The 72089-nt window shown below is 41.7% G+C and overlaps 1 protein-coding gene across 1 annotated transcript; it reads right to left on the bottom strand.

Moving 5' to 3' along the window:
* Positions 1-17694: 17694 nt before the first annotated feature.
* Positions 17695-51410, bottom strand: PGM2 (phosphoglucomutase 2). Its single transcript, XM_027599792.2, has 14 exons — positions 51274-51410; positions 46115-46282; positions 41232-41338; positions 37325-37409; positions 35386-35469; positions 35068-35261; positions 31068-31257; positions 30231-30328; positions 28818-28998; positions 28636-28729; positions 26859-26988; positions 25807-25996; positions 23911-24044; positions 17695-18104 (listed from the first exon to the last, which is right to left on the bottom strand). The coding sequence occupies exons 1-14, from the start codon at positions 51361-51363 to the stop codon at positions 18002-18004; spliced, it is 1848 nt and encodes a 615-aa protein (XP_027455593.2). The 5' UTR covers positions 51364-51410; the 3' UTR covers positions 17695-18001.
* Positions 51411-72089: the final 20679 nt, after the last annotated feature.

Genomic DNA, 72089 nt, shown 5'->3' with positions numbered 1-72089 from the left:
CCCCTCTTGTGCTCTCTCTCTCTCACTCTCTCTCTCTTTCTCAAATAAATAAAATAAAATCTTTTAAAAAAAGATGAAAAGATTAAGAAAAAACTAAGATTTAAAATACCCAGCTTCCTAAACTGGCAGGTATGTACTACAAGTGGCTTAGTAGAATCTTTTGACCAGTAGAGTTTTGTTGATCAGCAGTTCTTTCTACGGGCTTGAGCTAGGCATGGAAATGATGGAAAGACAGATGAGACATTGTCCCTGTCCTCAACACTGTTAATGCACTTCTAATTCAGGATCAACAAACATTGGCCCATTTAGTAAATATTTCAGCCTTTGCAGGCCATTCGGTCTCTGTTTTGACTTTGAGTTCTGTCACTATAGTGCAAAAGTCACCATAAACAGCACATACACAAATGAGTACAGCTGTGTTTTAGCGACGATGGATGCTGAAGCATAAGTTTCACAAATTTTGGCATGTAATGAAATATTGTTTTATTTTTAAATTTTTTTCCCAATCACTTAAGACATAAAAACGACTTCATCAAACTCAAAAGCTTCTGAACAGCAAGGGGAACCAGCAACAAAATGAAAAGGCATGGGAGAAAACATTTGCAAACCACACATCCCATAAGGGTTAATAGATGCTTCGTTAATAACATGAAGTAACAAGATCTGGCCATAGGTCTAATAACAACCATGATTTGAGGTCCTGATAAGTATATATGATATTCTGAGATACCTGTGACAATGGAAATGTGACGTGAAAATCTGTGACTTCTACTGATGACAAATTCATGAGAACTGATCAACTTTTGTGGTTGTGTTGACTGCATTTATAATTGAAGGAAAATCTAAATTTTGATTAGAACTGCTAGAAGTAACTTTCTAAAAAAATCTCTGTATTCTATGCCTAGAGCCACCAGAGAATCTTTGATCTCAGGTTAAGAGGTCCTGAGAAGTCAAGGAGAATTGTGGGCTGGGGAAATCGGACAATGAGAAGACCCTCATCTTTGAGAGCACATTTTTTTTTCTTAAAGATTTGTAAATCTTTAAGTAATCTCTACACCCAGTGTAGGGCTCAAATTCACAGCCCTGAGACCAAGAGTCGTGCACTCCACCGACTAAGCCAGCCAGGCACCCTGAGAACACAATTGTAATAGGGTTGAGAAGACAAGAGGCTAAATTGAAGCGAAGTGACTCAGTAAGGAGAGAGGAATTCTAAGTGCCATTTGCAAGTCTGTCCCTATCCATGCTGCCTATTCTGCTACTCCTTTAAGAGAAGGCTAGAGGGGCGCCTGGGGGGCTCAGTCAGTTCAGTGTCTGCCTTCGGCTCAGGTCATGATCTCAGGACCCTGGGATGGAGCCCCGCATCAGGCTCTCTGTTCAGTGGAGAGTCTGCTTATCCCTCTCCCTCTGCCCTCTCCCCCACTCACGCCCTCTTTCTCTCTCAAATAAATAAATAAATAAATAAAATCTTAAGGAGAGAAGGCTAGACTGGTGTCAGGAACTCTGTCGAGTTTTTATGATACAGTAGCTGCTGCATCATGGGAACCAGGCAAACTAAAAGTGTTTACATAGAATGTTGCCTGTCAACTGGACTTTTCAAGAGTTCTTACTAAAGCATTATTTTGGAAAAGTGGTTTGGAACAGACTTATTCTCCCCTAAGAAGATACCCCAGCTTGTCAGAAGCACTTCCTACTTCTTTAATATCGACTCTACTGGTGGGAACAAGGGTGATTCTTTTTGTCGAACTATTATATTTTTATATTTTTCTAATTATCTACAATAAATGTGCATTATTTTATAATGGGAAAAGCCTAAGTTTTATCTCTGCTCTTTATTTTGGGCTATCTCATCTGTAGGAGCAAGTCAGCCTTGTTCCTGAATATTAAATTAGAATTTGATGAAAACGGAAAGGAAGAAAAGAGGAGAAGATGAAAGCAAAGAGGGAAGGAAGAAAGGAAAGAAGAGGGGCTCCTGGGTGGCTCAGTCGTTAAGTGTCTGCCTTCGGCTCAGGTCATGCTCCCGGGGTCCTGGGATCGAGCTCCGCATCGGGCTCCCTGCTCGGCGGGAAGCCTGCTTCTCCCTCTCCCTCTCGCCTTGCTTGTGTTCCCTCTCTCGCTCTTTAAAAAAAAAAAAAAGAAAGGAAAGAAGAAAAAGTAAAAAAACTATTAGGTTTCCATACCATTCCAAGTTACTCAACCTTAACTAGGCCCCAGTACCTTTTGGTAATCCTTTTATTCATCTCTTATCCACTCGCCCTGCAAACACAGGAGTGAGCCTCAACCAAGTCCAGCCAACCCTGCCTAAAGGGTTGCCTTATCTGAGAACTGCCTATCTGAGCCCAGCCCACATGGCCAATCCCACTGGCTGTGCTAATTAAATGTCTATTGCCTTAAGTCACTCATATGGGGGGGGAGGGGTTGGTTCTTACGCAGCAAAAGCTAATTTATACAAGTGAGTAATGTTTTCCAAATGTACGTTTCCTGGCAATTGTCCCATATTCCACAAGTTCTCCAAGATTAACACACTGTGTGTTAGGATAACACCTATAGATGCTGTCAGAATCCAGAGAGTTTCTTCTGAGTGGCCAGTATTTTCTTAGTGTCTTGTTACCCATCTAGAGCTTCGAAATTCTAGTTATACTGGGCATGCTGCCAAATCACACCTGGACCCAACCTCACCAACTAATCATCACAGTTCACATCTTCCTATAACTCATGACAAGACTCCCTTCACAAATCTGTGTTAAATTCCTCTTTACTCTCCAGAACCCCAGGAGCTCCTTTAGGTTTGGATGCTCCTTTGAAGGAAGACCCCATACCCCTCACACCGACCAGCATTAGATGGCCAAGGATCACTTCCTAGCTTTGTAAATGTAGGCAAATTACTTCACTGACTTCTGTGGCTTCTCAGTGTCCTCATCCATAAGACAGGGATACAAGTAATAGTACTGACCTTACGACGTTGTCAATGGGATAAGCAAATTAGTAAAGGTAAAATACTTTAGACCAGAATCTAGTATGTAGTAAAGTATACAATGATCATTATTACTTAGGGTTGCAATTTCTCTTCTTTTCCTTCTTCTGTGGATCGCATCAGTCTTCTATCTCTCTAGGGAGAACGGGATGCAAATCTTAGACTATTTCTTTCAGGTGAGGATTAAGCAAATGCCAATCTTTTTGGAGTTCCTCAGGTATTCAGGGATTCTTCAGGAATTCAGCTGCTGTGCTGCTTCAGAAACAGTATAGTGATCGCTGGGGGAAAAAAAAAGGCTTGACATTATTTTCTCTTCTAAATGGCCAAGGTTTTGCCAGGCAAGCTTCTCCAAAGCCAGTAACATTTTTTTTCAAGTTAAAATTGAACAATAATGATTTAACAATCTTTCCAAAATTCTTTCAAGCCCTGTGCCCCCCAGATGGCATTTTGCCCCGAGCCGGCAGGGTGTGTGGGACCGGACGTCAGGAGTGAGGCAGTCCCGGCCACACATGGGCTGTGCAGGTGTGAAGAAGGCTCGCAATTGAAATGGATATGAGTGCTAGATAAAATATTTTTTAAATAAGTTTTAAAATACAGAGTTGAACTCCAGAGAAAGAAAAAAAAGCTGCCTAGGTATTGAAAAAGTTTCCTAGGTGAACTGGGAAGAGCAGAAAAGCAGTGGCTGGAGCATCCATGGCCTCGGGGAGGTATGAGACAAATTAGGGCCTCAAGAGCTAGGAGTTGGAGACCTTGGCGTGTGCGCTCTCTCTCTCTCTCTCTCTCTCTCTTTCACACACACTCACACACACACACACACACACACACACACACACACACACGCAAACGCATACACACTTGAAATATGGCCCCGGGGTGAGGGTGATAGAAGGCAGGGAGTTAGAACTGACTCCATTGTTTTTGTCCCCCTCACCCCCCCCAAAATTTCTATTTTTTAAAAACTTTTTATTTAAGTAATCTCTACACCCAACATGGGGCTCAAACTCATGACCCTGAGATCAAGAGTTATATGGACTGAGCCAGGCAGGCGCCCCAAGAAAGGTCTATTGGATTCTTTTTTCAAATCTCCTATTCTTATTCATGGTGTCCTATCTTATCCCTTAGTGTCCAAGAAATCTGAAAGGACTGCAACTCTGTGAAAGGGAATTAGAAACAAAGGTACTCCTGGTCCAGAATCAGGGGCACTTGTAGTCTGCTTGACATGCTGGGTGGGGCGGGGGCTGAGGAGACAGGGAGGGGCAGAGGTGAGGAGAGTGAGTTCATGACCAGAAATCACAACTCCAAGCCTGAGTCCCACAGCAGAAGTGTGAATTTATGCTTGCAAATTGGTACAGGAATCCAAAGCTAATAAAAGTCACATAAAAATTCATCAATAATATTGTTAGAAGAGTTGTGAATATCTTCTCCCAGATTGTATGTTGTCTTTTAACTCTATTTTTTTGAAGATTTTATTTATTTATCTGAGAGAGAGAGAGTGAGTACGAGCAGGGGGAGGGGCAGAGGGAGAAGCAGTCTCCCTGCTGATTAGGGAGCCTGATGCGGGACTTAATTCCAGGACTCCAGGATCATAACCTAAGCCACCCAGGCACCCCTATACCAAAGTTTTAAATCCTAATGTGGTTGGCTCTTTTGCTTAATGGCTCCAGCTTTTTGTCTGGATTAAGAAATCCTCCTCTACCCTGATATAATAGAGACATCTCCTACACTTTCTTCTAAAGTGCTTAAAGTGTTCACAATTAGATTTTTAAATCCAACTGCAATTTACTTTTTGAAATGGTTTTGGATATGGTTTGAGGTGAGGATCTCATTTTAGCTTTTCCATTTGGATAGCTAATTGTTCCAGAATTTTTTACCCAAAAGTTCTTTCCCTACAGACTTAGGATGCCATGTTGGTCATATACCAATTTCTTCTACATACATGTGCTTATTTGTTCTTTTCTTCCATTGGTTTGTTTGTCTATCTCTCTGCCAAATTTATTTAATATATCTTTATAATAAATTTTAACATTTGGTAGTACCATTCCTCTCTTCTTGTTGTTAAGAACTGGAGAGTCTGAGAATTTATCTCATCTGCAAGTGAACGAGTCAGCCAGTTGCTGTTCCATGGATGTGAGCAGAAGACTTGAGAGGCTGTTGTGGCAGGAGCAAAGGACTTTATTTCATGCTTACGGTGCAGCAGACCGTGGAAGTTGCATGTCCCCTCAGCTACCCTTGTTTCCAAGTCCCACGTGGGACACAGAAGAGCTGAAATCAAGGCTGCACACATCACACTGAGGAACCCAAGATTAGGAGACCCCAAACTTGGGGCATCTGGTGGGCTCAGTCAGTGGAGCATGCAACTCTTGTTCTCGGCATTGTAAGTTCGAGTCCCACATTAGGTGTAGAGATTACTTAAAAGTAAAATATTAAAAAAAAAAAGGAAACCCTGGACTTTTGAAGGGGGTGCTAGCAAACCTGCCCTTCCCTTAACCCAGAGAGAGACATTTCTTAAATATCCTGTACATCCAACAAATCTGCCCTCTGCCCTGGAGGGAGATATTATCTCTATCTTCCTAAGCTATTTGCTATACAAACACCCTTGAAGACAGTCCAAAAAAAAAAAAAAAATCAGTGCCTGTGCTTCGATGTGCAGACATGCAAGAGACCAATGGAGTATTGTCCCCCAATATCTATGCTTCTTCAGTATTACTTTGCTTCTTGTGGCCCTTTATTCTTCCATATGAATTTTAAAATCAATTTGTATAGTTGTTTGGATAGACTGCTGTTAGATATAAATTTATCCAAATCATTTAAAAATGTACTCTTAGGGCGCCTGGGTGGCTCAGTAGGTTAAGCGTCTGCCTTCAGCTCAGGTCATGATCCCAGAGTCCTGGGATCGAGTCCTGGATCAGGCTCCCTGCTCCCTGGGGAGTCTGCTTCTCTCTCTCTCTCTCTCTCTCTCTCTCTCTCTCCCTCTGCCCCACCCCCTGGCTCATGCTCTGTCTCTCAAATAAATAAAATCTTTAAAAAAGAAAAACAAAAAAGTACTCTTAAAAACAAACAACAGAAAAATACTCTTTACAACCACATATAAACAATGTAACTAATTAGTAACTGTAATTGTAGGCATGCAAAGCAATTAACAGTTAATTTAATTTAATTTATTTATTTGAGAGAGAGAGCATGAGCAGGGTGAGGGGCAGAGGGAGAAGCAGACTCCCTGCTGAGCAGGGAGCCCGATGTGGGACTCGATTCTGGGACTCCAGCATCATGACCTGAACTGAAGGCAGATGCTTAACCGACTGAGCCACCCAGGTGCCCAGCAATTTACAGTTTAAAGAGAAGGCATGGGGGCACCTGACTGGCTCAGTCAGTGGAGCATGTGACTGTTGATCTCAGGGTTGTAGGTTCGAGCCCCACATTGGGTGTAAAGATTACTTAAAAATAAAATCTCATAAGAATAAAAAAATAGGGGTGCCTGGGTGTCTCAGTTGTTAAGCATCTGCCTTCGGCTCAGGTCATGATCTCAGGGTCCTGGGATCAAGCCCCGCATCGGGCTCCCAGCTTGGCGGGAAGCCTGCTTCTCTCTCCCACTCCCCCTGCTTGTGTTCCCTCTCTCACTGTGTCTCTCTCTGTCAAATAAATAAAAGCTTTAAAAAGAATAAAAAATAAAGAGAAACTGGAAATCAACAACAAATTAAAAAGCAAACAAAATAACAGCAGCAACAATAGCAACAAAACAGAGAACCCCCTGGGATTTTGCAGAAGTAAATACAGAATAGCCTTGTAATCACATTTGTACGAAGTAGGGCACAAGGGACAAAACAAAACAAAAAACAAAAAATAAACTTTTGTTGAAAATAACAAGCACATTCACAAAACACTAGGAAAACATCCACTGCAAGAGACAGTCAATACATACAGCAAACTGAAGAAATATCATTAGAATTTTAGATTATAGTATAAGCTGAAACAAGCATATTAAAATTTATTTTCAAAAACTCAAAAAGCAAAAATGGGAACCAAGAGAATGGAATGGTATAGAATGGAATAATAAAGAAAAGGAAGGTTTTGAAAACTAGATCAAATAGAACTTCTAGGGAAAAAAAACAATTGAAAACTAAAACTCCAAGTAAAGGTTAAATGTCCAATTAGAGAAAGCTAACAGGTTAGTGATCTGGAAGACAGCTCTGAGGAAATGGCTGAGACAGCAGCACAGACATAAAGAAATGGAAAACAATACATGTGTTTCTAAATTCATAATGAAACTACAAATCACCAAGCACAAAACAAAGTCTTGCAAGCAATCAATAGTGAGCAAAAGGTACTGCCTCACCTCCATGAAGTGGGTGAACAGGCAAAACTAATCTATGATGTTAGCTGTTAGAACAGCGGTTATCTCTGGAGGGTGAGGGAAGGTTCCAGCTGAAAAGGGCACTCAGGTACTCTTTGAGATACCGGATGTGTTTTACACCTTCATGGTTGCATTGTTGTGTACATATGTAAGAGGTCACTGAACTGTACACTTAAGATTTTGTGCATTTTCTTGTATGTATATTACACTTTAATAAAAATGCTTTTAAAAAAGTCAGAGAAAAGGGGGAAAAGTTATCTACAAAGGGATTACAGCTAAATTAACAAACAAAAAGTTCCAAAATATAATTCAGTGACTTCGAAGTGCCAGGGAAAATATACATCAACTTAGAGTTCTGTACCTTGCAGAACTATTATTAACAAATAAGGCTGACTAAAGATATTTCCAGGTCAAGACTAAAACAACCTCTAAAATATGTGCTTCAGGGGCACCTGGGTGGCGCAGTCAGTGGGTCGTCCAACTCTCCACTCTCAGTTTCAGCTCAGGTAGTGATCTTGGGGTCGTGGGATCCAGCCCCACATTGAACCCCACCTTGCAGGCTCTGCGCTCAGCACAGAGTCTGCTTAAGTTTCTCTCTCCCTCTCCCTCTGCCCCTCCCACACTCAAATAAATAAATAAATCTTTACCAAAAAAAAAGTAAAATATGTGCTTCAGCAAGAAGGGGTAGGATGCATGACTCATAATAGCAAACAGGTTAGTGAATCTATGTAAGCATTAATTTTCAATAATAATTATTTTGATAGGTTTTGAAAATTAGGTGGGTTCTACTGTAGACATACACACAAAATGTTACATGACAAGGTTATTCACTACTGCATTATTTGAAACAGCACAAATTAGAAACAACCTCAATATTCATCCATACATTGAAATACTATTTGGCCATGAAGATGAATGAAATACATTTTTGAATACCATATAGAATAAATATATTTCTGTATAAGTCAGATTTTTCTGCATTAACAATTACAACATGTCAGTTGGTTATAACAATGAACATGGATTTCTCATACATTCCATCTACAGGGGAAGAATGAATAATTGCAAACATTAAAACACTTTCACAGGGGCGCCTGGCTGGCTCCGTTGGTAGAGCATACTACTTTTGATCTTGGGGTTGTGGGTTCAAGCCCCATATTGGATATAGAGCATACTTAAAAAAAAAAACACTTTCACAATTGCTCAGTGAAAAAAAAAATGCAGAACAGAGTGTACAGTGTCCTACCATTTGGATAAAGGAAGTCAAAACAAAAGAATCCATCACATAATTGTTTTATATATAAGATCTCTAGAAGAATAAACTTGAAACTGGCAAAAGTGATTGCCTTCATGCATAGGAATTGACTGACCAGGAGTCCTGGTAGACAAGACATTTCAATCTCTGTATACCCTTTTATACCTTTGAATTTTCTTCCATTGGAATATATTACCTAAGCAAAAATTAAATTCTCTGTATCATTTGGGTGGTAGACATGTTTAAGGAAATATACATGTTAAGATTTTAAGAGTAACCACACACACGCACACACATGCACACACATACACAAGGAATTTAATATACAGCTAAAATGGCACAGGAAACAGGTTAAGACAAACTATCTTGAGCCTTTTTAAAAAAAATGAACTTAAGAGCCATGTTTCCTTTTCTGTGAACTATCTTTCCACATCATTTGCTCTTGTCTCTATTAGATTGTTGATCTTTTTTGTTACTGATATCTGGGGGCTCTTTGTACATGAGGGAGAGAAGCCCTTTGTGATAGAAATTGCAAACATTTTTGCCCAGTTTGTCACAGATTTTATTTCACGTGGGCAGCTTTCAATCCTTTCTTTTAACATGAGTCTTAGAAAGGCCTTTCTCACTCTGAGGTTGAAAAAGAATTAATCCCATGTTTTCTTCCAACACTTCCCTAGGTCCTGTGTGAGTCTCATTTCCCCAGGCGAACTTTTCTTCTAGGCAAGAGCAGTAGTGGGTACATCGGCATGTCAATCCATGGGGCCTAATGTCTTTTGTGGGGCTTCTCCAGTAGTTAATACATTTCTACTGAAAACTTCAGTTTCTCCCTAGTCACCCAGGAGTGTCCTGTATGACCTAGACAATTGAAAAATGTTAACAGTGACTTTGAAAAATAATTTGGTTTCATCCCCCTTATAGATAAGGGAATTGAGGTTAGTGATGTTAAGAAGCATCTCACAGTTAGGAAGCAGTGGGGTTGGGATCGAAACTCAGGTTGTTGCTACGGAGTTCATAACCTTAACCCCGGTAGGTTGTAGTAGGTGAAGATATATTGATTTTTTTTTTTTCTCTTTAAAAATTACTGGCGATATCTGGGGAAATGAAGGCAGCAAAAAGATAAGTGATTTTCTAAAACAGACCTACAAACACTAAATGGGGGAATTATGAAACGTAGTTTATAAATCTCATATGTTCATTTATCCAATGACAGTAATACTTAATACTTTGCAATTTATAAAGTGTTCTCACAAAGATCAGATCACGTCACTCTTCCTTCCTTCCTTCCTTCCTTCCTACTAGAGAGAAAGAGAGAGCACACATGCATGTGGGGCTGGGGGTGGAGGGGCACAGGAAGAGAATCTTAAGCAGGCTCCACACCCAGCCTTGAGTCCAACACAGGGCTCAATCTCACGACACTGAGATCATGCCCTGAGCCGAAATCAAGAGCCAGGCGCTTAACCAACTGAACCACCCAGGCGCCCCTCATGTCACTCTTTCAACAAGGAGATGTTTTAGCTGTTAAAATAGCATTTGTCCTATAGTAGAATGAGAGGGGAAAATAGCATATAGACAATGCTATTCATTGCTGTTATATGAGCAAAGAATTGGAAACAACTTAAATGTCCTTCTTCCAAGGGACTGAAAAGCAGAGGCAGAACAATGTGTCTCTTGTTCTACCGTTTGTCAGCAAACGCATATTTCAACTTTATCCTTTTGAGTTTCTAAATTCAGAAATGGTCTGTTCAATATTTCTTTCATCATTGTGATAGTCAACATTCTCCCACATAAGACGTATACTTTGGCCACAAGCTCAGGGTCTGTTTCATCCACAAGATCAGTCCATTCAACTGCAACTATATTTCTCTCTTCTTTTAGGTGTCCACTCATTAGCCTGCCTCTAGCTTGCATGGTAACTGGCAATTCTCAAAGCAGAACAACCCTTCAATCTTATTTGTGTTATTGATGATAGAGCGCAACATTGGCCAAACTCTGTGACTTCACAGACTGCCTTCAGGATTTTTTTTTTTTTTTTGTCTTACTTTGTGAGATTGATTTTTGTTGCTTGCTACACAGATGTATACTCCAGGGCAGATTTCATATGGCATCGTACAATTTAACAGCTTTTGGTCCAGCATCCTTTCCACAGAAGCTGCTAAACACAGACTCTCTGAACAGACATAGGACATAGATCCCAAATGAGACCATGCTCATTTAAATCTCTTGCTATCTTATTCGCAAAGATCGTGGTTGTAATTTTGGTTGCACAGCAAAGTATACACCATCTGAAGAAGATTATCATATTTCCTGATTTGTGGTTCCATCCACCATGTGGCTGGTTGAAGTCATCAAATCTCTTCTTGGATTCCTACACTCCCTTCACATTGCTCCCTTTCTTTGTTGGTCTTCATAACTCAGTACAAAAATGTAATTTTGTTTTTATAACAGGCAAGTAATCTATTAAGAGAAATCACTAAAGGGCGCCTGGCTGACTCAGCTGGTAAATAAAGCATGCAACCCTTGAGTTTGAGCCCTACATAGGGCACAGAGTTTACTCAAAAAAAAAAAAAAAAGAAATTACTAAAATCCTGAAGCTATGACAAATCACTTTCTTTGTGCCAATGGAGCCCAAGAGAACTGAAGGCAGCACTCTCTCATTAAGACTGACATAAGCTCCAAATCCCACCTGAAATTGCTTATCGGTTTCTCCTGCTTCTTCCGTGGGAGACCGGCCTCCACCAGTCTTGTGGCATTCTGTGTGACACTGGATACATTAACTCATCCCTCTTAACTGAACCCTTTTGCCATTTACCTGATTACTTGTGTTATGCAGGGCAGAGCAGGAGTAGGTAAAGTGGCCGGTGATAACCAATCCACGGCACTTGGAAGACCAAGATGGCACCCCCTCCTCCACTTCTATCAAGTATTCTTGCCAAAAAATCAAGTCTGAATCAGATCATGTCTCTCCATCTTCTGTACCACTTCACAGAAAATGGAAGGCACAGAGAAATATGTTAAATATACCATGAGCAGGCAATTAGTAAAATCCAAAGTGTGGGAAACCCTACAGAACAGATGATTTGGTCATTGGGAACAAACTATAAAAAGGGAGAAAAAAGAGTTCAAGAATTTATAGATTAAAAGATTGAAGAGACCCATCAACCGAATTCAATGAATGAACACTAACTGGAGCCCTGGTTCAAGCAAAGTGTAGAGAAATTGGCAAACTGACCAGATAATTGAGGATATTAAGGAACTGTGAGCATTTGTAGGTATGACAATAATATAGTGATGGGTGTAAATAAGTCCCATCTTTTATGGATACATACTGAAATATTTACAGATGCAAGGACAGGTCTGGGATTTGCTTCAGAATTGTTGCATAGCAAGATGGGACATGAGGGGGATATGGATGTAAACCGATTGGCTACGAATGGAGGACGGGCTGTGAGTGGAGCTGGGTGATGGATAGTCAGAGATCCACTGTACTATTCTTTTTTTAAAAAGTATTTTAAAGATTTTATTTATTTGAGAGAGAGAGCAGCGCCAGAGAGAGCACGAGCTGGGAGGAGGGGCAGAGGGAGAGGGAGAAGCAGAGTCCTCGCCAAGCAAGGAGCCTGATGCGGGGCTCAGTCCCACCATCCTGGGATCATGACCTGAGCTGCAGGCAGAATCTTAACTGACTGAGTCACCCAGATGCCCCTTGGCTTTATATGTGTTGGAATTCTCCATAATAAGTTTTTAGAAAAAAGATTAGGTTACAGTCAGACATTAAAGTCACCGAAGATTCTGGGCAGATGTTTGAAGTGAAGGTGCACAGAGTGGATTGGAGGGAGAGCAGCTGGTGAACTGAGTGGGGAAAACGGATGTGGGGCTGAGCTGCACTGAATACAATTTGAGACATCCGAGTAGGAAAGTCTCAGTAGGCAGGTGGTAACCTAGGGTTGGAAGCTAGGAAGAGGAAGAGGTCTGGAGTCCTATACTTAGGACAATTACAGCTGTGAGCAGAGAGAACCTTTCAGAATGCACAGAGTCAATGATTACACCTTAGGGAATGAGCCACCTTAGGGTTCAGAAGGAAAAGAAAAAAAAAAAAAAAAGGAAACCTGCTGAACCAGCAAAGCAGATAATTAGCCCCAGCCTCCACCTAAAGTTTACATTTGTTTTACTCCATTATAGGAGTACTTACCAGACAGATGAGCTGCATTTCACTCTGTAAAAAAAAAAAAAAAAAAAAAAAAAAATTTTTTTTAAAGATTTTATTTATCTGACAGCGAGCACAAGCAGGGGGAGTGGCAGGCAGCGGGAAAAGCAGACTCCCCGCTGAGCAGGGAGCCCAAAGCGGGACTCAGTCCCAGGACCCTGGGATCATGACCCGAGGTGAAGGCAGACGCTTAATGGACTGAGCCACCCAGGCATCTCTTAAAATAGTTTTTTTTTCCCGTTACAATCAAATAATTCCGAACAATGTAATTTAAGGACTCAATCAGGCTCATCATCTCTGAACTGCAACCCCAACTTCCTTCTAGCAGTTTCACAGTGCTATTTTGAAATGGTTTCAAGAGCTATTTAGACCTGGAACTGGCTCTTTGGTCCGAGTACCCAACTGCCTTCTGTACCAAACACTGATGCTGATTTAACTGGACCCGAACAGGAAGAGACAGAGAAACAGCTCTGTTCTTCCCTGTGTATTTTCAAGGACTGACAGAGGGGAGCCAGGGAGAAAGGAACCTGGCCCCCCAACACTGCTCTCCCTCCTGGTGCCCACACGCTCGTGCTGGCGGGGCAGCCAGAGGCTCTCACCTCTCCAGACAGCTAGCTGCCTTTTTCCTCCAGTGAATCCCAGTAGTTACTGCACTCTGCTTACGTGAAGTCAAGGGGAGTGATGGTACCTTCCACTTTCTGTCCCCTGCCTTGGAGTGTGACATCTTGCTTTCAGTGGTTGTTCTACACAAATCTGCTTGGAGCAAGGACGGAACGAAGGGACAATGCACAGAAAGGACCTGCAGAGAGCCTCCCAGAGTCAAATTGTTTTGAACAAAAATGTTGGGGATTTGGGCGCCTGGGTGGCTCAGTCTGTTGAGCGGCTGACTCTTGATTTCAGCTCAGGTCATGATCTCAGGGTCCTGGGATCAAGCCCCACATCGGGCTCCCTGCTCGGTGGGGAGTCTGCTTCTCCCTCTGCACCCGCACCCCGCCCCCCCCGCTCGTGCTCCCCCCCATCAAAAATAAAATCTTTAAAAAAAGTTAGGGATTTGAATTTGGTCATCTCGAAAAAGATGAGTCCAAAAGGGGGCATCACATTTGGAACAATGTGTGCTTGCCCACAGTTGGGGCAGTCCAGGATAGCAGGACCACTTGTACCACTGTGCGCTGTGCGTGTGTATTTCCCCTGCTAGGCTGACTCTGAGAGCAGGACAGCAGGTTATTACCACCATCTAGAGAAGTGGCTGGCTCGTATCAGGATTCCAACAGGACTCAGTGAACATATGAACGAATGCACAAATAGGACTTGGTCTTTTTTTTTTAAGATTTTATTTATTTATTTGACAGAGACACAGGGAGAGAGGGAACACAAGCAGGGGGAGTGGGAGAGGGAAAAGCAGGCTCTCCGCTGAGCAGGGAACCCCATGTGGGACTTGATCCCAGGACCCTGGGATCATGACCCGAGTCGAAGGCAGACGCTTAATGACTGAGCCACCCAGGCGCCCCGGATTTGGTCTTTTAGAATGAAGAAATTATAAATATGATTTAGATGCCATCCTTTCAAAATCCCTCCAAAGTAGGACATACGTGTTTGTTCCATCACTTAAAGCATTTATTTTCATTTATTTTTTTAAGGTTCATTTATTATTATTTTTTAGTAATCTCTACACCCAATGTGGGGCTTGAACCTAAGACCTCAAGATCAAGAGTCACTTGCTTTTCTGATTGAGCCAGCCGGGTGCCCCAAAGCAGTTATTTTTAAAGCCAAGAGTTTCCAATGTCATGAAATAACAACACTTTCCCATGATAGCATGATGATTGAGGTACACTGATGAGATAGATAAACTAAAGGTACTCCCATTTTTTTCTTAAAGAGTAACAGCTGTTATTTCATAGACCACAAAGAAAATACAAAGTTGGCCTGCATTTTCTCCTGCAAGGCAGTCTTTCAGACTAAAAGGGATCTGTTCTTTTGGAACATCAAAAGAAAACGGTTCCAGCTCTCCACGCAAGTAGGACCACCTTCCCCAAGCAGGGGTAGCTCCTAGAAACAGAGGGCGTGGTTGTGGGTGCTCAGTCCTGATCATCCCCTTACTCCCCTGCAAAATATTTCCCAGTACTGCGGACCATGTGGTTCCACCTTGCTTGTCCCTGGTTTCAGCTCGCACCCTTCAGGCTGCAAGGACAGGCCAGATATGAACACCAGGCTGCCTACCCCCTCTTCGGTACCAAGTGTTTTTCCCCTGATCTTCAGTGTTAGGTCTTGTGATAGGACTAGTTAAGCATTCTGCCAAAGAGAATCGCCAGTGATTTATTGTTGCTGATAATGTCCTTTATGTATTTTCCACATAAGAATGAAGTGACCTCAGAGATCATTTAGCAAAATCTTTCAATTTAAAAACTGACAAAATTATCACCCAAAGCTCATGGTCTACATGAGGGGTCACTCTTGGTGTTGTACATTCTATGGATTTGGACAAATGTATACTGACATGTATTCACCATTATAGTATCCTATAGAGTATTTTCACTTTCCTAAAAATCCTCTGTGCTCCACCTATTCACAGCTCTCCGCCCTGCGCCGCTCCCCCCCCCCAATCCTTGGCAAACAATGATCTTTTGTCTCCACAGCTTGGGTGATATGTCAATGTAGGTTCATCCGTTATAACAAAGGTACCGCTTCTGGTGGGGATGTTGATCATGGGAGAGGCTACTGCTGTGGGGGAGCAGGGAGGATATAGGATATTTCTATACCTTCCTCTCATTTTTGCTGTGAGCCTAGAACTGCTCTTAAAAAAAAAAGGTCTTTTAAAAGAATAACAAAATTGAGACTTTGAGAAGTTAAGTGACTTGACCAAGGTCACAAAGATGGTTCACAGCAGACCATGATTAGAACCCAGGGGTCTTATGTTGCAAGCTTTATGCACCACACACTATGCTACCTGCCATCCCATAAAAACACACAAAAAAATACTCAGTGAGCATACATGGTGTGCTATTTCTTAGAACTACAAGTGATAAATAGAGTTAGGGGATCTCCTCCAGGTCCAACTGAATCACCTGCTCACATGAATGGCAGAAAAGTGCCGGTATGTCCTATAGTTAATATCTGGGGTATGTTTTTAGCAGCCCCCCTCCAAAAAAAAAAAAAAAACCACACACATCCCCCAGCACCTCTATACTTTAGTTGGTGTTGTGCTCTATGCTTGGGAGCCCTTCTCCTTCATCTTCAGCAGCTACTCACCCCCAAAGGCAAAGCAGTCATTCATCTCTCTTCCGTGAGGTTTTCTCTGGGTAGGATGGATCCCTCTCTCATACTTCTGAACCTCAGTACTTTGCAGATAACTCCATTAGAGAATTTGTAAGCATTCCAGTTACTCACTAGCCCTCCAGTTAGACTGTGAGCATCATCACAGCATGGTGGATCACCACCACCTTTATATTTCCAGTAACAAACTGGGGCATAGTTTATATGCTCCAAAATCTGCAGAGAGGATACAGAGCTGACATTTCTTATTTCTAGAGTACACTTTGAGACTAGAAAACATCATAAAACAAAAATACATACAGCTTCTCCAATGAAGCAGCTGACAGAATATATCGAATATTATAGATTTAAGTTCTCTGAAAGGGGGGCACCTGGGTGGCTCAGTTGGTTAAGCATCTGCCTTCAGCTCAGGTCATGATCCCAGTGTCCTGGGATCAAGTACCCAGTTGGGCTCCCTGCTCAGCGGGGAGCCTGCTTCTCCCTCTGCCCACCCCCGTTCTTGTGCTTGCTCTCGCTCTCCCTCTCTCTCAAATAAATAAAATCTTAAAAAAAAAAAGCGTAACACTTTGGAAGATTCTCTGAAAGGGCACAAGCTATGTATCACTAAGATATAAAAACACTTTTTCCCTTTACTTTAGAAAAATGATTGCCAATGAGATTGTAATTTTTCGTTGTTCTGAAACTGCTGGTAACCATCTAGGTTAATAATAGTAACAACAGGCAATCATTTGCTTGAAAAATAGAAAAACCACATAAAATACATAAAGTACATAAAGAACAGTGTGGTCCTGACTCATGGGTACTCAAAGGGAGTCATTTTGGATGGTTTTAAGGCCACTGGTTATGAGGAGGTGAGGAGGCACAGGTTAAATACAAATCTGGAAAAGGAAATCTAATGGTTTTATTTCATTTTATTTTAAAGATTTTATTTATTTATTTATTTATTTGTCAGAGAGAGAGAGAGGGAACACAAGCAGAGGGAGCAGCAGAAGGAGAGGGAGAAACAGGCTTCCCGCTGAGCAAGGAGCCCAATGCAGGACTTGATCCCAGGATTCTGGGATCACGACCTGAGCCGAAGGCAGACGCCCAAACAACTGAGCGACCCAGGCATCCCAACCTAATGGTTTTAGATTATAATCACATATGAACAAGGCAAAAAACCCAAATCAGGTATATAGTTAATGTTTATAGTCCTTGCTGCCTCTGTTCCAAAAATTACATGAACTTGTTACCAAAGCAAGCAACTGTACAATAAAGTACTTTGCAGTTTCAAATAGTCAATTTTTTAATTCAAGCTTTAAAAAGATAAATGTTAATGCACTGAACAAAGATGGTTAGGCTGTTTTTTCCTAGCATATATACAATATATAATGATGTATTATTAGAACTAAAAAGTTTTAGGTCAAAAAATGTATCTTTTTAAAGTATCTTTTGGGCCACTTTATAGATTCTTGTAAATTCCTCCACTTTAGGTTCCCTAAACATGAACACGGCATTTGATTTGTTTATATATTTTACCTTAAAACAACTGATAGAATGTAAACATACATATACCTAAAAAGTGGCTATCCTATATAACATGACAGCCCAGAATTTAGGAACTGTATAGGCTTTCTGGCGATTTCAATTATGCATAAAAAGAATCATAGAGGAGACACATTTGTTATTTATTCTAATTAAAGCATATTAATTACAATATGTTATTGTAAAGAAAGTTAGCTATTTTTAAAATTTTCATTTTTGAATTCAGATAATGCCCAGGCTCCACCATTTAATAGGAATGTTGGTTTGTTAGCTTTGGCCATCTTTTCTTTATTCATCTTAAAGGTCAAAAATAGAACCATAAGAAATGTAGGTCTATTAAAAAATATATAAATACTTGTAGCGATTGTTTAAGTCATTTGGTCCTCAAAAACACTGCTTAATTGTAATTATGCCCAAGGCTGGAATATTTTACTCTGCCTTTGGTTGCAGGTTGTACTTTTGTGGCTGGAAAAAATGTTCTTCAATAGCACTGACTAGTTCATTTAGTTCCTTCTTCAGCTGCTCGGGATCACTGAAAAATAAGGGGGAAAATTCCAGATCAGTGGATTATTCCAAAGCATATTTGAAGTTCTCCCCACATTGGTCAAATAACATTGAAATGTACCCTTAAGAGGAGGGTTAAATCAGACAAAACAGAACCTCAGTGACTGAAGCATGGGAACACATCTGTTGACGTGGACAAAAAAAACCCCATGAGACAATATCCATTCTTTCGCCCAAGGTTTTACTAGGGTCTCTACTATAAACAAATAAGAATTTTTTTATTATTATGTTATGTTAATCACCATACATTACATCATTAGTTTTTGATGTAGTGTTCCATGATTCATTGTTTGTGTATAACACCCAGTGCTCCATGCAGAACGTGCCCTCTTTAATACCCATCACCAGGCTAACCCATCCCTCCACCCCCCTCCCCTCTAGAACCCTCAGTTTGTTTCTCAGAGTCCATAGTCTCTCATGGTTTGTCTCCCCCTCCGACTCCCCCCCTTCATTCTTCCCCTCCTGCTATCTTCTTCTTTTTTTTTAAATATAATGTATTATTTGTTTCAGAGGTACAGATCTGTGATTCAACAGTCTTACACAATTCACAGCCCTCACCATAGCACATACCCTCCCCAATGTCTATCACCCAGCCACCCCATCCGTCCCACCCCCACCACTCCAGCAACCCTCAGTTTGTTTCCTGAGATTAAGAATTCCTCATATCAGTGAGGTCATATGATACGTGTCTTTCTCTGATTGACTTATTTCGCTCAGCATAACACCCTCCAGTTCCATCCACGCCGTTGAAAATGGCAAGATCTCATTCCTTTTGATGGCTGCATAATATTCCATTGTATATATACACCACATCTTCTTTATCCATTCATCTGTCGATGGACATCTTGGCTCTTTCCACAGTTTGGCTATTGTGGACATTGCTGCTATAAACATTGGGGTGCACGTGCCCCTTTGGATCCCTACATTTGTATCTTTGGGGTAAATACCCAGTAGTGCAATTGCTGGATCATATGGTAGCTCTATTTTCAACTTTTTGAGGAACCTCCATACTGTTTTCCAGAGTGGTTGCACCAGCTTACATTCCCACCAACAGTGTAGGAGGGTTCCCCTTTCTCCACATCCCCGCCAACATCTGTCGTTTCCTGACTTGTTAATTTTAGCCATTCTGACTGGTGTGAGGGGGTATCTCATTGAGGTTTTGATTTGGATTTCCCTGATGCCGAGCTAAACAAATAAGAATTTTTTTTTAAGGATTTTATTTATTTATTTGAGAGAGAATGAGAGATAGCACGAGAGGGAAGAGGGTCAGAGGGAGAAGCAGACTCCCTGCCGAGCAGGGAGCCCGATGTGGGACTGGATCCCGGGACTCCAGGATCATGACCTGAGCCGAAGGCAGTCGCTTAACCAACTGAGCCACCCAGGCGCCCAACAGATAAGAATTTTTAAGAAAGTTTTTTGCTCTAGCATCCCCTAAAAGATCTGCAATGTTTGTACCTAAAAGAGCAAAGAAAACTTTGATGACTTCAGTTGTCATTCGATCCTGCTAAACTTCTACAAATGACATCTCTGTTAAGTTCTTGATCTCCCAGGACAGGAATGTTCCCGATCCCAAACTACTGGAAGCTAAACAGCAGCAGGTCTGCAAGGCCTTCCTAGAAGGTACAGAGAATGGGAGCCTCCTAGTGGGCCTGCTAATCACACACCAGGAACTGAGTCCCCCCACCCCCATTTTTTTATCTTTTTTATTCTAACTCCAGAACAAAAGGGTCATGACTTAAGTATACACAACAATCTAGGGAGCTAGTTTCCTCTAAGGAAATCAAATTTGCAAGCATATGAAAAACATTCATTTAAATGCAAACAACTGGAAGGTAGGAAAAGATAAAACGAATTTGTGTTTAGACAGGCTTCTAGCAGTTCATGTTAGCGTCAGGTTACTAGCGCTGGGTGTTTACTCTTAAGTACTTGAAACCAAAAAGCTGAATTTAAAAACCTAAATCCTTCAGTTCCAACTTGCATGACTTCATATTGACTGTCTTCAATATATGTAACTTTATTTTAATGAAAAACGAAATTCTTGTAATGAGTTAAGATCATTTTTACATTGTAATCGCTCCCCAGTACAACTAAAACAATCCATTTTATTGCAGGCATTAATTCTGGCTCTTCTACCAGCCCTATGCCCTCGGGTAAGTGGCTTCGCCTCTCCAAGGCCCAGATTTCTCATTTGTAAAATTGGGATAAAGACTTTATTTTCTCAAGAGAGTTGCTGTGTAGATTGAGATAAATTATATAAAGCAATTAGCACAGAACCTGGCCCCAAAACCTCAATAAATGTAGCTATCATTAAAATTATGTTTACCCCCACTGGTGACATATAAAGTATGCTTCATAAATACATATGAATCACATGGGTCGTTATTTCCTTTTCCATAAATGTGTTTTGAAGACAATACTTCTCAGGAAGGCACATACCTAATACTTACTGTTTGTTTTTTTTTAACAATATGCCTAAAGTGAATATACAAATATAAACATATAAACATATATATCTCCTACTGGTTTTGTTTGTTAGAACCTTGCTTGATAATAATTGGTATCTAAACCCTGAGATAGTAACAGAGTGTCCTTGTTCTTGGGAATTGTGTATTGAGGTTTGCAACTTATTTTCAGGTGGCTCAGGGAAAAAAACAAACAAAATCAAACCTGCATATACAATACATGGTGAGCAAATATTGCAAATGTTAGCAATTGCTGAGTCTAGGTTAAAGTGGGCTAACTATGGCTGGCAGCTTGCTGACAGCCCATTTTTGTAAATAAAGATTTACTGGAATATAGTCACACCTATTCCTTTATGTATAAGACTTCTTTCTGCTTTTGAGCAACAGTGTGATAGTAGTGTGACCATATGGCTTGCAAATTCTAAAATGTTTACTATCTGGCTCTTTACACAAAAAGTTCTGTCAAATAAATAAATAAAATCTTTAAAAAAAAAAAAGTTCGCCAACCCTTGGTCTAAGTGAAAGGTATGTGGGTATTCACTGAAATTTTCTAAAATACAAAGTTGGACAAAAGACATCTACTGATTTGATTCCCATCTTTTTAAAAGCAGGACTTAGGGCGCCTGGGTGGCTCAGTTGGTTAAGCGGCTGCCTTTGGCTCAGGTCATGATCCTGGAGTCCCTGGATCGAGTCCCGCATCGGGCTCCCTGCTCAGCAGGGAGTCTGCTTCTCCCTCTGACCCTCCCCCCTCTCATGTGCTCTCTCTCTCTCTCTCTCAAATAAATAAATAAAATCTTTAAAAAAAAATAAAAGCAGGACTTAAATTTGAAAAGGATTTTGTGTTCTAAAGGATAAGTGGGTCATGGAATTCTATGAAAAAATGAAATTGATGATATAAAATATACAAAATATTAAAGTGATCAGAAAATAAGGAAACTTAGCCGTGGCTTTATTGCTGTTTTATGTTAGGTATGCTGGTGACCTGACAGCATATCTGTGGACTGGCCTAGTGCCCAATGTCCCAATTAATAAATTGGAGCAGCATTTTGATGAATATAATAAAAGGACAATTTTTCAAAATATTTTCAGGAATTTGTAAACTAATATTTGAAGTTAAAGCCACCCAATAATCCATGTGACTACTATAAAATACCAGATCCTCAAACATTAAATAGTATTGTTATTATAAAGTTTCTGAATTATTATATTTTCACAGAGTAATGACAAGGAAGGGACAAATATAGAGAGAAAATGGATCTTTAAGTTGGACTATTGTTCCTTTGTTTTCTTTTTTTTTTTTTAAAGATTTTATTTATTTATTTGACAGAGAGAGAGAGTTAGCCAGAGCAGGAACACAAGCGGGAGAGTGGGAGAGGGAGAAGCAGGCTTCCAGCCGAGCAGGGAGCCCAATGCGGGGCTTGATCCCAGGACCCTGGGATCATGACCTGAGCCGAAGGCAGATGCTTAATGACTGAGCCACGCAGGCGCCCCGCTCCTTTGTTTTCCAAAGAAAGAGGGATATATGAAAACATTAAGTGAGAATGACTTACAAAGAAACGTCTATGGAAAACCCCATTCTCAAGAGTAGCAAATAGCTTAATATGTAACACACATAGAAACACTGATACTTGCAAATATTACAATAAAATCTTGGTAATCCAGAATGCTTAGAAAATTAGCTGTTTTATGTGTTTGTTCAAGTTGCTTACCAGCTGAGTTTTTGCCCTTGCAGCACAAAAAGATTTTGAATGGGACTCTGTAGCAAAATATAGGACACAGTCTATGGCTTCTTAGATATATTTGACTGTTGTGATATTTAAAAGCCATAAACATGACTTTTACGTTGGACTGGAGCTCTTATTCAGAAGAAGTATCAGGGCCCATGTGGATGTGGTACTCTATCTCCCTTACGATAAAGCAGTGAACATTCTGAGTTCCTGTGTCCATGTTTCCTAGTTTTGTTTTTAGTATTTTTTCCCTTGCTATCAGCAGTCCTTTCTTCCTGCCCAAGGAATGTCTAACCCTCACAATTCTGTCCCAGCCTCTCTAATTTGCTACATTTAATATGCTACTGGCTGGCCAATTGAAGATGCTCAGAAAATTTCCTCTTTTATTTCCACATAATGCAAATTTGATTCCCAAGACCAAAACTACTCTTCAACGCAAAGCTTTGATGTGTAAATGTCCTAACAACTGCTTAGACCCATCTTGCCCACTACAGTATTGAATGCTGGAAATGTGGTTAGTGCGACTGGGCCCAGGAACTGAGCTGTTAATGTCATTTAAGCTTAATTAATTGAAATTCAAAATTAAGAACTTACATTTCACTGTTATTGGAAAATTTAAGTATGTTTCAACAATTTGGGTATCAAAATCTACTTTTTCAACTGTAAATTTTATGAAATGGTAATACATTTGTCCTTTCGACAGCATGGGGGTTCGGGAGTTAGCAACCCCTCATGCAGTCAAAAATCTATGTGTAACTCTTGACTCCCAAAAAGTTAGCTATTAATATCCTTCTGTTGACCAGAAACCCTACCGAAACATAGTCAACTGACAGGATACCTGGGTGGCTCAGTCAGTTAAGTGTCTGCCTTTGGCTCGGGTCATGATCTCAGGGTCCTGTGATGGAGCCCCATGTTGGGCTCCCAGCTCAGCGGGGAGTCTGCATCTCCCTCTCCCTCCCTCTGCCTCTCCCCCTGCTTGTGCTCTGTCTCTCTCTCAAATGAATAAATAAAATCTTTAAAATATATAAAAAAAATAAAGTTTAAGATGTTATAGTACTGCAAAGTGAACTCAAACCCTTTACCAAGGTCACAACAACACGACCCTGAAGCTACCAAACCATCAGCTCTTTGGTGGCAAGGACCTTCACTGCTACGGCACTTTCTCCTCTCCAGAACCCAGCACAGACCTATGCACAATAGGTGCTCGAAGATATCTGTTCGGTGCATGTGCAATGGATTTTAATTTATTGTATCAGAGACAGGTGACTCTAGAAAGGAGAACTCATTGGTGCTAGTCTCAAATAAAGGTACTAGAAAAAGGAAACTGTGTTACTATTACTGAAATTCAGAATGAAATTTTTCCCTACAAAGAGAGGTGGGACAGAAAGAAGTACGTAGAAATCAGCTCTCCTGTCCCTGGATGCTTCAAACAGCTGTTAATGTCACAAAATTGCTGCAGGTTCTGAAATAACATTCCTAATTAAAGTACATACTGGAAAGACAAAATGTTATACTTGGCATTTGCACAGAACCGATTAGGAATTTTAGGGAATAATCATCACAGGTGCTGCCATCTGTATCATACCTATTTCCAGGGGGGGCACACAGTTCTGAATAGTACTTGATTTTGGGCTCGGTCCCACTGGTCCGCATGGTGGCCACGCCCCCGTTAGCAAAGGTAAAGGTGATCATTTGGCTGCTTTTGCTAGTTGGGAGAACCTGAAAAAGACCCATATCAAAGCACATCACTAAAATTTTAGAAGAAAAGTTTAGCAAAAAATTCCTGAAATCTTCCCATAGAGAAAAAAACAAGCTGCATGGAAAGGACTGAATAAGTGGCATCAACATCCCTTTAAGTGGCACACAGTAGGCCTCAGCTAGTTCCTGACAGAATGAAATATCAGACCCTCAACAGCAGTCCTGGAAACTAAGCAATAATGGAGCATTGCTTTCAAAAGTGCAAGTCAATCAAGCGTGAGTGTAGAGTGAGATATTTTCAGACTTAAATGCCTCCAAAAATCGACCTCCTATTCACTTTTTTTAAGGAAGCTACTAGAGAAGGTGATTTAGGAAAGTAAATATAGTAAGAGGAAGTCATGGGGTCCAGGAGCCAGGGATGCACCCCATAAGTGGTGAAGGGCGTTCCCAGGATGACATGTGTGCACCCAACACAGAGAGGAGCTGGCCCTGCCTAGATGGGGGACCAGAAGGGAGGCCAGTGGAAACAAAAGAGAACAGATAAAATTGCACTGGACCATGTGGAAAACCCTACTGAGAGGCATCCGAAGGAAGGTGGGAAGACTGGAGATCGTTACATAAAAATCCAAGAAAATGAAAGAACAGAACCACCATTAATTATAGAAAAGATAATTATACAATTTGGGGGAAACTAATCAAAGTACACTACTTAGCTAAGCGGGAAACAATAGTTACTAGTCCTAATAATGCAAACACAGGATCTAAATTCACCAAGCATTGTGGCAGAGGTGTTTGTGAAGACAGGGGGAGAAGGGGGAATAGTGAACAGAAGAAATGTCAGATTTCAACCCTTATCTTCATAATAAAAAAGTAACAAAGGCCAACACTGAGAAGCCCAAGCAACACCACATGAGCAGGTTATTTGCAATTTGGTGGGTAAAATGCCAGGCGAGACGACTCAGAGGGAAGGGGGTTGTCTTGACATGGCAAAGAGATGGTGGGGGTTGGGCTGCCATATTCCATTGTGACGCTTTCAAAAATATTTCTCTTTAAAAATATATTGTGTGCAGACAAAATTTTACAAAAAAAATAAAAAGGAAATATCAAGGATGTCTAATATCTCATAAGAATAGTCTCACTCTTCTTCCCCAACGCCCTGCCATTAGTTAGCAATACTCTTCTGCCCTATTTGAGCCTTCTTTTGACTCCAGTGGAGGATCCACGTGATGTGAAGAATGCAAACTCACGCTTTACAGCTAACAGTGCCTGGACATTCAGGGAATAGAGTAAAACGAACTAGGAAGCAAACAGTGTTTCTCAAAGTGTGTACCAGTAACATCAGCATCAGCAGGGATCTTGATACAAATGCAGATTTTGGCCCCCACCCCAGATCTACTCATTCAGAAACCCCATGGCAGGCTGCCATACTTGATGTATTGAGCAGGTGCCCAGACAGAAGAAAACCCGGATCTGGAGGCAGAAGACCCAGAGGTGACCACAACCATCACCAACTAGCTGCGCAACCACAGGCAGGTCCTACACTTCTGAGCGTTGATTTCCTGTGTGTTACATGGTGACATTGGTTTAGATGACTAGTGACGATCCTTGTAGTTCTAGCCCATGATTTTTAACTTTCTGTTTATTTCGATAGCATATTTATAGTAATGCCGGAATGCCTAAAATCAGCTTCAATTAATTCCATGATTAAATAAGTTAAGCTATTCAAAGTACAATAGAAGGTAAATACAGAAGAGTTTAGTTGATAAAAGATAGTATTACTTACAGCTTTTTTATCAGGTTGGCTATCATCATAGCCAGTTGTAAGATCCCTAATGCCAGAAATTTCAAATCTGCCACAAGTTTTTGGATAATTATTCTTCCCATCATAGTTTCTAAGGTTTTCAAATAATTTCTTAATGGTGCCTTGATCATGGCAGATAAAATATGAAGCTTTGGTAATATGGTAACCATATCTATCAAAACAAATATAAATAATTAAATAAGTAATATACAGCATGGGGATTTTGTAATTAATATTGTACTATATATTTGCAAGTCGCTAAGTGCATAGATCTTAAAAGTTCTCATCACAAGAAGAAATATTTGTAATCATGTGTGGTATGGATGTTAACTTGACTTACTGCGATGATCGATTTGTAATATATACAAATATCGAATCATTGCGTTGAATACCTAAAACTAATGTCAATTACATCTCAGTAGAAAAAATACAAATATGCAAAATAAGGAACAAATAATCCCATGGGATGGACACAGAACATACACAGAACATGTATCAACCAGTTTTAAACTAAATGAAACAAAAGTAACGATGACTAGCTACAAACGAATAATTTAGCATAAAAAAGAGGTACAACGATTGACCCCAGGGATTGCCAAACTGCTGCCCGGCCTTCGGCCTGTATCTGGGGGTAAAAGTTCCATTGCACGGCAGCCACACCCCACCCATTCCCGTACATACTGCCCATGGCTGGTTCTCACTATAAAGGCGGTCTTGACTAATGCCTCTAAAAACTCAACAGATGGCTCATGAACACCTTTGATCTTTTCCTACATCAGACACTTAAAATCACCTTCTTCAAATAGCTATTTCTGCAACTGATGTTCTCATTTGTTAGGGATTAACGCAGTCATGAATGATAATTAGTATCAAACAGCTAAGCATCAAAAGAAAAAGGGATCCTTTCCTTAGTTTTCAGAAGAAAGAATCCACAACCAAAGAGCGTTAGAAAGAATACTAGTGTCTGACACATAAAAACATAATAAAACATTGAAAACTATTACTTCAATTAAACAGAGTTAATAGAAACTTACTCAACATAGATGGCCTTTAGCTGCTGAGACAAAGACAGATTCTTGGTTGCTAGAAAGCTAGCCAACTCTGCGCTGATGACCGCAGCGCTGACTCCGTCCTTGTCCAGGACAAAAGGGCAGCACATGTATCCTGCAGAAACATGTGTCATGTGTACACCCTTAGGACTGGGCTCCTTTACACTACACACGCACATTATCTCCACGCAACTTGCCCATCGCCTAAGAGGCTGTACAGTATGAATATGTGAATGCTTCTCATTTACCACCTTTATATTCAAGAATCCAGCTCAATGCCTAAGCGCAAGGCGGGCCTTCAAGATGTCCTAGTTGAATAACCTATAAGGAGACTGTCCCTCCTAGACAAACCGTTCATTCCCTACGTCCGGCCAAGACCCCTCCCGCTCACACAGAATGGTTTCCAGATGTTCTCATCAATGCTTATTCTGTCTTCTCTGAATTCCAACAGTTCAGGTGAGTCCGTCCTTCACCTTGACACTAGCCCATACTCTTCTGTGTGGTTACTAACAGGATCTACGCAAACTGCTCTAGGCTAAGGTCAGTGTCATCTGTTTCTCTCAGAGTCACTATGTGATTGATATGCAATAAATAGTTGATAAACAAATGTAAGGAAAAAATTTTAACAAAAAGCTATAAAAAGATAAGACTGCCAATTGTAACGAAAAGGAAAAAGCTGAGCTATTACACACTTCCTTTGATTAATTAGTTAAATGATATGCGGGAGCATCTGTGCTGCGGGAAATACAGATGAATCTTTTTTTAAAAAAAAGATTTGTTTAGGGCGCCTGGGTGGCTCAGTCGTTAAGCGTCTGCCTTTGGCTCAGGTCATGGTCCCCGGGTCCTGGGATCGAGCCCTGCAGAGCCCACTTCTCCCTCTCCCACTCCCCCAGCCTGTGTTCCCTCTCTCGCTGTGTCTCTGTCAAATAAATAAATAAAATCTTTAAAAAAAATAAAATAAAAAAATTTATTTATTTGAGAGAGGGAGAGACAGAGAGACAGAGTGGGGGGAGGGGCAGAGGGAAAGAATCTCAAGCAGACTCCCCACTGAGCAGGAAGCCCAACTCGGGGCTCGATCCCAGGACCCTGAGCTCATGACCTGAACTGAAACCAAGAGTCAGACACTTAACTGCTGAGCCACCCAGGCACCCCCAGATGAGTCTTCTTATATAACATACAATGGCTTTTACAAAACCAAACAGCTTAAAAAATCCCCCACACAAACATCTGAATTTCAAGTTTTTCTACCTAGCTCCCCTTTCTCCTCACCTATGCTGACAATTTAAAACAAATGTTTCTCAGTCATTCTGGCTGGACTTGGGGCTGTCCTTTCAGGTGACAGTCACTTTGATGAAAGCCCCACAACCAAGTCCTCTCCTTTCCTCTGGACAGACTTCTGCCAAGCACTTTCGGAAGAGGAGTGAACCATATCAGACGCGGAGATCAACGCTGCAGTTGAGGGAATACCATCACTCCCCAAAATACGTGGGGTCCTGAGCTCCAACCACCCAAGTGCAGAACATCACTGTTTTCATCCAGGGAAAGGACTCACTTTCTTACATTAATGGCTTGGTTATTTGTGAGATATTCTTTTTAGCTGAAAGAAAATCTGAGAGGCCAATTTTAGGGTAGGACGGTCCAACACTCTTTGAGCGCCGGTGTACTCCTGGTCTTCTGTTACTTTTCTGAACCGCAATCCAAATTCCATTTATTTGTACTCTATATATTAGCTAATGCTACAATCACCATTATCACTTCTTACCAATAGCTTCTTCGAAGGCAAATAAGACATTCTTCCCCTGGTCTATTAGCTGTTTGGCTCGGTTTCCCATCCACTTAAAGCCAGTAAGTGTTTCCTAAAGGGGTAACCCAGAAGAGAAAGAAATGCCTTAGAACTTGTACAGAGCCAAAGAAATTTGAGAGGAAGTCCCAGAAACACATTACCTCAAAGTGAAAGCCCTCCTTTAAGGCAATGGCTCGCAAGATTTTGGAGGAGACGGTGCTCGACAACATGTATAAGTCTTTGAGGGCACTGTGATCTTGGTTCTTTTCTTTCCAAGAAGTAAAAAGCCACCAGCCCAAGAGGGCCCCCAACTCGTTGCCTGAAAACACTCTCCATTCACCACTGAAAGAAAAAACAACCAGGGCATTGCTGTGATCTTAAGAGAGATGCCAGAAGTCACTGGGACAGGACAATTAAGCCAAACAGGCTCAGAGTGGTTTCTGCAAGTGCTCTTGTCTTTCTTGTTTAAAGAACTGGTTGGAAACGTGACTGTCACTTCACAAACATCTAAGCAGCTACTCTGTCTCAACTGGTTTGCTCAAACCTCCCAACTCTGAAGAGCGAGGATACACAACGCTTTTATTTGTCTTTGGCAAAAGCTTTGGTTTTAAAGATGATAGAAATATGCTGGCAAGATCCCACCTCAGGATAACAGTCTGTGTATCTCAATTTTCGGTCTGGTCAGTATTGAGGATTCTGGGAGGGCAACAGTCTAGCATGTCTCAAGAGCAAGTTCATACTAAAATGATCAGGACACCAGAAAACAGATGTGGGACTTATTCTCTTTTCCATAGTCCACGTAGCTAGAAGTACATTTCGTGTTTCAACAGGTATCATCCTGGCTGAACTTTCTAGAAAGTGATTAGAATTGAATCTGTTTGATCATAGTCTGAAACCCTAATCCTTAGGGGCGCCTGGGTGACTCAGTAGGTTAAGCTTTCGACTCTTGATTTAGGCTCAGATCATGACCTCTCCCTCATTCTAAAAAAAGTTTAAATAAATAAATTAAACCCCCAACCCTTTGGCAGCACCCCACTACTCCCCAAACATCACATGTGCTGCTTGACACCCAAAACTGCTTGGACCCTGCCTGCCTTTCATCTTTTCTCTCTACTTATGTCTTTAATTCTGGACAAACTCTATGGTCAAACTTGTCTTAAACACTGGGTACCCAACTGGGGTTGGTACCTCTCTGGTCTGCTCAACCTAAATTCAACATTTCCTTGAAGGTCCAGCTCCTTTGCCAAACCCTTTAGCAAATACTACACTGTAAAGCCAACTCCAAACAAAGGACTTGCTGGCATTAGGAACTGAATCATTAATTATAATAAAATCAATGATGAAATGAACGAAGATAAATAGTACTTTCAATTCCAAGTACATCCTGGGCTGGTTTACTCGGCATGATGCTGGCCCCAGAACAGCATTTTGCTGTATGTTAGAGGTTCAGTGACAGTTTGTATAATAAATGGTAAACAGTTCCAAATAGGTCCAGTCTCCCCAAGAACATTTTACTGCTGAAGATGTCACCCTGTTATGTTTTCTATTAGACAGGTAATCAAAATCAATTGTACCTGTCTTGCTTTTCTGCCACAGCAAGTCTATCAGCATCCGGATCATTTGCTAAAACGATTTTGGCCTTGGTTTTGTCAGCCAAGGCAAAAGATAAAGTCTGAAAAAGAGTAGGAAAATATAAGATTACTTCAATCAAGAACCAGGCACATTGCAGTCTTTAAAAACATTCAGTTCTTTAAGAACTAAAATAACTTTCCCCAAATGAAGGCAGAATTTTATTTCTGGAGCTGGTCTTGGCTGGTCACCTATTACTTCCTAAGCCAGAGGTCAGGTAATGGGAACATCAACACATGACCCACACCTGCCCATGGGATTCACCCCACATCTGATAGCGTGTATGTGGCTGGACCGGTATTTCTAGGCCTTGCCAAGTGATCAACCTCAAAAACAAACCAAAATAAATGGACTCTCTGAATATGGTTGCTACCCTAACCTTTAAAAAGGTTGAAGGAACTATAATTTAAATGGCATTACTTCATATTAGAAAAATTAGGGAATAAAAATTAAGGAATAAAAAAATTAAGGAATAAAAATCATGTGATGAATATTCTATTACTGTCCCCTTTTCACATTTAGAAAGCACAGTAAACTCCAATTTAAATTTAATTCAATTCAATTTAAAATATGATGTTGATTTCAGCTCTTACATCCTGATGCTAAGATATGTATTTTGAAGGTTCCTGTCAGAAATGGATGACTAACACATATAAATATTTCTCATGATGAAGCTGGGTTTTTTTGTTCAGCACAATGAAAACACATAAAAAGTTATTTTACTTGACAGTAAGAATTTTGGATATAACAGGTAAGTTTCAGAACAAAAAAGATTAGGTTACCAAGACACCTTTACCCTCCTCAGGATTCGGGTATTTCACTGTTGGGAACTCAGGATCGGGATCTTTCTGTTCGGGAACTGCCTCAGGAGGAGCAAAGCCAAAAGCCTTGAAAGCCGACTGCACAAACTCATGACCCACGCCATGGACAGAGGTGTGCACAAACTTCAACTTCGTCTCCCTGTTCACACTCCTGGGATTAAACATGCCATGGAAAAGGGTAAAATATAGATGAAAGATGCTAGTATGGCTTGCAAAACTATAAGCTCTTTTATCAAGGAACCAGATTCCTAAGAAAGTAAGAGATCAATGTATTAAGAAGGTACAAGACAACCGACTGTCTTTCTAATTCCATTTAAAAAAAGAAGCAAAACTTACCCACTCTTTCCCAAATATATACTCTACCCCCAACATATTGAAGTTTTAAATTTTACTCTCTAGTTATTTTCAGTAAATCTGATGACTTTTAGAGTTTGTTTCATGAGACAGCTTTCACACCTAGAGTGGGACTCAAGAAAGAACTTGGGGCTCAGGTTCCAGAAGAGACTCACAGCTGCCCGAGGGTGCTGGCCCATGGCAACGCCAGCACCCCGGCTCCTAATACTCTCTACTAGCTTCAGAATGATTTTCAAAATGTCTCTTTTTACAAAATGGGATGGAACACCTTAAACACAGATGTATAAAATTTTTTTTCTTTGTCAGGTAACAATCCTGTTTGTCAAATTACCCGGGGTCAGGGAATTAAAACAGAATAACAATAAATATCCAAAGTAAAAGTTATAGAAAGGTAAAAATAAGACTTAGAAAATTTCCAGGGATGCCTAGGAGGCTCAGTTGGTTAAGCATCTGCCTTTAGCTCAGGTCATGATCCCAGAGTCTTGGGATCGAGCCCCACATCGGGCTCCCTGCTCAGTGTGGCGTCTGCTTCTCCCTCTATCCTTCCCCTCTGCTTGTGGTCTCTGCCTCTCTCACTCTCTCTCCCTCAAATAAATAAAATCTTTAAAAAAAAGAAAAATTCCAGAGTTCTAACTGCTAGAATCTTAGGTTATTGTCCTAACCTAACCCATTTCTGGGTTAGTGAATAAATGCACAAGGTCTTCTCTTAAAATAGGAAATAACGTGCATCTGGAAAAATAAATATGCAAGACTAAGGGAGAGCAAATCTGGAAAAAAATTGCTCAGATATTAAAGTGAAGTATAAAGCTATCATAATTAGAATGGTTTAGGACTAGATTAAAAAGGCAATTAAAGGAACAGAATAGAGAGAAGTTGATCAAGTTTGAAATGGGAAATATATGTGAAAAGCAGTAATTGCTTCATGGTTAACATGCTTTGAAGACAGATCCTGAATTTAAATCCTGGAGTTCTGCCACTTACAAGCTGTGTGACTGTTGGTTATTTACTCAACCTCTCTGTGTCACAACTTTCTCATCTATAAAATGGTAATACACCAGAACCTGCCCTCAGCATTACTGTGAGGATTAAAATGAGATTAAATTAATCAGTAAAAGTAAAGGCCTATAGAAGCTATCTATATAAGCACCCAATCTGTGTTGGGAATTATTTGATAAAGTGATATTTCCAATTAGTCAAAAAAGGTAGATTCTCCAATTTAATGTGTTGGTGTAACTGCAAAACTTAAAAAAAAAAAAAAAACCCAAACCAATCTGCTTTCCTATTTCATGTCTCACACAGAATTAAAAATCACTAATGACTGAAAAGATTTAAGCATTATAAAATGTTAAGTACGCAAGTGCTAGAAAAAAACAAAGAGTCGGGACTTTTTAAAAAAATAATCTTAGTGTACAGAAAGTCTTAGTACGACACAAAACTCAGAGCTCATAAATTAAAAGACTGATAGACATTATCTAATTTTTATGAGTTCATCAAAAAGTTTCAACAAAAGTCCAAAGGTAATAACAACAGAAGGGAAAACAGTATTTGAACTAAATGAAGACTAGTTTTCTATACGAGCAAAGAGGTTTCACAAATGCAAAAAATGAATACATACATAGAAAAATATAGGTAAAATAAATATGAAAAAATAGTTTATTCATACTTAAAGAGTCCAAATAAAGTAAGATATTACTTTCATCTGGCAAAATAAGAAATTTGATAATCCTCAGTAGGGGTAAGATGTGTGGATCACACATTGTTATGATACACTTGAGATATGACATCATTGTGTTTGATATGGTTGTGATTCTGTTGGTGGGAGCGTCAACCGGTATAACGTGTTTGGAGAGCAATTTATTAGTCATGGCCAACTCTGTCAATGCATGCACGATGCTGCTACCAGAACTGCAGCCTAGTACTTACGCACGCACACAAGTACTCATGCAGCGATCGTGTTGCCACCAGTGCTCCATGGAGGAGCGAGCAAGTCCAAACCCTTGCCTCCATGAAATCCAATCAGAGGGACGGAAGGAAGGTGCACAGATGTGTTTTGTTTGGTGTGTACACCGTTTACAAAATGGGCCCGATATTTAAAAATGAGGAGATTTCACATAGAAAATGTAGGTTTCTCAATTCTCTCAGGAAGAAAAAATCAGACCCTCTGGCAACTCTGGACCTCCATTGGCACGTGGTAACACCCAGCAAGGATGGCCACTCCCTCCAGAGGCAACTGGGGTCCACACTCTACCAGGGAGCCTCCGTTCCCCATGGTCCCACAAATACAATATTAGAGACAACCGAGAAATTGTGCCTCTTTAAAATCAGTGGTTTCTTCCTGGAGGGACAATCAAGAGTGGTGGACCCCACAGCATGGTACAGCAGAACAACACTGTTACTGGGCTTGTCTGCTTCTTACCTAACTGTACATCCTGAGTCTGCGTCCCTGGGTTACATACGCGGTCAGTCACTTACCTAACTGTACGTCCCGAGTCTGCGTCCCTGGGTTACATACGCGGTCACTGCCACTTACCTAAATGTACGCCCCGAGTCTGCGTCCCTGGGTTTCATACGCGGTCCCTGCCACTTACCTAAATGCACGTCCTGAGTCTGCGTCCCTCGGTTACATACGCGGTCACTGCCACTTACCTAAATGCACGTCCTGAGTCTGCGTCCCTCGGTTACATACGCGGTCACTGCCACTTACCTAACTGTACGTCCTGAGTCTGCGTCCCTGGGTTTCATACGCGGTCACTGCCACTTACCTAACTGCACGTCCTGAGTCTGCGTCCCTGGGTTACATACGCGGTCACTGCCACTTACCTAACTGCACGTCCTGAGTCTGCGTCCCTCGGTTACATACGCAGTCCCTGCCACTTACCTAACTGTACGTCCTGAGTCTGTGTCCCTCGGTTACATACACGGTCCCTGCTACTTACCTAAATGTACGTCCTGAGTCTGTGTCCCTGGGTTACATAAATGGGTACATCAGCCATTACAAGGAAAGAGTCAGGACTAATAGGGGCTAACGCAAAAGGTGCCCATGACAAATTAACTGGGGGGAAAAGGCACGGAACAAACTCCATGCATGTTATATTCCTATCTATGGTCTTGAAACATATTACACATAGAATATGCTAGCATATGCACAAAAAATATTTGGATAGAGAAAAAACATCAGTGTTTCCTTTTGCCACCTCTCAGCAAAGCTTTTTTAAATATACATATATGCAAACACACACTCACATACGTGTGTGTTTGTGTGATTCTATAACCAAGGTCATCAAACTATGGCCGATATGCCAGCCACCTGCTTTTGTAAATAAAATTTTTTTCGAATCTATGTGTTCATTCATTTATGTACCTCCCACAGCTGCCTTCCTCCCACCGCAGTGGAGTTGGACAGTTGTAATATAGTGGCTCACAAAGCCAAAACTATGTATTATCTGTCCTTTCAAGAAAAATTGCTGACCCCTGACCTACGGCCTCTAAAATCAGATGCAGCTACAGTATATGTACCAACTGGAGAGAAAAATTGAATGAAAACTGATAGGCTTTGGCTGAATCACATTATTTTAGCTCACGTGAGATGAGTTTACAATCCATTTACCTGTGAAAACAGTATTTTTTAAGGTCTTCAAAGTAGCTCTTGTTAATGGAAGCACTCGGGTCATGAAGCAGTGGACTGCCATTAATTAAAGAATCATCCCAAGCTTGAGGCCATGGCTCCAGATTTTCTTCAATAGCTTGAGAAATCCCTTTATCATGAGGAGAAGTGATCTGAGCTCCGTTGTCCCAGTAGACCTGGAGAAGGCAGGCACATATCCAGACGGCTTAGGGTTAATGGAAATAAAGCCTCCATACCTACACCATAAAGGTACAGGATGCATACAGAAAGACGTAGGTATGGAGCGAAAAAGCAGAATACCTTGTACCCATTATCCTGCTTTGGATTGTGGGAGGCAGTTATCATGATTCCAGCACAAAGTTTCAAATGCAATACCGTGTAGGGCTGTAAAGACAAGAAACAACAAGTTTTAAGCAAAAAATCAGATATCCTTAGTCTGGGTATTGTATACTGTTTGTATTAACTTGTTCTCTTTTAATACACAAATAGAGAAACATCATAAAAAGGTATCATTCCATATTTTTGTGCCACACTCGAGTATATCTGTATGATCCTTAGGTGACTGCTCAAATGTGTGGGACATACACCCCAATAAGACAGCTGAGTATTTTCCTAGGCACCTTTTTTTTTTAAAGATTTTATTTATTTATTTGACAGAGAGAGACACCGCAAGAGAAGGAACACAAGCAGGGGGAGTGGGAGAGGGAGAAGCAGGCTTCCCGCTGAGCAGGGAGCCTGCTGTGCGGCTCGATCCCAGGATCCTGGGATCATGACCTGAGCCGAAGGCAGACGCTCAACAACTGAGCCACCGAGGCACCCCCCCCCCCCAGGTACTTTCTTCTCATTCTGTCTTCTACTTGGTAGAACCAGCAATCTGTTCAAACAAAAAGAAGGTCTAATCCTTCATCTCACACTCTTTTCAGCCTTCTGCTTGGGACAGAAGCTTATGGATTCTGTTTCTTCCCTCCAACTGCTTTCTCTTCTTTCCCATTTGCTTTTAGGGAACGGGGCAGGGTAATGTTGAAGAAATGATGGAGTGCTCCTACAGCCTCCTCACTCATCTCCCGCTCCAAGGTTAGAAATCCCTTTCTTGTAAATACTCAGCTCTCATCTTTACAAGACTTTACTTCCCCAGATGGGGAGAGGGGCTGGCTTCTCCTCCCTACGGCCGCATGTGAGAGTTACTACACACAGGGAGCCTGAGGTTCTAGCCATCTGCCCCCCTTCAGCCTCCCACCAAGAATCTCTGTGGTCATTTGTCCCTTTAGGAGTTATTTTATATCCCCCAAGCAAAGAAAAGGGGAGAACCACTCCACAACATGGGAAAATGGTCATGCAACACTCATATAATTCATGTCTGATAGAAAAATAATAGCAATCAACAGTGACACTGTACAGAAGACCAAGGATGCTTAAACACATTGCAGCTTTTCCATCAAACAATGAAATCCGAGCTACATTTGGACGTGACATTGCATGTCTACTGGGTTATTTACAGTCTGGGAGATACTGCATCTACCTGTTAGTGTACCAGAACCAGTAAACGTCAAACTGCAGAGCCGACTTCTGTATTGACTCACTCTCTTCACCCGATGGAAGGAACTGCTCTCTACTCATGTTTTTGGCTTAATTTCTTAAAAACATATATTCTCAGCATCTGGCCCCGTGCTTAAAAACAACAGCTGTCATAGTCCCTATTGTCTTCTTCTTTAGGTTTTGCTATGTGAAGAATTTGACTGAAAAAATCTTACTAAAATATGCCAAGCATTCTTCATGTTCCAGTCATGAATAGTACTTAGAACAAAACATCTGTATAAAAAGCTGGTGCGTCGACCTGTCAAAAATATTCAGGGTGAGGCATGGTTTGAGGTGAATTCAGATTTAGACCCAAGAAGTTCCCTAATTGTGCCAGTGAGAAAAAGAAATACAAACCAAATGAAAACAGAGACAACAAACAAAAGACATTTCGCTAACTAGTTAAAATATCCTTTGAATGTTAAAAAGGAAAATAGCACTGAGAAAAAAATAAACTCTGATGCATCACCAGTTGAACACCAGAGAAATATTATTAGGATGTGGGGAGAACATACCCAGAGAGGTGAGAGAATGCCTGATAAATGCTAAAGGGCTCTTCCGTCATATAAATACCCAAATCCTAAAAGCTTAAAGACCATAAAATGCAGCCATATCCCATCCCTGATCCCGTGACAGAAAATTATAAACAGAAAGGGTTACTTACCACAAAGGGGGTTGGGGTTATACCAGAAAAGAGGTACACAGGAATCCCTTGAGTGATAAATGTGGTTGCAGCTAGTCGGGCAAATCTGGAAATGCAGCGTGATGGGGGAGAAAGGAGAGGAGGGTGTCAGGACTGTGGATGACAGTGAAGGAAATGAATGCTCGACCCCTTCTTCAGGTTCATTCATTATAGTTTCATTGGCATAGGACACTCAAGTTGGAGGAATCTTAGAAGTCATCTTGCTCTACCCCTTTGTTTTACAGAAATGGGACTAAAGCCAAGAAAAGCCAGACAAGTTGCCCCATGTCAATTAGTCACATAGCAGCTGAGCAAGGCCCGCACCCAAGGTTTTCAATTCCATCTCGGTGGTTCTCAGCCAAGGACAATTCTGCCCCTGTGGGACATCTGAAATGTCCAAGATGTTTTTGATTGTCACTGGGGAGTAGGGTAGAGTGCCACTAGCAGGCTAGAGGCCAGGGATGCTGCCGAACATCCTACAATGCACACAGCAGACCCCAACAAAGAATCATCCAGCCCAGTATGATGTCACATGTCAACAGGGCAGAGGCTGAGAAATGCTCATCTAAAGTTCTCACAACCCAATATAAGCCACACAGACTAGCATCTGGTGCGATGTTGTCTCATGAAATATGAGGTATACTGGCATATGTATGTGAGTGTGCATGTGATATATACATAGGGCATAGACACATCTTGGCTCCATTTGGCCCTTTAAAACAAGACTTAAATCTTTGACACTGATATTTTTCTTAGGACAGGACACAGAACTGGGCATCAAATCTTTCTTCAGCCTTGGGGTAAAATATTTTATCACAAAAACTGAGCAGTTTACCTCCAATGAACCACATTATACCATTACAGGATTAAACAAACAGATATGTATTCATTCTCTTCCCAAATATTTCTTGAGCACCAGCTTTAGCCAACACTTTCTGGGAGCTGGCTGGGCATAAAAAGATCTCTGTGTTTTCACAACTTGAGTGTTAAAATTCCTAGGATCCACAGTAATACAAACATGATTTTGACAGTGAAAAAAAAAAAGCCTCCACATAAGGGAAACTCATAAAAATAATAAAATTCAGCAAAAACAATTTTAATAAAAATCTGAAGTAGGTCTAAACTGTATTCATTTGAACCGAAGTGACTTCAAACTGATGTCACTTTCACCCTCATGAAATGTTTCTCTTGTGTTCTGGCTGACTTTAAAGTTGCTTTCTTGAAAGAAGCAAGGGAGACACTCAAGGCATACGTTATATATACAAACTAAGTTACAAATATGCACAGAAAAGATTCAATTAATGTGCTCTCTGCATATGCTTGACAGTTACTGTTTATGTGTTTATGTTCCCCACCAGATATTTAAAATTGGAAGATTAAAGGACTAATAAACAGTTCCTACATAAAATTCTGTGCCTGCAATCATTTCTGACTCTTTAATAAGATTCCATTTGCTTACCATGAATGTTTGACCATGTACTGGTTTAATATTTATGCTACTATCTCTGAATGTCTTGCATGTTGTAGATGATAGAGAGCGACCCTGAGCTCCACTCCATCCCATCAAACCCGGAGACTGGAGCCATAAACTCACAGAGCAGTCACTTTCCAGAAATGATACAGCTCCGAGGCCAGAGTAAGAAATATCCATACCTTAATCAACAATGTGGACACATCTGAAGGATGTATCAACCAGAAGCAGGAGAGTCAGCCTAAAAAGAAGCAACTTCAGAAGCTCCACAATTAGCCACGTATGTGCACTGTGCATGCTCTGGCTGGAGGAAGTGACCCAACCCTGGGGCCAGGAAAGCATGCTTATGACTTAATTTTCTTTTTTTTTTTAAGATTTTATTTATTTATTTGACAGAGAGCGAGAGAGCACAGCAGGGGGAGCAGCAGAGGGAGAGGGAGAAGCAGACTCCCCACTGAGCAGGGAGCACCATGCAGGACTCGATCCCAGGACCCCGGGATCATGACCTGAGCCGAAGGCAGATGCTTAACTGACTGAGCCACCCAGGTACCCCGCATATGACCTAATTCTAACTGTAAGCTCACTAACTAAAAACTGACAAACTGATATTCTGGCTTATACTATGTCTCTCTCATAAACATAGAGCTATGGCTTCTCTCTTGCTTTGTTGACAAAAACAACATTTTTAAGCCTGCAGCTTAAGAGCAAAATTCTTAACAGGGCGCCTGGATGGCTGGGGTGGTTGAGCATCCAAATCTTGATTTGGGCTCAGATCATGATCTTAGGGTCCTGAGATCGAGCCCCTTCTGGGGCTCCAGGCTCAGCACAGAGTCTGCTTGAGGTTCTCTCTCTCCCTTTCTGTCCTTCTCCCCCCACTTGCATTTTCTCAGTAAATAAATAAATAAATAAACAAATAAATAAAATCTTAAAAAAAAAGGCAAAAATCTTAGATCATTCTGAGTTCAGTCTAGGAGCTGACAGCATCTAATCTTATGCCCTGGCTATACTCCCTTCCTCAGAGCTGCACATTTGTTCCCATCAGTGCTTCTCTCTTAGATTAGGAGCTCTTCATGGGCAAAGATTAGGACTCTATGAACTCGGGGCACCTGGGTGGCTCAGTTGGTTGGGTGTCTGCCTTGGGCTTGGGTCATGATCCCAGGGTCCTGGGATTGAGCTCCACACTGGGCTCCCTGCTCAGTGGGGAGCCTGCTTCTCCCTCTGCCTCTGCCGCTTCCCCTTGCTCATGCTCTGTCTCTCACACTCTCTCAAGTAAATAAATAAAATCTTAAAAAAAAAAAGGAGGGGCGCCTGGGTGGCTCAGTCAGTTAAATGGCTGCCTTCGGCTCAGGTTATGATCCCAGGGTCCTGGGATCGAGCCCCGTGTTGGGCTCCCTGCTTCGCGGTGAGCCTGCTTCTCCCTCTCCCTCTGCCTGCCGCTCTGCCTATCTGTGCTCGCTCTCTATGTCTCTGTCAAATGAATAAAAATCTTGAAAAAAAAAAGGACTCTATGAACTCATTCTGCACTGTAAAGGTAATGAGACTTCTCATTAATATTAAATATTTGTATGTTCTTCCAACCTAAGAAACTACTAATACATACACTCTCGAGTGACAAAAAATTCATCATAATAGGGGACATGTTCAGGTGAAAAAGATTAAGAGTGGGCGGTGGCAACCTACAACCCATTTGTAAATAAAGCTTTATTGGAACACCACCACGCTCGTTCCGTATGTATGACCTATATGGCTGCGCTCACGCTCTGTGCCGGAGTTGAGTAGTTGTGACAGACTGTACAGCTCATAACGTGTAAGATGTTTACTACAGGTGTCAGCTTCTTGATGCTGAAATTGTGGCTCCTTCTCCTGCTTCATGATCTTAGAGCATGGAGATAAAAGTACGCACTTTATAGGTTGTTGTGAGAATTGAATGAGTAAATACCTAAGGGCCTCATTCACATCCAGCACTCAAGTAATTGCGGCTATTAGGATCATCATCATCAACATCATTGTCATCTGCATCTGCATCACCACCTGCCTGTGGCTACATGAGTCCCAGTGGTTTCGGAATGATACAAGCAAGCAGCTGAAAACAGGTGCTCAAGAAATGGGAAGGAGCTCAGGCGGCTTATGAATAGTGGGGGAAGAAAAAAAATGACAAATGGAAGAAGGCGAGAGGGAGAAATAATGTTGCCCCTTTAAAAAATGTCTGTCTTTTAGACAGATCTTAAATTCTCTTTTGTATGAATATTTTCATTCTTTTAAACCCAAACGTAAAACCAGAATTCGGAAACGCTGCAAACGGAATGTACTCATTATTTCTATAGGTAAGCAATGTGGCTGACAAATGTATGCGAAGTGATTAAAAATAAAACCACAAAATACACTACAAAAAATGGTTTCTTATGTATCTTTCAATACCTTTTGCTGTTGCCTCCACTTGGTGGATGAGCTCGAGCATCAAAGCTAATCACAACACCTCTTTGCTTCAGGTCACTGAATTGCTTTTCCAGGTATCTGCAAAATCCCTAAAAAATATCCCATGGATAATTAAACAAACTGAACAATAAAGAAAATAACAGTTTTATTTATTGTCTAGCTATATGTATGAGGCACTGTGCTAGACACTTAGTATCTATTATTGGTAACCCCCCAGATCAAGTTTGCTAAGGAATTCCATTGTATAGATGGGAGAGCTAAGGCTCAGAGGGGCTTGCCCAGACACATGAAGAGCAGAGCCTGGATTTCTGCCTGGGTCCAGTTAGAGGTGGTACAGGGCAAGGGTTAAAAGCACACAGAATCTGTGGGCTCATACTCCATTCTGCCACCTATGAGAGCAAATGACAAATCCCTTAATCACTTGGTGGCTCAGTTTCCTGTTCTGTAAAACATCAAAACAACAGTACCTACCTCAAAGGGCTGTTTTTAGGGTTAAATTAATTAAAACCTGCGAGTGCTGACAATCCAACACCCACTAAGCACTATTTGTTTGCTGTTATGAGCATTATTTTTATCACTTTCCTTCAAGGTCTATATTCCTCCCTTCATACGAGTTCTAAAATGTCTGAGGACAAGGAGGTGTTTCAGACATTTCTGCCTGCTCCGTAACATCAGTAGGTCAAAGAAACTTAGTATATTTTTTAAGTTTTTCACAATTATCTGATCTGAACCTGTTCGACTTGTGGTCTTGTTTTCTAGCAGGCGAGCTTTTATGGAGGTCTTATCAGTCCACTTACATGGCTCAGCCAATTATACATATAAAAATTGTGCAGAATTTGGGCTATTGCCCCCTGCTGATGGAACACACAATTCCTGAATCTCAGCGGATGCAGTAAATAACCTCACATCAATCGGAAATATGGAAGATTAGAAAAACAGTAAACTTTGAATTCAACAGGTTTATATCACCGGACAAAATAGGTTTTTATTTTGAACAAAGAGAATGCGGGCTGACTAATATTATTTATTTCACTTTGACTGAAGAAAGTTTTTTTTTTTGTCCCCGCCCCTAAAGGAAGTCTTTTAAAAAATAAATAATAACTCTTTATTTTTGGTAGGGGAGATCCTTCACAGCTTTGTTGCCAAAGCAGTGCCAACTGAGAATGCCTTTCATTTTTCTTAGACAAAAATATTGCATTGGAGGGCGCCTGGGTGGCTCAGTTATGAAGCATCTGCCTTCAGCTCAGGTCATGATTCCGGGGTCCTGGGATGGAGCCCCGCACTGGGCTCCCTGCTCCGCAGGAAGCCTGCTTCTCCCTCTCCCACTCCCCTTGCTTATGTTCCCTCTCTCGCAGTCTCTCTCTCTCTGTCAAATAAATAAATAAAATCTTAAAAAAAAAATATTGCATTGGGCAGACCTTCTGAGGTCGAGTGATACAAAGAAGGACATTTGTGCACTGGTTTTGTGGGTTTTCCAGAAGGTACCCAGATGTCTCTAAGGCTTACACCAGCAACAGCACCCTCTCCCCAGCCCCAGTCGATCCCCGTGCTGTGGCCCCAGTGTTCGAAGGCACAAAAAGCACTCAGTCTTAGCCCAGAATCCTCACACCACCAAACTGCTCTAAAAAACTCTGGGGCCAGCTAAGACTAAGAGGCTGAGAAAATGGCTAAGAGAAGAGGGGATGTTTATTCTAGAGAAAAGACTCAGTGTGCGCTGAGGGAAGTTTATGGAATTGAAATGTTATTACAGGAGACATAAAATGAACTTTGTATGGCTTCAAAAGCTCAAACTATGACCAATATGTAAAAGCTGAAGACACATTTGAGCTCAAAATCACAAAACCATTTTTTTTTTGTCTTTTTGTTTAGAGCAGGGGGGAGGTACAGAGGGAGAGAGAGAATCTTAAGCAGGTTGCACACCCAGCGCAAAGCCCAATGTGAGGCTCGATCTCACAACCCTAAGATCATGACCTGAGTAGAAATCAAGAGTCAGTCGCTTAACCAACTGAGCTATCCAGGCGCCCCGAAACCATTCTTTAATGAGAACAACCCAAAGACAGACTGGCTATTCCAGAAGACAGTGAGTACTCCATCATCAATGTGAGGTGGCCTGGTGAAGTAACCTTAGAGGAAATTACAACCTCTATCAATGAGGCAAACAGTATAAAACTTTCCCTCTACTCTCTACCCTGTTTCCCATTGGGATGTTTATGGCTCACATACATCTGCTTCTTAAATCCACCCAGATGAATTTCGGGGCATCATAGGGTAGGAGTCCACACTGGAGACCAGCAGCAAGACTGCCTAGACCACAGAGAAAGCCAGCGCATTCTGCCAGGTAACACCATCCCAGGCTGGGGATGGAAGCCTGGGTGGTTTGTTCTGGGAACCTCTTTTGCTGATTATTTGCCACTCCTAAGACTTTAAAAATGTACCTGCCGATCTCATAAAACTGTCATAACTCTGAACATCCTTGTCTCCTACTGTAAGTGGTCCAGTGTAGGCTGGATAATCACTTGAAAGTGGTGGGGGCTATAGAGGAAATTGTCACAAGGAGTGGCTGGTTGAATCAGCTGACCTTTATTTTTTTTTAAGATTTTATTTATTTATTTGAGAGAGAGAGAATGAGAGACAGAGAGCACGAGAGGGAAGAGGGTCAGAGGGAGAAGCAGACTCCCCGCTGAGCAGGGAGCCCGATGCAGGACTCGATCCCGGGACTCCAGGATCATGACCTGAGCTGAAGGCAGTCGCTTAACCAACTGAGCCACCCAGGCGCCCTAATCAGCTGACCTTTAAAGGATCTACTCATTTTAGTTCTGTAGGATTCTTACCTATCACAAGGTCTACTCCCAGAAGAGGCCAATTCCCCTAGGGGAGAAGATGTATGAGATAGGGCCTAAGACCTTTCTGTGGGTAGATTTCATCATACTTACAAATTAGATGTAGATGAGTACAGGAGAAAAGGCTCTGGGTTCATCTAGAATCCCTTAGAATCCCCTAACAATTAAGCCTAATAGGAGATGGAACCAACTAGACTTTCCAGTGTTAGCCATACACATATATCCCATTTCCTGTGCCCCTCTAATGGGACCGACATTCCTCCACTGAGAGGTGAGTGTCTATGTGCCCTGTCCTTGAACACGAACAACCTCCTTGAGTTGCTACTAACAAACAGAATATGATGGAAGTAAGTGAATTTGTGTGACTTTCCAGGCTAGGTCATAAAAATCAACATAGCTGCCACCTGAGCACAGTCTCTCTGGATACTCTCACCGGCAGCTCTCCAAGCCACGCTGTACGAAGCCCAGGACACACGGAGGCCTCCAGCCCCAGCTAAGACCTCAGCCAAAAGTCAGCAATAACTGCAGACATGAGTGGGAACAAGCTTTCAGTGATTCCAGCTTCTAAGCTGGCTCAGGTGGTGCCAAGTTCTGCAGAGGGGAGCTGTCTCCACTGAACTCCACCTATAGATTTGTGAACAAAGCAAACGTGGTTGTTTAAAACCACTATGTTTTGGGTGATATGTTATATAGCTCCAGCACCTAGAGCAGCGGGTGACCTTACCCAGTGGCACAATTCCATGCTATCCATAAACTAGAACAGGATTCCCAGGCTCACTCCACTCTGAGCCTTCCCTCCAAAAAGATCTCAGGGAGCCCTATTGCTGAACAGGAATCTGGAGCCAGGGTTTCCATGGCAACCCCATATCCTTATGCAAGACTTCTTATTAGGGTTTCACTAGAACATGCCCAAGTCTGCCTTTTCTGCTGGGAGCTACATGCAAGGTACGCATAATCATCATTAGTCAAATTTTCTAGACATTTTTTTCCCCTCAGAATTAAAGTCACCTTCATTTTTAAAAAGTCTAAGTAGCTGAAGAAACTGAATGATCTATTCTTCATTTCCTTTATAAACAAAACTCCAGATACTCCATGGCAGAAAGGTTTCATCTCTATTCCTAAAAGTTGGGTGTAGACTCTGACAGTAAAATTTACAAATGAAGGCAAAGGAACTCAGCAATAATTTCCACCTACACTATCAATTAACATGAAATAGAATCAACTTCTGGTTATTCTGGCCATTAGAGAAATTTCTCAATGCGTGCATCGCTACCACCATTGCAAAAGTACAAGACCATAAAAGTCATCAGCTTAGGTGGTGGATTTGCACTGGAATAAAGTTCCATGAGGGAATCTGTCTGTTTTAGTCATTGTTGTATCTTCAAAGCCTGGCACTTGGTAGGCATTCAATAAATTTCTGTAGAAAGAAAGGAAGAAACGGAGGGAGGGAGGGAGGAAGAAAGAAAAACAGAAAGAAAGAAAAGCAGGCTGTATGAATTTTGAAACAAGTACCCTTTAACCAATTGCATAAGCCTTACTGTACGGAGTAAATGTGTGACTCCCTGGGCCTTGGCAAACCCATAAGACCTGGCCATAATTAAAACAACAGAGGTCCCTCAAATATAAAAGGAGCCCGGGGTTATATTAATTAGACAAGGAGGCCATTAGACTGAGGAGGCTTTAATGTCTTGGTTGCCTAGAGAAGCAAACCCGAACCCAAGCCTGTAAATGCCTGAAGGTTAAGAAATTAAAACCTAAGAGCAGCCAATTACTAACAGCCAGAGAGACTTTCCCAAAAAATGCAACCGCATGACCTATAGCCAATCTATTAATTTCCTCGCTCTGCTTCTGCTTCTTCTCTGTAAGTCTTTCTCCTAGCTCCTGCCAGGGGGTGCTCATAATGACTTCCAGTTTGGTATGGCCCGATTCAAATGGGTTTTTGCTTAAAATTGTTAACATGCCTGAGTTTATCCTTTACCGCTGGGAACATGTTAAGAATAACCAAGAAATATAAAAACGTGGTACCTGTGTGGTCTGGATGATAGTCAAGTCATTCATATAAGAAATTCCCGTTCCCATAGCAGCTCGAAGGCCGGCTGTCCCAAACTCCATTCGAGCCCCAAAACATTTCTGTAGTTCTTCTTTATTACCATCCGCAATTAGTTGTTTCGCTGACTCCAAAGTTAAAGGATTCTGTGGAACAGAAACATATACAACAATACAGCCAGCTGAATGACAGAATAAAACATCTGAAATAAAAAAAAAACTCACAATAACTTAACCCGTAGGGGGAAAATGTATATATTTGAAAAGCCCTATACATATGGCTTCTCAGTTTCCGATGACGTTGAAATCTGAAATATGAGGTAAGGTTTTTTTTAATTGCACATTACATTAGTTTCAGGTGATTCAATTTTTTTAATTATAATCTGTGATATTGTGATACAATATGAAATATATATTTTGTTTTTGTTCCTGGTTCCTGGAATAGAGCTTCTAACTAAAACCGTTGTAATTTCCAGGGTGGTAGGGGTAAGAACAACTTGTTATTATTATTCATAATAAACCCCTTTCGCCAAACCCGAGTTTATGCCCAGGGAGTGGCCTGGTTGCCAGGGAAACCAACTAGTGATTAGAGGGCTGGAGGCTGGGTTCCCTCACCAGTGGCCAAAGATTCAATCCTGCCCAGGGTAACAGAACCTCCTCCCAAAACCCTCAACAACTGGTGTCAGAGACCTTCGGAGCTGGTGAACACTTGGGGTGCTGGGAGAGCATGGAAGCTCAGCACCCCTTCCCACACACCTTGCCCTATGCAGCTCTTTCATCTGGCTGTTCCTGAGCTGTATCCTTTCCAAGAAAACTGGTAATCATAAGTAAAATGCTTCCCTGAGCTCAGTGAACTGTACTAGCAAATTATCAAGCCTGAGAAGGGCACCAAGGGTACCCCTGATGTATCACTGGCTGATCAGCACAGGTGACAACATGGGGCTTTTGACTGGCATCTGAGGTGGGGGTAGTTTTGTGGGGCTGAGCCCCTAAGCTGAGGGTGGGATCTGTGCTGGGTCCAGGTGGTGAGTGTCAGAATTGAGTGAAATTGTGGGATGCCCAGTCGGTATCCATAGAAAATAACTCGGTGTGGAAAACCTGTACATTTGGTGTCAGAAGTGTTGTGACTAGAAGGAAGTAGTTTTCTCCTTTATAATGTGTTATTTCCTTTCCCACCAAGGCAAGTGCTTTTGGAGAAATGGAATGAACACCTAGGTTCTGGGGTCTAACATCCAGAATAGAATGCCAGCCACACCGTCACCTAATGACTAGATGCACTTGGGTAGATTATTTTGCTTCTTTTTTTTTTTTTTTAAGATTTTATTTGTTTATTTGACAGAGGGAGACACAGTGAGAGAGGGAACACGAGCAGGAGGAGTGGGAGAGGGAGAAGCAGGCTTCCCATTGAGCAGGGAGCGTGATGCGGGGCTCAATCCCAGGACCCTGGGACGGTGACCTGAGCTGAAGGCAGACACTTAACGACTGAGCCACCCAGGGGCCCCGGCTATTTTGCTTCTTGAATTCTCAGTTTCTTCATCTGTAAATTGGGAACAGTCTAGAACCTCCTTTACAAGGTGGTTCTGAGGTGGTTTGCATTAAATTAATGTAAAACACCTTTCTCTGCCTGGCACTTAGTTGTAATCAAATGTTCATTTTCTTCCCTAGTATCTTCAAGTTTTCCCACAGAGTTATGAGATTATACAGTTTAAATCAAAACCTTACTGTTGTAGTGTCTTCTAATTTGTACAATTCTTTCACATACCTGGTCAAATGTGAAACTTGCAATGACCACAAGAAGCAGACAAATAACAAAAACCCCAATTTACAGAGCAGAAGCCTCAGAAATTAAGTGACTTGCTTAAACATTAATCTAGTGCTTTCTCTATTACATTAGCTGTTTCAAATAGCCACTCCTATGAATCATTTAAGTTCATTTTACATTGCCTGATTTTCTTTGTACAAGAGTTGCAGAAAATGTTAAGAATGGAGGAAAATGACAATCACATTAATGCCACATCAGACTTTTAAATTAAGAGTTCAGAGGAACCAGAGAGTAAGCACTTTTTCTTATAGTCATCATCCAACTACGGAACATGCAGCCAAGATATGCCACGTAATTAAACTTTGAAATGCTATTGCAATAAAACATTGGCTTTCTGGAAGTAATCCCACATTTCCAGATTGTCCCACCTTGGGGTCAGGTAAAACCCCACCTTTTGGGTTAAAAGCAATAACCACTGATCACAGAGCAGGTGCCTTCAAGGAAGGCTTTAGATCTGGAACACAAAAGAGGTTTAATAAATATTTGCTGAGTGAAAGAGGAAACACAGACTTCAAGGCCACACCCAATATCTAGTGAGTTTCCTGTACACGGGGTAGATGTGGAAAAATGCCAACTGGCCTTTGATAGCCATTAAAGACCAAATAGCCTGAGAGAAACCAAAGGAGACAGAGAGATTAGAACTGCAAAGTCAGGACGGCGGCAGAGATCAGAATCAGCCAGGAGAGTAACCAAAGCGGACAGCAGAGACACCAGGGATGAAAAGGTGGGGCTAAGGCAGAGTGGGAATGCAGAGGGCACCTGCCTTGCGGCCCTGGCGGAAATCAAACCAGATCACCACATCCTGCCAGCTTTTGGTTGGCAGGATGTTCCCCACTTGGCGCCTGTCTCAAACTGAGGAAGAAAGATAGGAAAGAACAAGAGAAGTGGTAGAAATTAACAATACAAAGGAGGGGTGCCTGGGTGGTTCAGTCAGTTGAATGTCTCACTTGATTTCCACTGGGTTCATGATCTCTCGGGGTCCTGGGATTGGGTACCGCAACAGGCTCTGTGTTCAGTGCGGAGTCTGCTTGGGATTCTGTCTCTCCCCCAGCTTGTGCTCTCTATCTCTCTCTAAAAATAAATAAAATCTTTAAAAAAATAAATAAAAAGGATAATATCCTTTCATCTCTACCCAGGGAGGTACTCTCTCTCCATATACAGATACAACATTTTGTGGAAATTAGGTTTTTATTTCTTCAAAGGGAAAGTCTCATTGTAAAACACATTATCAATTATGACTTTAAAAGGATTCTAGGGGCCCCTGTGTGGCTCAGTCGGTTAAGCGCCTGACTCTTGATTTCAGCTCAGGTCAGGATCTCAGGGTTGTGAGGTCGAGCCCCACACTGGGCTCCATGTTGAGCGTGGAGCCGGCTTAAGATTCTCTCTCCCTCTCCCTCTGCCCCTCCCCTCTAAAAAAAAAAAAAAGGATTCTACCCACCTCAAGTTACTAAGTTATCAGAAATGGAAACATTTTCCATCTCTAAAGAATTACAAGACTGTCTTTCCATGAAAAGAAAAACCACCCAAGAAGTTGCCAATAGCATCCTGTGGGGGATGTGCTCTCATTTCTCATTCAGGGGCCAGAAGTGAAGAGGAAGACCTGGCCCCAGCCAAGAGAGCTTGCAACTCCCTTCCCTTCACACTGCAAGTATGAGCCATGCACCATGTCAGGCCCTAGTGACCATGGAAATTAATGAGCAAGTGGAGAGGAACTGCTGTTTTAACTTGTCGGGGCCCAGGGCAAAATGACAGCGTGGGACTCCTTGTTTGACAAGTTTTAAGAATTTCAAGACAGGACAGCCAAGGATTAAACCAAGTGCTGGGCCCTCCTGGAGCAGGAGCTGTGCTACCAACAGGAGTCCTGCCTTTCAAGTCAGCCCTGGGGCCAGACATTAAACAAATACACCTACAAACAAGGTTTTGTTCTGTTCTGTTCTGTTTTGTTTTGTTTTTTGACCAATCTAGAGATAGTATTAGGGAGACATAATTTACCACTGGTTGTCAGGGAAGGCCTGTCTACAGAAAACACATTTAAGTTCAGACCCAAAACAGGAATGACAGCACGAGAAACAAGTTCAGCAGAGGAGCCAAGGAACATTCTGGGAAAACAAAGTGCATGCCCAAAGAGCAAGCAGGAGAGTCAGACAAGAGAGGGGGTGCTGTCTGGAGTTGGGTCCCTGATTCTCTCTGCTCTGGCACCTAAGAGAGTGAAGAGGGGAAAAGCTAGCGGTGCTGTGTTGAAGGAGTCCCCTTCTATCTTTCCAGCAAAGCCAGAGACGGGAGGAAGATGCCTGAAGTCAGGCGGGCCCCATCAGGAGGACCCGTGTTCACAACCGAGCACCTGGGAGAGGTGGATGGGAATACTGCTCTGCAAAGTTCCCAGGAGCAAAAGGCATAGAATGGACGGAAGGATTCTGGGTCTCTGAGGACGCACCGCGCGTTGCGGAAGGAGGGCTGAGCCAGCGGTCTGAGTGACACGAACGCGCGCACGCCCCAACTGGACATGACCCTTGGGCCCGGCCAAGTCGAGATCAGCTCCGGCTCGCTCTCCCACTCCCCCAACTTGCAGCCCCAGACGGCCAGATGCTGGTTTTGTCCCGGGACACCTTTTCCCGGTCAAACTTCGGATCTGCCACAGGCAGGGCCAAAAGCAAGGAGGACTGGCCACCCCTGCTCCCTCCGCCGCCGCCTTACCGAGTTTGATGAGAAAAACAACTTTGTTTTTCTGAGTTGCTCCCGAGCCACTTTACAACCTTACAACCCTGCTCACATCCAGAGGGATTCCCGCCCTAAGCTCTCGCTTTGCTTTCCCCGGGGCACCTTTTAAATAACCACTTAGAGTTCAGCCCGGAGAAAAAGTTAGCGACCGCCCCCCAACCACCTTACACCGGGTGCTTGCTACCCGGCTCTCTCTGCGGCTCCCCGGTGACCAGGGACGGAGGGCTGACCTTGCCCCGGCTCTCTGCACCCACTCCCCACTCTTGGATCCGTAATACAGCTTGTGACTCTACTTCCTCTGTGTGGATGCGCGGAAACCGCGCCTGGCATCAAATTGCCCGGGTGGGTCCCACTTCCCCACAGCGGGAGCCGGCTGCTAAGGGGACGAGCTATGGCCTCGCGGGGGCGGCTCGCGTTTCCCCGTCCAGCAGCTCGTAATCTGCATATTCGTAAGTACTTTACAGCAGCCGGGTGCGAGCGGCGGGAGGGAAAGAAGCGCAGGCATCCGCACTCCCCGCAGGAAAGGCAGGGGGGCGCCTGCGGGGTGCAGAAGATCCCACGCCTCCCCCGGACGCTCCCATCCCCTGGTGCCCCTCACCCTGTCCCATCGCAGCCACCGCGCCGTCTCCTGGTCCAGCCGGGTGTCCATCCCTGGGGCTCCCGGAGCCGCGGTCGCCGCCGCTGCCATCCCCGCGCTGCCGGGAGCCAAGCTGGGGAGGCCCGGGGACTGCCCTTCCGGCCGGGAAGGGAGAGGCGGGGGCGGGGCATGGAGAGGCGGGGGCGGGGCATGGAGAGGCGGGGGCGGGGAGAACCGGCCACGCGGAAGGCCGCGTCCCGGAGGAAAGCGACGAGCTCCGCCTCCTTGCAGTTTACCCGAGTGCCTCTAGGGGGACGGAGGCCTGGGTCAGTGGAGGGGGAGGAGGAAGGGGCTGGGGCAGGGGAGCGGGGTGGGGGGGGGGGGTGCGAGAGGCGGGCCGGTGTAGTGGAGGTGGGGAGGCTGTTGTTGAGAAAGTCCTTTCCATCATCTCTGAAAGGTCCCAGGTCACATCTACCCACACAACAGCTATTCATTGTGCCAGGCACCTTGTCAGTGCTGGGGCCAATGATGAGTAAACTCAAGTAGAAGCCTGAAAATTATGTAGAAATTATTTTTTAAATTTTATTTGTTTATTTGACAGAGAGCGACCCTGCAAGAGAGGGAACACAAGCAGGGGGAATGGGAGAGGGAGAAGCAGGCTTCCCGCTGAGCAGGGAGCCCGATGCGGGGCTCGATCCCAGGACCCTGGGATCATGACCTGAGCCCAAGGCAGAAGCTTAACAACTGAGCCACCCAGCCACTCTATGTAGAAATCCTGAGGGTCATGAATAAGAAAAATCTTGAAAAAGAACAAAATGGGAGGATTAAGATAAATAGACGGTAGAATAGAATAGAGATCCTGGAAACAATTATAGGTGTATGGACAGCTTATTTCAGAGGAGACACTGTAGAGCAGGGTGAAAGGACTTTTTTTTGGATTAATGGTGGTGGGTCAACTGGATATCCAAGTAGCAAAAAGGGAAAAGAAACCTGAGCCCCCACCTCATATCACATACTAATAAGCATTCCAGGTCAATTGTAGATCAAGTGTGAAAGATAGAATGAAAATTCTAGGAACTAAGGTAGGAGTATGTCTTCATGACCTTGGGATCGCTAAACCATAAAGAAAATGCATGCGGTGAGCATAAAAGGGTGTGTGCAAGAATATTTCTAGCAGCATCGTCTATAATAGCCCCAATTGGAAACAACTTTATGTCCATCAACAATACAATGGCTAATACTGTGGTATGTTCATACAATGATGTAAATAAATTATGGTATATTCATATAGCAATGAAAATGATTGTTTCATACATCACTGATAAATCTTACAAACATTAGATTGAGTGAAAGAAGCTAGACTTTCCCCCCACCCCCCTACACCCCAAATATTGGACCATTCCATATATATGACATTCTACAATAGGTAAAACTATAGGGAAAGACAACAGATCAGTGGGTCCCAAGACCTGGGGATGGGGAGAGGGATTGATTCCAAAGGATTCAAGGGAGTTTGGGGGGTGAGGGAGCTGTTCTGATTACAAAGGATTCAAGGGAATTTTGGGAGTGAGGGAATTGTTCTGTCAGGTTGTCTGCAGATCAGCCCCACTTGGGGCTGTCTCGTTCTGTCAACCAGACCAACTTTCTTTGCAATCATACTAGGACAGAAATTGCAGGACCCAGAAAGTCAGAGACCAGGCAGGTCTCACTTGCCCTTTGTTTCCCTCTCACATGCTAGAACTCTTCCAGACCAGTCTGTGTGGCTTCCAGCTCCTGCCAGGTAGGGGTGGATGGGATGGGAAGGTGGCGGGGTTCTGGACCCCAGGTCCTATCACTTCCTCCATGATAATGACTGCAGGTGAGTCTGTGTTGCAGTTCAGAAGGTGCGGGGAGCGGGGTGGTCAGGGGATTCATTGACACTTATTATTTTCCTCAGCACAGAATTACGGGTCCATCGTATGATTCAGTCAGTGCTATTTTAACCTCTATTTGGGACACCAAGGGGGCGGTTTTCTCAATATTCAACATTCAAAGAAAGAAAGCAATAGGATTTTTAAGCTGAGAGGAGTTTTTAACAAGGAAGTTGCCAAATTGTAAGTAAATTCTCCTCCCTTCACCTGCAAAGGGCACCAAGGTCTGGGGTACTGTGCTGAAGACAACGAACAAGACTCTCACGGCAATACTCCCATCTGCTTCCCATGTGAAGTAGAAAACAGTCCAAGGTTGCATGGGGGGTGGGGTGTCTCTCTGTGCGGGGAACTTTCCCAGGGTCTCTTGTAACGAAGATGTGTGCCTGGGTGTCTCTCTGGTTCTGATAATGATGCTATAGTGACCTGAAGCTGCTAATTCCCACACATGACCCCAAATCACATCTCATGTCTGTGGAAGCCTTTGTAGAATAATGGGAGCAGGAAGGGTTCTTTGTTTTGCAGACGAGGGAACGGGGCGACACAAAATGTAAGAGTCCTTCTCCAAGACACGCAGCTGGTCAGTGACAGAGCCAGGCTTCTCCTGCCTGGTCTCCTGACTTTCTAATCCAATGTTCAGTCTCCTTTTCTCTCAGCCCATTTCTATGCATGCCCACAGAAGGAAACTTCATGAATTCTGGTAACCTGTTTCCATGTGATAGCAGCCAGCTGTGGTTGAAAAACAAATATTAACCATCTCTGATGTCGAAAATGTTGGGTGATGCTCAAAATAATTTCATTTGTGCGTGCTCCTTTGCTGCCTAAGAACTGTTTCTCACATGGAGGTCCCATTTTCCTTGGAAGGTTTCCCAACTTCCCCAAACACCTTGTCAGCGATTCTACCAGTTTCTTTGTTTCCAGCCCAGGAATAGTTATTCTAAAACTTTTTATTTTGGGAAGTTCTGAATATTTACTAAAATTGATCCCCATGGAACTATCACCCAGGCCAACGATGATCATCCTTGGCCAGTCTTGTTCCGTCTATCCACTTCTGCCTCCTGTATACGTTGAAGAAGTTTCCAGACATCATGTCCTTTCATCTATAAATATTTTAGCATATATCTCTGAAAGGTAAGGACACATTCAAAATAACTTCAAAACCATTATCTCATCCAAACTTTTTTAAAGTTAAAAATTTCTTAATATCATTAAATGTCCACTTAGTGTTCAAATTTTCAAATATCTAGTAAGAGTCTTCATTTTTTGTTTGTTTGTTTGTTTGTTCACAGTTTGCTTGAACCAGGAGCCAGAATATCTTACCATTGGTTGATAAGTCTTTTGTATCTCTCTTAATCTGTAGGTTCTGCCTCAACTTCCTTGCAATTTATTTGTTGAAGAAACCAGGTTATCTGTTCTGTTGGATTTCCTACAATCTGGCTTTTGCTGACCGGAGTCTCTGTCCAGTTCCTCTGTCTGCTGTATTTCCTATAAATTCATTTCATTATAATCGACTCTCCACAATCTCTCCCTCACCTGACTGTGTGAGCTCCTTGAGGTGTTTTATTTATCTTTGCCTACCAAGAGCCTACCACTGTAAGTGCCTGATAAACAGGTGAAGGAATGAATGAAGTCAGGAGGCTGTGTGTTCTTTCTTGATTAGGAAGAGGGAAGGTACTAGAGTCAGGACTGGATCTTGCTTTACCCTTTGTTCTGTGGGGGACCCTGGAGAAGCCACTTAACCCCTCTTGGCCTCGTTCCTCATTTCTAAAATGAAGCAATAATAGTGTCCACCTCACTGGGGTGATGTGGGTCTTAAATGAGGAAATATGTGTAAAATGCTTGGTTTAGGGTCCAGCCTAGGAAAAGCACTCAATAAATGTTAGCTATTGTTATGAAAATACTGCTAGCTTGAAATTCTGCATTAGTCACGATAGGCTAGGTCAAGCTGAAGTAAGAAATTAATCCTGAATCTCAGGACTTAGTGAAACGAAGTTTTTTGTGTTTTTTTTTTTCCTTGCTCATGTTACATGTCCAGGGTAAGTATGTGGCTGGTATACTCCACACAGTCACTCGGGGACCAGGAGGCTTTCATCTGTGGTTCTTCCATCTTAATATGTGGCCTCTGCAGTCGCCATGGAAGACGAGAGGAAAGTATAGAGGTCCCCCAGTGGCTTTTAAATGCCTCTGCCTGGTCGTGGCCCATGTCACTCCCACTCACATTTCATTAGCTAAAACTCATCACATGAACCCACATAATTGCAGGAATGTTGGGAAGTGTAGACCACCCACGTGCCCAGGAAGGAGAAGAGAAGTGGATAGGCAACCCTGTGTTGCCTGTGATTCACTGTCAGGATGATCGCACATGTCAGCGTTTCTGGTACATTTCCAACAAGCAAGGGGTAATTCTTAGATACCACTCAGTTGAAATTTAGAACAAATCACTTGATGGAACAATCTATTTTCCTCCATGCAATAGAGTGATGCTTTGTGATAGAGATCAGATCATGACCCTCTCCTGTTTTCAATCCTTCCGTGGCTTCACAAGGTACTTATAAAAAAAATGTCTTTTACCACGGGCTTCAAAGTTCTATTGAATCTGTCCCTGGCCCTGATTTCCTGCGGCGTTTCACTGACTGCAATCAACAGCCATTCTGTTCTCTGGGCTGATCCTCAACCATGTCAAGCAGGGGCTGGTCTGAGGCCTGTGTTTGTATTGTTCTCCCCCAGATATCCTGATGACAATGCCCACATCTACTTCGGGCCTCTGCTCAAGTATCTCCTCATCGGAAAGGCTCTTCTCTAGAAAGTGCTGGTAAATGTTTAATGAGCTCTCTGGAATAAAATAAAACAAAAACAAAAACAAAAACCTGGTTTGCATTATTTGCCAGTTTCTATGGTGTAAATACAACCACCATGGCCGTTTGCAAGCTATCAATGTGACCTCATTCAACACGGAGTCGGGAAGACATGCACAGCACACCGTTACGTGAAATTTCCAACATGCAGATATAATAGATGTAAATAAAAAGCAGAGATGGTAGTAACAAGTAGAAAAATAAATATAAATGGTGACATGTTTCGCATATTTATTACCTTTGCTTTTATTATAATGTTTACTCATTAGGTTATATAATTTAATTTATAATAATGGTTGTTTAATATCTGACTAGCAAAATTCCTAAAAATGTAGTGGTCAGCTCTGATGAAAGTGGTATGAGCTGTCACCAATACACCATTGCCTCTCCTTAAATGGGAACTTCACCACCACCCTCTTACCCTACTTTATTTTTCTTCAAAGTGTTTATCGATACCTGCCATGATATTATAAATTGGATTTTAATATTGTCTGTCTACCCTGCTATAATGTAAATCCTTTTTTGTCTGAGTCCACAGCACCTAGAACAGTGCTTGGTTCATAATAGATGTCCAATAAGTATTTGTTGAAAAATGAATCATTGGGTCCCTTTATATTCATGAAGAAAAAAGAAAGGTGGAATATAATAAGATCCACCTATACAAACCTTTTCTCTAAAATAAGCTAGTACTTCTGAATTTAACCAAGAAAAATGAAATGCTTGTCACTATTCTCTAATGCCCCAACTTCCCCACCTATACAAACCTTTTCTCTAAAATAAGCTAGTACTTCTGAATTTAACCAAGAAAAATGAAATGCTTGTCACTATTCTCTAATGCCCCAGCTTCACGGCTGATGAAAGAATGAATAATAATGTATCAGTGGGGGTGCCTGGATGGCTCAGTCCATTAAGCATCTGCCTTCAGCTCAGGTCATGATCCCAGGGTCCTGGGATCCAGCCCTGCATCCGGCTTCCTGCTCAGCAGGAAACCTGTTTCTCCCTCTCCCTCTGCTGTTCCCCTGCTTGTGTTCTCTTGCTCTCTGTCAAATAAAATCTTAAAAAAAGTGTCAGTAGACTTTATCAGTATATTCATTACTGGCCATAAACCCAAACTACACCAACAGCAATCGTTTCTGCAGACCGGCTGGAGTTTGATGGTCTTTCTCTGTGAAAAGATTTAAATATCTATTATTTATGCCTATTTTCATTAAGTAAATTCATGAAATTGCTTAGTTTTCTCTCATTTCTTATTTTAATAATTCTTTGAGTTTGAATTCCTACTAGGCCTTCTGATCATTAGAAATTTAACACCAGGCCTGGTTTGTGGTCCCTTACCCCGGCTCCTGCTTTAAAAATTTCCACATCTCTTTTTCCTTCTCATGGTGCCCAGTCTAGCACACCTTCCCCTACCCATCACCCCAACCTATCACAACTAGATAGATCTCAGGGAAAGAGTCATTCATTCTCTGAACTGCTGTGCATCTTGGTTTCTGCTTCGGTCAGATAAAGATATGCCCTGATCAACTGTCAGAGTATGTGAGGGTAATACTCTCTAGGAGGTTCATGTTTGAAAACTCAACACCCTTTAAACATGAACACTAAAGTGTTAGTATACTCATCTCAACTGAGGACTAGGCCTTATACTAAAAAATGCATTCCTACAAAGTGTTGAATTTAAGAAACTTAGTAGGAAGGGAATTTTTTTTTTCCTTTTTTTCTTTCTTTTTTCTTTTTTTCCTGAGCACCACATAATTCTTGGTGTTTCTGAGACATCACTGTTTTGTCAAATGAATAATGAGTCTTACTTTTTAAGGCAGAACCCAGAGGACCTACAGTTTCTTGTTTGGGTAGCCACTAGGTAAATGATTATGCTCCAGGTGAAACTGGCTGCATTTTGCATTTTCATCCAAACTATTCTGATCTACTATCTTCTCAACTCAGTCTGTTAAGCCTACCTGCATTAAAGTGGAATTTAGCTGGTACTTCTTGAGGCGAACAGTATTAGAAAGGAGTCCAAAAGCATATTGCTAAAAGAAATACTGGTCTCCAATAAAATTACATTGCAAGGATAATTGACAAATCATTATTTAAGGTGGATAATCCAGGCTTAAATTCTTTAAAGTGCCATTGTGTTTAACTCAAGAAAAAACATTTTAAACCCTGTAAACTTTCCTATACTCATCACTATTCAACTTTTCTCAAATCCCATTTTCTTTCTTTCTTTTTTTTTTCTAAAGATTTTATTTATTCATTTGAGACACAGAGATACAGAGAGAGAGAGAGCAGGAACAGGGGGAGAGGCAGAGGGAGAGGGAGAAGCAGGCTTCCCGCTGAGCCAGGAGCCCGATGTGGGGCTCAATCCCAGGACCCTGGGATCATGACCTGAGCTGAAGGCAGACGCTTAACCATCTGAGCCACCCAGGCGCCCCCCCATTTTCTTTCTTAAATGATTTAAGCCCCCCCCCTTTGCCCTTTCTACCTGTAGAGATTATATTATCATTTGCGATGACTCATGCATCATCCCCTTCCTTATTAGAGGATTATACATCTACCCTTTACCATGCAGGGATTTCCTGTTGGAGGAGAAACTTCCCCTCCCCATCAATGCTGGCCTTGGCTGTGTGACCTGCTTTGCTCAGTGGAATGTGAGGACATGAGACAAGGGTCACATGTGAACAAAAATTTGAAGAGGCACATTTTCAGGCGCTTCTTCCCTCTGTCACCAAGCAACACGTCCCAGATGGTGCTTCTCCTTCAGCTTCCATCTGGGCATGAGAAGTCACAAGCAGTGAGTTGTCTGCCTCCGACCCAGAGCCACAGCCATGTAATGGGGTCAAGAGAGACATATTTGCTATTATAAAATGCTAGGGTTTATGGGATCGTTCGTGATTGCAGCAAACCTGATTGACCTATCCTGGAATGGCCTTTACCTGATAGAATAAAGGAATGTTGGATTTTAAAAGTCAGCCCTTCTAAGTTTTCCCATAGCATATGAAGATAAAAGAATTCAGTACAAGTTTCCAGATCATATTTGACCTTTCCCTCTGGGTCACCTGCTTAATGAGGGACAGTCAGGGATTTCAGCCTCTTCTCAATGGCAAAAACAAACAAACAAAAAACCCAATCATAAAAAAAACAAAACCCAAAAAACCCAATTGTTTCTCAACCAACTCCAGGCACCATGTACCTTAAATAATTGAAAAGTTTTTACTATTAAATTTTTCATGTTTTGCTTTTCCAAATGGCCTCTGACTAGCATACAGAGAGACTTCTGCAAAAAGCACAAATGAAAATTTTCCACAGTTCTTTGGTAATTATCACATTCTGAAAAATACTGTGGCATAGTTTGACTTGATGAAATCTTATTAAAGTGTGGTTTGACAACTGTAATTTGCTCTAGACAGGTTCCTTCTCAAATTAAAGGCTTAGATAATTATATACTTGGACATCTAAATAGTTAAAGGTTTTCAGTGAATTTATCTTTTCTGAATGTCAAAGGCCCATTGCTTAGCTTCATTTCTTAATAGTCATTACATTTTATGTATGTATGTATGTGTGTATATTTTGTTTTAGTAATGGAGGAAAAGTTCCATGCTCAACTTTAAAATTACATTTAAAAATGTTACTATTTTTCACAAGAATGTGCTAAAAAATTGAATGGTTTGATTTTTATGTGACATTGATGACTTATATCTAGGCGAGATGTAGGAGCTATCATGGTGAACAAGAAAAACAGATTAAAAAAAGGCTCACAGTGGTAAATAAACAACCTCAAAACACATTAAAATATCAGTTTTATTAATGGCAAGATCTGCATTGAGACTTTACACCAAAAATAGCAGGTTGGCCACATATATTTGCTTTCACTTCCTCTAAAACCACACAAGGATTTAGTGGAGCGAAATGAAGGGACATTTTTGGAAGACATAAAACCACGTGAACAAAGAGAATGGAAAGAGGTGGGACAGAGCAGCCAAGTTTTGGAGGCTGGGAAACAACTGGAAGAATGTAACTGACATAGCAGCCTTGAGAGCACTGAATACTAAACAGGCAGAGAAAACCAGGAACAATGCAGTTCAAAGGCAGAACCCAAAACTCAGGAACTGGTAGACCCAGGTACTTCTGGAAATAAAAGTAAGATGAGAAAGATTGGTCGAAAGTCTGTTTAAGAAGCAGTTAGAAGGGCGCCTGGGTGGTTCAGTTAGTTAAGCATCTGTCTTTGGCTCATGTCATGATCCCAGGGTCCTGGGATCCAGCCTCGCATCGGGCTCCCTGCTCAGCCAGGAGCCTGCTTTTCCCTCTGCCTGCGGCTGCTCCTGCTTGTGCTCTCTCTCTGTGTCAAATAAATAAATAAAATCTTAAAAAAAAAAGTAGTTAGATTGGGACACTGAGTGGTTCAGTTAAAAGTCTGATACTTTATTTCAGCTTAGGTCTTGATCTCAGGGTCATGAGTTCAAGCCCCGCATTGGGCTGGGTCTGAGGACTACTTAAAAAAAAAAAAAAAAAGACAGATCTCTAGACTTGTTGCCCTCAGGCCAATGACGATTGCTCCTTAGCTGAACACACCAGCAGGGGACTGCAGGTTTATATTCTGGTGTTTAAAATGAGGGAGTCATGACGGAGGAACCCCAGATATGGGTTAAGATAAGGTTACCCAAGTGACGATAGGAGGAATAAGTAAAACTTTATATGCTGAATATTGATACCACCCCAGGCTTCTTTCCTATCTATCTTCCCAGAATGGGGTAGAGCCTTGTCTAGAGAGTATACCCAGCCCAAGAAGAAAGAAGCCCAATGGAATGGGCAGGTAAGTTACATTACACTGAAGCCATATAGCACATCAGACTTCTAATCAATACTTTTGTGTTCTACTCTTTAAAAAATATTATTATTATTTTATTTTTTAAGATTTTATTTTTAAGTAATCTCCGTAGCCAACATCGTGCTTGAATTCACAACCCCAAGATCAAGAGTTGCACACCCCACTGACTAAGCCAGCCAGGTGCCGCTGTGCTCTACTTTTAAGAATGAGGAGATAGCAGAATGATTAAGTAATAACAGAATGATTAAAAATAAAAGGATTTAGGGACTAGAAAACAGATATGGAAATTAAAAACATAATAGTAGAAATCCCCAAAAATGTTGGAAGAAAAAGTTAAGGAAATCTTCCAAAAGGTAGAACAAAGGGAAGGGGAAAAATGTAAAGAAAGAAATTAGAGTATTTTAGGAATTCCATAAAAGGAGAGTAGAGAAAATGGAGGGAAGGAAATCATCAAAGAAATAACTCAAGAAAATTTCCCAAACATGAGGTTCCAGACTGAAGGGCCCACTGAGTACCTGATAAAGTACATCTAGAAAGACCCACATTGAGACACAAGATAGTGAAATTTCAGAACACTGTCCAAATCGGGGAGTGAACCAAAATGAAAGGAAGACATGAGATCTGAGAAAAAGGTAACTATCAGAATAAGATGAAAGGTGTCTCTGAGGTGATATTGAAGGGAACTGTCTGAATGTCCTCTGTGCAGCTGGTCTAGATGTCAATCCATACAATCTAGAGCAGGTCAGAATGCGGCAAGAGAGATGGCTTCCAAAGGTTGAAAATATATGGGGCCAGGGGTATATGGGAAATCCGTGTACTGCCCCCCCCATGTTGTTGTAAACCTAAAACCTAAAACTGCTCTAAAAAACTAAAGTAAAAAAAAAAAAAAGGGAAGTGATAAAGTACCTGATATATTTGGAAGTGCCGGGAGATTTACTCAATGGGAGGAGTGATTAGGGATAAATTAGCAGTATTAGAAATTTAAACAAATGTTAAAAAGCACTTAAAACTCTCAAGAGATAAGTTGGGCAGGAAAGAAAAATTAATAACATGAATTAGCTGTAAACAGCGTTTACATTTTACACGGCCATAAAATGGAAACTGACATTTATTTAACCAAACTTAACAACACATTGGGAGGATGAGATAGTGAGAGCAGTGTGCATGTGTGTGGCAGAAAATGTAAAATCTTCATCTCCTGTGTGGAAAAATCAGTAAGTAATGTTTAAAGTAAAAAAAAAAAAAAAACACACACACACACACAAAACACCAAGGTGTATTTAGATTAGTGCATTATATAGAATTATGGAGGAAAATACAAAACAACTGGTTAAAGAGTTAGATACAGTTGCATTTTGGAAATGGTGGTGGTTGTAGAGACTGCTGTTTTTCCTAACAAGCCTTTTAGAATTATGGACAAGTCTTTAAACTATAGGTCTATGTAACGTTGATAAAAAATACTGGGGGCATGAAGGTGCCTGGGTAGTTCAAGCTGTTGGGTGTCTCACTCTTGATCTCGGCTCAGGTTGTGATCTCAGGGTCCTGGGATTGAGCTCTGTGCTTAGCAGAGAGTCTGCTTGAGGATTCTCTCCCTCTCCCTCTGCCCCTCCCTCCTCCTCCAGCTCCCTAAATAAATAAATAAAATAAATAAATAAATAAATAAATCTTTAAAAAATATACTGGGGGCACCTGGCAGAGCATGCAACTCTTGATCTCAGGGTCGTGAGGCATGGAGCCTACTTAAAAAAATAAATTAAAAATGTTAAATAAACCAAAAAATCCGCATCAAAGAAGAGGCTTTAAGGTGAAACCAAATAGGCCGTGTGTGAATTTGGCCCCCTTGGTTTTCTTTTGAGGAGTAAGCTCTGGGCTCCCCAATCCTCAGAAGATGCAGCTGGAACACCAGGGCGCGTGGCATCCATGAAGGTGAGCGAGGGAAGAGTTTCAGGTGGGGAAACGCTGAAATGCAGCTGCGAGGAAAGAAGGAAAGTTCAGAAGTTACCCCTGGAATAAGGAATACACAATTTGCAGGTATTTGCTTGAGATGTCCACCTGACAGAAAGAAACACTTAGCCTCTTAGCTCAGTGATTCCCAAACCAAAATTACCTGGGAACCTTAAAAAAAACCTCCTTCATTCTCAGGCATTTACACTCACACACATGAACAGACAAACACACTCAAAACTCCAACTATAGTCAGACTATTGGGTTTTACGGGGCGGGGCTTAGGACTGCGCATGTCAAGAAGTCGGAGTTCCGACTCAGGTGGTCAGCAAGGCTTGGGGAACATAGGCCTGGCTAGACTGTATCCAGAACAACAGCCGATCAGTGGGCATTGGCTACACCCACAAATCCTGCTCCTCCTCAAACTTCAGGTATTTGTTCTCAGCAATAATTCACATATCTGAAGCTTGTGTTAAATATTGGCTTCTTATCTAGTATGTTTTTCAGTATCCTGTTTTAAAATGTTCATTTTGCCTTAAAGAAAATCAACGGACTGCACTTTGTAAGGGATTTTTCTTCCAGAATTTCACATCATTATAGGTGATGTCTATTCTTATGCGTAATCGCACTTGTCATTCAGACATTGAAGACTGTTTCTTTTCTTTTTTGTTTTTATTTATTTATTTATTTTTTTACAGATCTTGCTTTTAAGTAATCTCTACACCCAAGGTGGGGTCCAAACTTAAAACCCCCAGATCAAGACTCACATGCTCCACCAACTGAGCCAGTGGGGCACTCCAGTTTGTTTTTTTCTTTTTAAAGATTTTATTTATTTATTTGGCAGAGAGAGACAAAGCGAGAAGGAACACAAGCAGGGAGAGTGGGAGAGGGAGAAGCAGGCTTCCCGCTGAGCAGGGAGCCCGATGCGGGCTCGGTCTCAGGACCCTGGAATCATGACCTGAGCTGAAGGCAGAAGCTTAACCGACCCCAGGCGCCCCAGTTTGTTTCTTTTTAATAAAAATGTTAAGCATTGAGAACAAGAGGCAAAACTGCTCTTTCAATAGCTTTTCCAAAGAACAATGTAAACAGCAAACAAAACAGTTTATTTAAGATTTTATTTATTTGTTTGAGAGAGAGAGAGCAGGAGAAGTGGGAGAGGCAGAGGGAGAGGGAAAAGCAGACTCCCCATCGAGCAGGGAGCTGGACACCGGGTTCAATCCCAGGACCCTGAGATGAGTACACAAGCGGAAGGCAGACGTATAACGGACTGAGCCACCCAGGCGCCCCAACAAAGCAGTTTATAACTCAGTTATTAATCCTGCAGTCATATTTTTTTTTTAAAGATTTATTTACTGGGGCACCTGGGTGGCTCAGTTGTTAGGGTCTGCCTTCGGCTCAGGTCATGATCCCAGAGTCCTGGGATCGAGTCCCACATCGGGCTCCCTGCTCGGCAGGAAGCCTGCTTCTCCCTCTCCCACTTCCCCTGCTTGTGTTCCCTCTCTTGCTGTGTCTCTCTCTGTCAAATAAATAAATAAAATCTTTAAAAAAATTTTATTTATTTATTTGAGAGGGAGAGAAAGAGAGTAAATGAGTGGGGGAAGGGCAGAGGGAGAGAACCTTCAAGCAGACTCCCTGCTGAGCATGGAGCAGGACGATGCAGGGCTCAGTCTCACGACCCATGAAGTCATGACCTGAGCCGAAACCAGAGTCAGTCGCTTAACTGACTGAGTCACCAGTCCTCTGTTTATTTTTTTTTTAAGTAAACTCTTCCGAGTGTGGGACTTAAACTCATGACCTCGAGATCAAGAGTTGCATACTTGGGGCTCCTGGTGGCTCAGTTTGGCTCCACGCTCAGCATGGAATCTGCTTGGGACTCTCTCTCCCTTTGCCCCTCACCCCCAGCTCTCTCCCTTTCTCAAATAAATAAATAAATAAATAAATCTTTAAAAATTTTTTTAAAAAGTCACATACTCTACCCACTGAGCTAGCCCCGTGCCCCTTTGCAGCCATCTTTTAAGGCACAAAGACTTCCTATAACAGTAAAAATAAATAATTTTTGGGTGCCTGGGTGGCTCAGTCGTTAAGCGTCTGCCTTTGGCTCAGGTCATGATCCCCGGGTCCTGGGATCGAGCCCTGCATCAGGCTCCCTGCTCGGTGGGAAGCCTGCTTCTCCCTCTCCCACTCCCCCTACTTGTGTTCACTGTCTCGCTGTGTCTCTCTGTCAAACAAATTAATAAAATCTTAAAAAAGTTTTTTTTCTTGCATTAATGGTTATCTATTTCTATAATACAACTTTATAATACTATTCTCTGAAAGTGAAAATAACTATTAAAAACAACTCTTTTTTGTTGCGGTAAAATATATATAACTTTATTTGCCATTTTAACCATCTTTAAGTGTATGGTTCCTTGGTATTAAGTACATTCCTATTATCACCTACTGTGATCACCATCCATCTCCAGAACTTAAACAACTCATTTAAAAATGTCTGAAGATAGTTGTTTTATATGTTTAATATCCATTAAAAAATTCAGTGTTGGGAGGGTGCCCGGGTGGTTAAGTGTCTGACTCTTGGTTTTGGCTCAGGTCATGATCTCATGGTCATCAGATCAAGCCCCAAGTTGGGCTCCACACTCAGTGTAGAGTCTGCTTGGGATTCTTTCTCCTTCCTTCTCCTCCCCTTGCTCCTCCCCCCTGCTCTCGCTCTTTCTCTCAAATAAATAAATAAATAGAATAGAATCTTAAAAAACAAATCAGTGTTGGCCAAGCTAATTAAAACCAATACAAATATTAAGGGAAAATTAATAAAATAATTTATGAGTATCTTGAAATATCTCATTTTTCTCTTTTTCTACTGCATTAGTTTTCTATCAATGGATAATGAATTATCCAAGTTTAGCCGCTAAAAACAACAAATATTTTACATTCTCTTTATTATATGAACTCCTTGAAATCTGATGAGTATATTACACTAGATTATGTCTCAGTTTGGACTAGACTCATTTCAAGTGCTCCGTAGTAGCCACAAGTTAACATACTTGCTGCGTGAAGACACACCAGTTATAATGAGGACTGCCTGGTCCTGAGCACTCTAGAGCTTATTCTAGATCTCACAAGCAGAAGATTGCAGGATATGCACAGGCATATGGCAGTTGTGTCAACTGCCCTCAATTCATGTTGTACCCTCCTGGTTTTGTAGGAGGTCCACGAATGGTCTTAGCTAGATGAAATCCCTCTAGATGAAGGAGCTGGGAACCCCAGGGCATGGTCTTGGGTCAAAGTATGGTAGTTTAGGATGTGGTCTAGAAAATAGCAACCTTCCAGGATCTTGTCTACTGACACACTTAAACTAAGAAAATTTATCCAAGGTTAGCCAACAGACAGTCAAAATAATTATTAATAGCTTATTGAAATAGTTTATTGTATAAGAAGTCTTAAAAGGACTACCACAACTCATATATCCATAGAAACAGAGCATCTGTACCTGTCTAGCCTATCTAGCTTTCCTGCCCCCACCATGACAACCTTGAGAAGCTCATGCACTGGCAGCGGGAATATAAGTTGGTATATTGACAGAGCCACCTTGGAAAACAAGTGTAAGTACTCTCTGCTTCAGCACTTCCAACTTAGGTATATAACCTAGAGCAAAGGTCTGTAGACTTTTCCTGTGAAGACCCATGTAGTAAATATCTGGGGCTTTGTGGGTCACAAGGTCTCTGCCACAGCTCTCCAGCTCGGCTCTTGTAGTTGAAAGCAGCTGTAGACAACACGGAACTGAACGGTGTGCTTATGTTCCAATAAAACTTTGTTTGTAGACACTGAAATTTGACTTTCATATAGTTTTCACATGTCACAAATTATTTTCCTCCTTCTTTCTTTTTTCAGCTATTTAAAGTGTAAAAACGATTCCCACCTTAACGGGCCATATGAAAACAGGCAGCAGACTTTCCTAGAGGAACTGTTGTACCCAGGCTGTAAGAGGCTCTTGCTAACGATGTGCGTGGAACTAGAGGGGATTATGCTAAGCAAAATAAGTCAACCAGAGAAAGCCAATTAGCATATGATTTCACTCATATGTGGAATTTAAGAAACAAAACAGAGGATCATAGAGGGAGAGAGGGAAAAATAAAACGAAATCAGAGAGGGAGAAAAACCATAGGAGACTCTTTTTTTTTTTTTTTAAGATCTTATTTATTTGTTAGAGAGAGCGAGAGAGCACAAGCAGGGGGAGCAGCAGAGGGAGAGGGAGAAGCAGGCTCCCTGATGTGGGGCTCGATCCCAGGACCCTGGGATCATGACGTGAGCCAAAGGCAGATAGGTGCTTAACCAACTGAGCCGCCCACGCGCCCCAAGCATAAGAGACTCTTAATCTAGGAAACAAACTGAGGGTTGCTGGAGGGGCGTGGGGTGGGGAGATGGGGTAACTGGACGGTGGACATTAAGGAGGGCACATGATGTAATGAGCACTGGGTATTATATAAGTGATGAATCACTGACCTCTACCTCTGAAACTAATAATACATTATATGTTAATTAATTGAATTTAAATACAATTTAAAAAATAAGACAGACTCTTGCTAGAAGGCTTCAGCAGCATTGCCCTGTAATAACAATAAAATTAAAAGTATACCAAAGACGCATAGACAACGAAACACTAGTTTATGGCATAGTCATAGGATGGAACTCTTCATAGCACTGCAAATGCATGAAATTACATTTACATGTATCTTATAAATAGATCCCCAACACTTAATATTGATCAAGAAAGCAAGTCACAAAAGAATTCATGCAGTATGATAGTTACATTAAGGGTAAAAGAAAGGGGGGGCAAAATAAGTAATACATAGGTGATTAAACTATATAGACAGTCAAGGAAATTATTAACACATAATTGAAGAAAGTGGCTCTCTTGGGACAAAGAGAGATGAGGCTGTGTTGGGAGAAGCAGAGAAAAGCAGACGGGAGCTTCCAAGTTACTGGAATTTTTCTATTTCCTAGATTCTTGTGCTGGGCACACAGGAGTTCCTTTCCTTCTCACACTTTAAACTGTATATATATAAATAATATATATACTTTACTAGAAATATAATTTTTAAAAAAGCATCGCTCCTGATAATTTGAAGTTAATATAGTGCTTTAGTCCACAGATTTGCTTGCGTATTAGGGAGGTAGCAAACAAATTTTGGTTTTGTGGGCAAGGGTGCCCTCCTCTGGCGATATGTCTAATGTTGTGAAAGATTTCTCCTAGAAAACTTTTATTAGAGACTTTTAAAAATACCAGGAACTCATAAAATGACATGACTAAGAGGTACTTTGTGAGTTGTTTTATGCCTATTCTTAGCCAGTCTGAAGTTGTTTATTTTTAGAATTTTCTAGGGAAGCATTTTTTTCTATTTTCACTTAATAATATGACTTGGTTTAGATTTTCAAATCCTCATTTCTTTTATATCCTAATTTCTATTTCTTATCAGACCCCTTTCTTGGAAGATTTAAGGTACAGCTACAGAACTGCTTAGCATGAGATGCCTCCGTTGGTCTGTAATCACACCAGTAGGTGGGAAAGACGGGGCTTCTTGTCGTTGGCAGCAGCTTATATATTCCCGCAAATATTTCAGAATTCTATTCAAAGAGGAAAAACCTATTCAGGTCTAAAATCTTGTGGGGACTGCCCTGGTTTGCCTAAATATCTAGCGTAGGCCTTCATTTAATATATAACACTACACTACAGTTTCTGAAAAGGATCGGAACAAAAATTACCATTTAGTTAATAATTACTAAAAATACAGTTGAAGTTGTAGCATTAGTTACTTGGAACTGATAAATCCGTTTTTTGACCCAGCCACTACAATTTAGTTATATTTGTTCCTTTGTTAACTCACCAATAAGCACTTATTTATGACGATTGTCATCTTAACCTTAAATCAAACATAGTATTTATTCTCCCAGATCATCCTAGACCATTATTGTATGAAAAATGATCTTTTTTAAAAATTCCTTTTTTTAACATTATATGTTAGTTTGAAAACATTGCAAAATATTTCTTAATTTATTATCTTTCCTTTCTTTCATGGCTATCATAAACCAAATTTCTATGAAGGGTTTTATTGGCTGTAAAATTGTTTTATAGCAAAACATGCTGAGTAAAAAAATGGGTTGCACTGTTTTGAAAATGTGTACTATTTTTATTACGTATGGAAGAATGAAAAGTAGACAACAGAAATTAGAATTGTATAGATTTGAGAGATTATCTTGTCTGTTGCACCCACCTAGGACGATTGCCCTCATCTGGGTAAACAGAGTTCTAATGTGTTCATGTGATTGGTCCCAGATCACACAATTTTAGTAATTGAGATAACTCTTTTAACCAATTTCAAATGGACGTAAGTAGCAGATTGGTTTTTATCTTAATGGAATATGTTACTTAGTGGGCACTTGGCACGCCCAGTCTTCTATCCCTGGGTAGCTGGGAGGCAGTGTTGTATAGTGGGAAAGAGCTTCCAGGCCAGAGAGACAGAGCAGGGAGCAGGCTTTCACCACTGGGTGGCAGATCATGGGCATATTACTGGGGGTTTAAATGGGAATAATAATATATACCCTGGAGGGTTGTCCTGGGGCTTAAAAGATGTATAGTGCTTGGAACACAATAGATCTTCAATTAATAGAAGCTGCCCTTATTACTAGCTATATGTTTTTATTAGCTGTGTACTTATTATTAGCTATATATGTATGTGTGTTATTATTAGCTGTATGTTTTTTATTAGTGGTATTTTTTTTAAGATTTTATTTTATTATTTATTTGAGAGAGAGAGAATGGGAGATAGAGAGCACAGGAGGGAAGAGGGTCAGCGGGAGAAGCAGACTCCCTGCTGAGCAGGGAGCCTGAGGTGGGACTCGATCCCGTGACTCCAGGATCATGACCTGAGCCGGAGGCGGTTGCTTAACCAACTGAGCCACCCAGGTGCCCCTATTAGTGGTATTTTTAATGCTTATGTGCATTTTTCATCTGAAATCCATCTCCTTAATTACTAGTTATGTGCTTTAATTCTCTATTTTCCCACAGTCTGTATCAGTGATTTACATTATATTTAATTCATTGGTGCCTCAGTTTCCTTATTTGTATGAGGAAGAAGAAATTGAACCAACTAGTTTAAAAATTCCTTTTAGCCCCTAACTTTCCATGTGCTCACCAGCTGGTTCTTTTGAAGCCTCAGATTCCTTCTTCTCAGAGGGTTTTCAGGTCTGAATGATCTACATTAGCTTCCTACAATAATTCACTCCTCTAAATGCATAATGAAAAATTTTGGATGGAGGGGTGCCTGGCTGGCTTGGTCGGTAGAGCCTGCAACTGTTGATCTAGGGGTGAGTTCAAGCCCCACGTTTGGCTTGGAACCCACTAAAAAAAAATAATTGGATTGAAAATCATTGTCAGGAGTTTAAAAAAATGATGATGGGGGATAAATCACTGTTTCATAAATGCTGTCAGGCAAGCAGAACAGTAGGGAGAAAAATTTACTTGGATCCGTACTTAATATTATTTACTGAAGTAAACTTCAGGGGGACCAAGAAGTTCAATATTTAATACCAATCTATTTAAGACAAAAAAAGTCCTTGGAAAAATGGAATGCAAAATTTAGCCCAGCTGCGGAGGAGAGATAAATCTTTGATGCTTCAGAAGTATTGGCTAAGACCAGCGATGCAATGCCTATGATCAAATAAGGGAAGTCAGACTAAAAATTTGTGCGCACACTAACTGTCCTGAAATGAATACTGAAAGAAACCAACAGGATAGAGGAAACAAACATCTGATAACAGCTTTATTGTTCAAATACAGCAAGGACATCCATGCAAAAATCAACAAGAGTTCATCTAGTAGGCACTGAAGGTGATCCAGGACAAGAGACAGTGCATTGTCTCATGGAAAAGTGTCTACGAGCCAATAGAAAGAAGGAATACAAATCAAGGTCGCAAAAATTAATGAAAATAATAATGTTCAATGGAGCCTGGGCTACTAGGTCACCATGAAGAAACAAAATGTGCTTTCTCACGGCAGAAGAGTTACATCTTTCTGGGGAATAAGTTTCCAATATGTAGCAGGCTCTTTAAAAACTATTCATACCCTTTAACCCATTAATTTTATTTTGGAAATATATCGAAGGAAGTATACTTAGAGGAAAAAACATTAGTGGTAGAAGCACAAATATAGCTTCTCTGTTTATAGTACAAAGTAAATAGAAAGGGAAAGAAGGAAAGAATATGGGACATGCATACACACGTATATGCATATGTATGTGTGTACATATATATGTATGTGTGTACTTAATATACATACATACTATACATCCATTGCCATATTCCCTAGGCAGCAAAAGTTAATGTGGTCTGTGTAAGTATTTGGAATTGTTTTATGAAATAATCTTAAGGTGAAAAGGAGAAGCGCCAGATAGTAATTATATACTGAGTGCAGCTGAAGCCATTCATGTGATGATTATTCAGTTGAGTTTATGTCTCATGGTCTCCGTTTCCTCTGTGAATCAGACGACTGAGTTGTTGGTCGAAAGCACTTGGGGATGAGGAGGGCAGGAGATGAGGGAGGCGGAAACCAGAGAAGGCTGCCTAAGAATTGAAGTAGCTGCTTTGGGGCATGGGATAAAGAACCAGTATTCTTGGAAGGATGATGGCTGAAGTTACAGATCGTGACTTTGTTGCAGTGTGAAGAGTGATTTTTTGTTTCCTGGCAGTGATCCAAAGTCAGAACGTGGGAGCAAAAGATGCGGACAGAATCAATAAACAAAAGTTACAAGTTTGCAGAGAAATGAAAAGAATGACAATGGAACATGTGAGTTGAAGTATCTGTAAATATGGTAAATACTTGGTCATTTCCTTGAAAGTAACGGAAGTGAAACATTAACTTAAGTAAATAAAGAACAGCTCATAAGTCAAAGGGAAGGTTAGAGAATCAGGCTTAAAAAACAGGTGGAACCAAGGGAGATCAGCCAGCACACACAGGAATGAATGACCAGGGCACCCTGCTGGGGTGGCTACCACTGTGGCCAAGGTGGCCCACTGCACCTTGGGGCCTCCCTCCCCCTACATCTGGACCCACCTTGCCCAGATTCTGCAGCCATGAATACATACTAAACTAGCCATTTGTCCTCCGTAGTCAAGAGTTGACCTCAGGTGGGAGGATCCAACTGGCTAACACTTGGTCATGTGTCCAATCTCTACTTCTAGGAGGAAGGGAGAAGTATCTGGCCCCATCAGCTTCCATTCTGAAAAGGAGTCTCTACCCCCTGGCAGACTCTCACCATG

Source organism: Zalophus californianus, chromosome 2, assembly GCF_009762305.2.
Source record: "Zalophus californianus isolate mZalCal1 chromosome 2, mZalCal1.pri.v2, whole genome shotgun sequence".
Lineage (NCBI taxonomy): Eukaryota > Metazoa > Chordata > Mammalia > Carnivora > Otariidae > Zalophus > Zalophus californianus.
The sequence above is the reverse complement of the archived record's forward strand: the minus strand, read 5'-3'. Positions and strand labels throughout refer to the sequence as shown.

Coding starts and splice junctions, on each gene's coding strand:
- PGM2 (XM_027599792.2), bottom strand. CDS start 51,363: ATGGCAGCGGCGGCGACCGCGGCTCCGGGAGCCCCAGGGATGGACACC. Junction 35,470..37,324: donor TAACCCCAACCCCCTTTGTG/GTAAGTAACCCT, acceptor TTGTCTTTACAG/CCCTACACGGTATTGCATTT. Junction 24,045..25,806: donor GCCAACCTGATAAAAAAGCT/GTAAGTAATACT, acceptor GGTCTTTTTCAG/GTTCTCCCAACTAGCAAAAG.